This window comes from Gossypium raimondii, chromosome 12 (assembly GCF_025698545.1).
Source record: "Gossypium raimondii isolate GPD5lz chromosome 12, ASM2569854v1, whole genome shotgun sequence".
Classification (NCBI taxonomy): domain Eukaryota; kingdom Viridiplantae; phylum Streptophyta; class Magnoliopsida; order Malvales; family Malvaceae; genus Gossypium; species Gossypium raimondii.
In genome coordinates, this window is record NC_068576.1 from 41,623,362 (window position 1) to 41,695,450 (window position 72,089).

The 72,089-nt window shown below is 32.9% G+C and overlaps 4 protein-coding genes and 1 non-coding gene across 6 annotated transcripts; 2 read left to right on the forward strand and 3 right to left on the reverse strand.

Annotated features, from left to right (window-relative positions):
• The first annotated feature begins 9,572 nt into the window (after positions 1 to 9,572).
• LOC128035508 (uncharacterized) lies at positions 9,573 to 10,554 on the forward strand. Its single transcript, XM_052625274.1, has 4 exons — positions 9,573 to 9,628; positions 9,674 to 9,808; positions 9,960 to 10,137; positions 10,246 to 10,554. The coding sequence occupies exons 1-4, from the start codon at positions 9,573 to 9,575 to the stop codon at positions 10,552 to 10,554; spliced, it is 678 nt and encodes a 225-aa protein (XP_052481234.1).
• A 2,633-nt stretch (positions 10,555 to 13,187) lies between these two features.
• Positions 13,188 to 17,333, reverse strand: LOC105762478 (4-hydroxybenzoate polyprenyltransferase, mitochondrial). Its single transcript, XM_012580265.2, has 9 exons — positions 16,835 to 17,333; positions 16,601 to 16,736; positions 16,272 to 16,393; positions 15,936 to 16,005; positions 15,391 to 15,540; positions 15,177 to 15,312; positions 14,988 to 15,084; positions 14,230 to 14,867; positions 13,188 to 13,640 (listed from the first exon to the last, which is right to left on the reverse strand). Exons 1-8 carry the CDS (start codon positions 17,209 to 17,211, stop codon positions 14,798 to 14,800), a joined length of 1,158 nt encoding a protein of 385 aa, XP_012435719.1. The 5' UTR covers positions 17,212 to 17,333; the 3' UTR covers positions 13,188 to 13,640; positions 14,230 to 14,797.
• A 26,870-nt stretch (positions 17,334 to 44,203) lies between these two features.
• On the forward strand, positions 44,204 to 45,161 carry LOC105764201 (valine--tRNA ligase, chloroplastic/mitochondrial 2-like). The gene is made up of 2 exons (XM_052625807.1): positions 44,204 to 44,564; positions 44,904 to 45,161. The coding sequence occupies exons 1-2, from the start codon at positions 44,283 to 44,285 to the stop codon at positions 45,045 to 45,047; spliced, it is 426 nt and encodes a 141-aa protein (XP_052481767.1). The 5' UTR covers positions 44,204 to 44,282; the 3' UTR covers positions 45,048 to 45,161.
• Positions 45,162 to 47,016: 1,855 nt separating this feature from the next.
• Positions 47,017 to 52,463, reverse strand: LOC105762187 (pseudouridine kinase). Its single transcript, XR_008191829.1, has 8 exons — positions 52,341 to 52,463; positions 52,165 to 52,267; positions 51,811 to 51,858; positions 51,446 to 51,543; positions 51,201 to 51,315; positions 51,009 to 51,092; positions 47,184 to 47,713; positions 47,017 to 47,075 (listed from the first exon to the last, which is right to left on the reverse strand). It is a non-coding gene; the product is annotated as a pseudouridine kinase (transcript).
• A 4,591-nt stretch (positions 52,464 to 57,054) lies between these two features.
• On the reverse strand, positions 57,055 to 62,464 carry LOC105764203 (uncharacterized). 2 transcript variants are annotated; one of them, XM_012582709.2, is made up of 10 exons: positions 62,224 to 62,464; positions 61,035 to 61,137; positions 60,262 to 60,365; positions 59,767 to 59,835; positions 59,381 to 59,496; positions 59,143 to 59,197; positions 58,930 to 59,050; positions 58,457 to 58,504; positions 58,264 to 58,358; positions 57,055 to 57,772 (listed from the first exon to the last, which is right to left on the reverse strand). In XM_012582709.2, the coding sequence occupies exons 3-10, from the start codon at positions 60,355 to 60,357 to the stop codon at positions 57,671 to 57,673; spliced, it is 702 nt and encodes a 233-aa protein (XP_012438163.1). In that variant the 5' UTR covers positions 60,358 to 60,365; positions 61,035 to 61,137; positions 62,224 to 62,464; the 3' UTR covers positions 57,055 to 57,670. The 2 variants fall into 2 exon arrangements, with proteins under 2 accessions (XP_012438163.1, XP_012438162.1); XM_012582708.2 differs by lacking the exon at positions 62,224 to 62,464 and adding an exon at positions 61,672 to 62,053.
• Positions 62,465 to 72,089: the final 9,625 nt, after the last annotated feature.

The following is a 72,089-nucleotide window of genomic DNA, read 5'->3' on the forward strand; positions in this document are numbered from 1 at the left end:
ATTAAAAATAAAATAAAATAAAACAGCCTAGCAAATTCTACTAAGCAAACAAAAACACTTAAACAACAGACTTCCCCGTTGTACTCTGTTGCAGAAACAGCAGATCATCCCAGCATCATCCACTCTGCTTCAGCAGCAAATCACCAAGCAGCTTTAAAGAAGTTTTTCCTTTACATGCCTGCCTTTTCATCACGTATAAAATTACATATTAAAGCATAATTTATGTATAATTTTTATGAAACTCCATGTATTATGTTTTTAATATGTGTTAACATATAAGGTAAAATGCTAATCTGACTAAACACTAACGTGAAAATATATTAAGTGTTGAAACCTCTTCTGCATTTAGACTTGTATCTTTCCTCTGTACATTATAGCAGTAGTATTTATAGAACAAATGAGTAATTGGTGCTGCTAACAAACTCAACTACTCTGAATAACAGACTAACAACTAATAGTTTAGCTTAACAACAGATTAATAGATACTCTTAAAATTCACCCATCTTCCCGACAGGTAATACCTGAAGAAGATGTCGAAATCGATCAAAGAAGGAGACAGAGAGGGGCTTAGTAAGAATATCAGCAATCTGCTCACAGGCATGAACCTCACCAACAACAATGGAGCCATCAACTACCTTTTCGTGAACGAAAAATAGATCAAGCTTGACATTTTTAAATTTGGAATGTAAAACAGGATTAGCAACCACAACAACTGCACTTGAATTATCACACCAAATGGTAGGTGAATCTTCACTTTGAAGATGTAACTCTTTTAGTAACAAGACTAACCAAGTAACATCACTGGTTGCAGCAGCAAGACTTCGATATTCAGCCTTAGCCATAGAACGTGAAACTGTTGACTGTTTCTTGGAGCTCCAAGAGACAGGTGCGTCACCAAAATACACACAGTAGCCTATCGTAGAACGACAATCATCAAAATCCAGTCCCCAGTTAGCAACTGCAAAACCAACTAAAGATAGCCACAGTAGTAGGAGCATGCATGAATTGGCAGATATGATTTACCACATAGGCAATATCAGGACGATTCAGAACCACATATTGTAAAGCACCCGCAAGACTTCTGTATTCAGTAGGATCACCAAGACGATGTCCGTCATCCTTGGATAGAGTAGATGAGCTAACCATTGGAATATGGACACTCTTTGCACGAGACATAGAACTCCGGTCAAGTAGATCGCGAATATACTTTTTTTGACACAAATGAAAACTTCCTGTGGAAGACCGAGTAACCTCAATTCCTAGAAAGTAGTGAAGATCACCCATATCTTTAAGTGATAACTCATCATTCAATTGCTGAACAAAACTATTTATACAAGAAGGTAAATTGCCAGTAATGATAATGTCATCCACATACACAAGCACATAAAGAGTGGAGTCGATTGCAACTTTAAAAAATAGAGATGCATCAGATTTGGATAGAACAAAGCCAACAGAAAGAAGAAAATGCTTCAATTTATCAAACCAAGCACGCGGAGCCTGACGAAGCCCATATAAAGCTTTCTTCAGACAACAGACTAGAGGTTTTCCTTTCGAATCATACTGAACATATCCCGGAGGTTGATGCATGAACACCTCATTAGTAAGATCACCATTCAAGAACGCATTATTCACATCAACTTGACGTAGCTGCCAACCTCTTGACACAACAATAGACAGAATGACACGAATAGTAGCAGGGTTGACTAAAAGACTAAATGTTTCCTTAAAATCATACCCATGTACCTGAGAACACCGTTTTGCGACTAACCGAGCCTTTCGATGAGAAATAGTGCCATCAGGATTTCTCTTGACTTTGAAAAGCCATTTACAGCCTATTACCTTGCGATCATGTGGAAATGAAACAAGATCCCAGGTGGAACTATTAATAAGGGCATCATATTCAGCTTGAGTTGTAGCACGCCATTCTATGGTAGAAAATGCCTGTTTGATTGTGCGAGGTTCAACAGCCTCAATAGATAATGCCTTATGCTTAAAAATGCCAGCCTTAGACTGAGTAACCATCAAATGAGTATTTATTGGAGGCAGCACGGACGACGGTTGATGAGAGGATGAATTAGTAGTGATAGGCACTATAGTGCTAGGTGGACCATCACCATTGGAGAATAATATAGGACTATGTGACTCCTGATCAGAAACCATCTCAGCTGGTGGACCTGTACCCAAAGAAGAAGAATGACAGAACCAGGAGTAGAAGATGTTACAGGTGGTAGAATGGGCGAACACTCCATGGGTTGAGAAGAGACATTCTTAACAAGAGGAACAAAAGTTGACATAGAACCAGACGAAGCCATGACATCCGTTGTGACAGTCGAAGGAGACAAAAATTGTTGCTCGTCAAACACAACATGTCGAGAAACAATGACCTTACCATCTGGTAAAAGACATTGATAACCTTTGTGTTGAGAACTATATCCCAAGAATGTACAAGGTTGAGAACGAAAATCCAACTTATGATGCAGAAACGAACGTAGATATGGAAAACAACAACACTCAAATACTCGTAAATGCTCATACGTGGGATCTCGACCATAGAGAGCCTTATATGGAGATTGTCCATTTAAAACTGAGGTAGGAAGATGATTGATAAAGTGAACAGTACAACAAAATGTATAACCCCAATATTCCATAGAAAGATTTGCTTGGGCCAAAAGCGTGATACCCATGTCTACAATATGTCGATGTTTGCGTTCAGCCACTCTATTTTGTTCAGACGTATGTAGACAAGACAACCGATGAAGTATACCTTGAGTTGCTAAAACTGACGTGAAAGCACGAAATTCTCCGCCCCAATCACTCTGAAATTGTTTGATATCTTTCCCGAACTGAGTTTTTGACTAACTACTGAAACTGAACAAAGCACTCTACTGCCTGAGACTTTTGCGAAATAAGATAAATCCACGTAAATCGAGTACACATATCAATAAAAGACACATAATACCAATTATGACCACATGCAACTGACGCAGGCCCCTAAAGATCAGAAATAACCAAGGCAAATGGATCACTATATTCAGTAGTAGAAGGGAGAAAAGGCAATTGATGAGATTTCCCTTTCTGACAGGTAGTACAAATATTATCAAACGAACCTTTAACAAACACAATATTACATTTATCTAAAATGGATTTAACTACAGAAGCAGATGGATGACCATAACGTTTGTGCCATAAAGTGAACACACCATCATTGTCACATTTATTCTGGAGTCCAATAGTAGAAGATGCTTCAACCGACTAAGCAGATGCAACTGGCGGAGAAAAATGATAGAGCCCATCACGAATGTGATCCCTCAGTAAAATTTCTTGAGTCACGATGTCCTTAACAATACAATACGTTGGATAAAATTTAAAAAACACATTATTATCAGTAGCAAACTGAGACACAGGCAGAAGATTCTTTCGTATATTCGGGACACATAAAACATAGGATAAATGAAGTAATTTAGATTGATTAGGTAAAACCGAATGACCAATATATGAGATCTTGGCGGGAGTCCCGTTGTCCATTAAAAGAGAAGATGTACCTCAGTAAGGTGTGGAGTCATGCAAAGCAAAGGCATCTCGACAAACATGATGAGTAGCCCCTGAATCCGGATACCAAGATGCAGTTTCAACGAGCACAGAAATATACGAGTCAGTGCCATCACAGTTTGAATCGAATTGATCGACATTTATATGAGACGCGGTGGAGTCAGAAACATCAGATGCATGCATGTCAAGGAGACAAGGAAGCCCAATACAGGGATCAGATCCAGCGTACACACGAGCCCTTGGATTAGTTCGCCAAGGAACAGATGGCCCAGACACATTACCAATACCATCACCTAACGCCCCAAGTTCACGACCACGACTAAGATAATCACCAAATTCCACACAATTCGAAACAGGCCCATTCGGCCGAGAAGAATTGTCTGGTCCAATCGAAGGAAATACACGCCCAAACTCATCGCTTGGACCAGACATAAAATACTCATGACAAACACCAGACCCAATCGGTCTATCACAAGCCGACCCATAATGCTGACCAGGCCCATTCGGCCTATAAATCCCAATAGCAGCAGATGTATGCGTAGGATGTGATGCAGGCCCTACTTCAAATTGAAACTGTTACCCAACAGATGGTCCATAACACATACCAGTAGCTCCCTATAAAAATGGCAAGAAATGAGTGGCGTAGCATTTGGCCAAAATAGTCCTCCGAACCAGTGCCCTGCTGCTCCACCAAGATCGAGCTAGGAGTTGGACCAGAGAATGACGACAGGAGCAACTCACCAGCGCCATGACGATCAGCCAAACTTGTAGCTCAAACCGCCGATTACCTCTCATAACAATGATTATAACTGAAGAAGTACCGTTGGGCTAGATGGCTGAACCTTTCACAGATTTGACACTATACGTGGGATCGAAACCCTCGCCCGTGCCCTCCAGAAGAAACGCAACTGGCACGGACATATTCTACTGAAATCGACGACAGACCACCCACCAGATTCGACGACGAACCAGTTTCCAAAAGATTAGCTTGAAGAGGTACATCCTGGATCGCACGCTCCTGACGACTTTCATACTTGAGTAGCACATTCACAAGACGTTGAAACGACAAAAGTTCCGATGAGAACGAAGCTAAGGTAAGAACATCGTTGAATTTTAGAGGTAAGCCTACAAGTACGATTTTGACCTTTTCTATATCTGAAATTCGAGCACCGGATGCCTCTAATAAGGCACTAACATTTTGAATCTTTACAATGTACTCTTTGATCGAGAGACTACCTCTAATAGGCCTATCGTAAGGTTGGTAAGGGCTAACCGAACCATAATTTATGTGATCTGATATTCTAACAGTCTAATATAAGTAGGACACTGATGCGTATGTCTGACTGTTCTGTTTGAGTATATATATATTATGTGTATACAAGCATGTTAAGTATGTTAATTCTGTTAGTTTTGTGTTCTGTATCTGTGTTTGAGGTGGGATTTGTATATGTGGAGAAAGTGATCTGTACAGTAACCTTTCGCCTATATTATGGCAGCTTAATTGCATATTATTCTGTCATGTGTCGCATTGACACTATATGGTGTGTTGGGATGGGTAGGTGTTTTTAATCCCACATAACGTGATAGGATGGTCGGAGATAGTGTGTAGATGATGGGGATAGGATTCTATATATCTGTTCTACTTAACTAATTCTGATATCTGTATCTGTTATGGACTTCGGTCCGAATTTGTGTCTGACTGTATATGAAATTATGTGTATGTTGCATGATTATTTCTGTTGGGTTACACACTAGGTTTACGAAAACTTACATCTGTTTGTTTTTTCTACTCAGGTAATCCACAGACTTATGTCACGGACTTAGAGTTTTCCCACGCGATCCGTGCGGCCTTAGGCGATCCTTTCGTCTAAACTCGCCTAAGTCAGCCTTAACTCAAGTGAAGATTCTCTTAGAACTCCTCCAAGGCACCAAATTGAACAGCGGAAGCGATTTATGCCAAAAGAAGCTAACCAAAGAACAACAGAAAGCCACAGAAAAGATTGCACACAAGGTGTTTGAGTAAATGCTCTCAGAATTTTATTACTCTTAAGAATTTAGAATACAATGGAATGAGTACAAATGAGGGGAGGCTCCCTATTTATAGTTGAGCTCCCCCAAAACCGACGGTCAAGATACACTTACATCGACGGATGAGATTAGCCATATCCCTTTATTTTAGGGACTTACAAGATAAGCCTTATCAAATCTAATCTAATTTTTACAAGATAAGATTCCCTCTATCTTCTAAGATTAGTTACCATATCAGCCTGAATCTCTTCGTTATCGGGCCAACCTAGGCTTCAATCTGACAGGCTTCTCCAATTGCTCATTGAATCGGGTCAAATCTTGTGGGCCAAATAATCCCCATCTGAGCAATAGACCTCCATTGGATACATTTGGTGCGATGGTCACGGGCTTTGAACTGTGGCCCGTGACATTCTCCCCTACCAATTCTCGCAACGTTCTCGTTGCGACTTCCGAATAGCACTAACTTGATTTGCCTTGGTCTCGTCTTGATGCCTTAGCATTTCCCTTCCTTTGGGACTTTTGCCTCGACTTCCGTTGCTTCTTAACTCGAACCGTCCTACTCGTTTGTACATTTCGATGACAAGAAGCTATGTCGCTCTCTTGCCCACATTCTAACTTTGCTCGAACAGAATCCTCTTGATTTGCCACACTTGGCTTCGCTTCGCCCACAATTTCTCGGCCTCTTTGCTCAAGAACTTCGAAAGGGCCCATACGTTCTCGCCAAGTCAACAAGTTAAAATGCAAAACACTATCACAGTGTTCGAAATATACCTTACTCGTAGCATTTACTCGTCCCGACTGTCTTTGCATCGCTCCCTTTTTCTTGAAGCCCGATGCACAACCCACCTTTCCCAAAGGTGTCGGCTCCACAGTCGAATCTGCAGGCTTCATATCGAACTCTTGCGCCACTAACACTTCCGAAGGAGCTTTCGTAACCACCCGTTCTATCGAGTCGATGTTCCTCCCATACGAAACATCCTTGACTAGTTGGATTGACGACAACACCATTGCCCCCAGTTTTATATTTAGGTGCACCGGCACAACAATCTTTGTTAGCGGACCGGTGATAATATGGATTTGATCGGGCCATGGATACAGAACTGTTTAAATCCTGTCAAGGAAGTTTAAGCCAAGTACATAATCGTAATCATCTAATTCGATTACCTCAAAGTCTTCCTTGCCCTTCCATTCGCCGATTCGTAGCTCCACATTCTGAACTACACCCATAGTTGGGGCCTCCTTGGAATTTACTGTCTTGATCTTCTTCTTCGATTTCTTAATCGGTAGACCAAACTTCCTTGCAGCCTTTTCCGATATGAACAAGTCTGATGTCCCCATATCAATAAGAGCATTCCGCTTCTGACCCGCAATGTTGATGTCTACAAACATCAACCCTTCTTTACCATTCCTCTTCTCAGGAATGAGCACCATCGAATTGACCCTCGATGGCTTTTCCTCAATAAACCGCCTCTTAGGCTCATCACTTCTCTTGATAGCCGAAACTGAAGATACCTTTGGGCAGTCCCTCTTCATGTGAGGTCCTTTACAAAAGTAGCACCGCAACTTTCCCCTCCTTTCTTTCGGGCTATTAGGTCTCCACTTCCCATTTCGTGGTTTCCTATCATCACCATCAGTGCTACTACCATTACCATCATAGCTTTGTCCATCTTCACCCTCCTCATGGTACCCACCATTGCCTCTCCTATTGGGCTTGGAAGCTTCAAACTTGTCCCTTCTCGGAGCAAGTTCCACTATGGACTTCGCTACCATCATGGCTTTGGTAAGTTCCTGAACTCCTCGACGTTGCAATTCTTACTTCGCCCATGGTTTCAACACATCTGTAAAGGAGAAAAATTCTTCTTTCTCGTTCAAATCAGAGATCTGGAGCATGAGTTCACTGAACTCCCGCACATACTCCCTAACCGTGCCTCGTTGCGTTAGTCGTCGCAACTTTGCCCGAGCTTCATCCTCGGCATACTCAGGGTAAAACTGTGCTTTAAATTCACTTTGAAACTCCTTCCAAGTCCCAATTTCGGTCCCACCACGTCTCACATCAGTAGACCTACGTCTCCACCATAACAAAGCAACATCTGTGAAATACATAGCAACAGTGTTTACCTTTGTGACATCATCCTCGATGTTCATCGCACGAAAGTATTGCTCCATGGCCCAAAGAAAGTTGTCCACTTCACTTGCGGACCTTGCCCCTTTAAACGCTTTCGGTTTGGGCACATCTATCACTTGTGGCTTCGGATTTGAAGCCAACATTCCATTCCCTACGGCAGCCTTAAAAATCTTGAGCTCCCCCTTAAGCTCATTGATCTCCTCCTTCAAAGCTGTCACCATAACCTCGAGAGTATTATCCTTTCCAGCCAGCTTATTCTCCGAGGAATCGATAGTATCCCACACAAATTCCCTGAGCTGCTCCTGCAATGTTTGCAACCCATCATTGTGTCCATCATCGACTTCGTCGATCCTCTCCTTGACGTCCCCCATGGACTCCTCGAGAGTGACGACTCGATCCTCCAAAGCTGACAATAAGTCCCTTGATCGACTTGCTTTTCTGGCCCTTCATCGAGTCTCTATTGGCTCACTCTGACCAACAACTTCTTTCGACATCCCAACAGTGCCTTCGTACCAAAAGCTCTGATACCAACTGTCATGAACTTAGAGTTTTCCCACGAGATCCGTGCTGCCTTAGGCGATCCATTCGTCTAAACTCGCCTAAGTCAGCCTTAACTCAAGTGAGGATTATTTTAGAACTCCTCCAAGGCACCAAATTGAATAGCGGAAGCGATTTATGCCAAAAGAAGCTAAATAAAGAACAACAGAAAGCCACAGAAAAGATTACACACAAGGTGTTTGAGTAAATGCTCTCAGAATTCTATTACTCTTAAGAATTCAGAATACAATGGACTGAGTACAAATGAGGGGAGGCTCCCTATTTATAGTTGAGCTCCCCCAAAACCGACGGTCAAGATACACTTACATCGACGGACGAGATTAGCCATATCCCTTTATTTTAGGGATTTACAAGATAAGCCTTATCAAATCTAATCTAATTTTTACAAGATAAGATTCCCTCTATCTTCTAAGATTAGTTACCATATCAGCCTAATCTCTTCGTTATCGGGCCAACCCAGGCTTCAATCTGACAGGCTTCTCCAATTGCTCATTGAATCGGGCCAATTCTTGTGGGCCAAATGATCCCCATCTGAGCAATAGACCTCCATTGGATGCATTTGGTGCGATGGTCACGGGCTTTGAACTGCGGCCCGTGACACTTAGGCGGGCTAGTGCGACTGACGTTCAGCAGTGACCACTCTATCGATATTTGTTTTTATTTAGTAATAATGGTTTTATTTTAAAATCTTGCTTTCATGAGAGTTGTGTAATTTTTGGACTTTCTCACATCTGTTTGATTGCGCTATAATTTCTAAACTGCAAAGATTCGACAAAATATCGATTTTACGCGAACAAATGTTATTTTTAAAAACACAAACGTGGTTTTGTTTTAAACAATTTTCAAACTTATACTGGGAATAATTGGTTAACCATAAAGGGCAACATGTAACAGTTTCAATAATATATATAAATGAATATGTTTTATAATACTTGAATATTTTATTAAATAACTAAATATAATTTTATCGAAGTATATTCGGTTTCAAAACCCTTCTTTGTAGCACTCCTAGGTTCGGCCATAACGTTTAGGCCGTGCTTAGGCTTAGGGTGTTACATGTAGTGATATCAAAGCCAGGTTGTAAAACTTAGGCTGTAATTTTTAATATAGATAAAACTAAAAATACAATAAGCGTTTGTGGAATTCGCAGTCGTGGTATTCGTGGGTGCAGCGGGCACCGTAGGGGGCTCGAGCTGAGTCTTCCTCTCTAGGCAGTATGCCAAATTTAGACACGAGTGAGACACCAGTTTCACCTGCTAGTTAGACTGGGCCTCAAAGCCGCTCGGCAGAGGATGACGCACTGTCGCAAGCCATGTTGAGAGTGTTGGAGAGGGTCGCTAGACCCCATTCTGGATTTGGGGGCTGTGGGTTTGTAACTAAATGATTCCGGTCCAATGGAGCTGAATTATTTAGGGGCATCATTGGAGTTGCTCCTACTGTGGCTGAGTATTGGTTTGAGGCCACTAAGAGGATTATGAACGATATTGACTGCACTCTTGAAAAGAAACTGAAGGGTGCAGTCTCTTTGCTTCGCGACAAAGCTTATCAGTAGTGGTTGTCGGTTGAGGAGGGTACACAACTGGATCGTCTGAACTAGGACTACTTTAATACTGCCTTCTAAGGAAAGTACGTGGGCGTGAGCTATGTAGATGCTCGTAGGCATGAGTTTATGAATCCACACAATATGATAGTCTTCTAGGGAAAGTACGTGTGAGGCGTATTTAGCCTATGTCAGTGTTTCACCTTCTGGGGACTCTTTTGTTTGGGATATCAAAATAGTGAGGGAATTTCCAGATGTTTTTCCTAAGGAGTTATCAGGTTTACCTCCAAATCGAGAAGTTGAGTTCGATATTAAGCTTTTACCGGGTACAACTCCGGTGTCTATCACTCTATCCCGTATGACACCGAAAGAGTTTGTAGAGCTTAAGGCTTAATTTCAAGAGCTTATGAATCGTGGTTTCATTCGTCCTAGTGTGTTTTCATAGGGGGCACCGATTCCGTTTGTAAAGAAAAAGGATGGTACCATGAGGATGTGCATCGACTATCGACAGTTGAAAAAACTGACTGTGAAAAATAAGTACCCACTTTCGAGGATCGATGACCTCTTTGATCAGTTTCATAGGGTTGCGATATTCTCGAAGATAAGTCTTCGTTCTGGGTATCTTCAGCCTAGGGTTAAGGAAACTGATATTTATAAGATGGCATTCAGGACTCATTATGGGCACTATGAGTTCCTAGTTATGCCCTTTGGTTTGACGAATGCTACGGCTGCATTCATGGATTTGATAAACTGAGTCTTTTAGCCATATTTAGATCATTTTGTCGTAATCTTCATCGACGCTATTCTGGTGTACTCTAAGACTGAGGATGAGCATAATGAGTATCTTAGAGTAGTGCTTCAGATACTTCAAGAGAAACAGCTCCATGCTAAGTTGAGCAAGTGTGAGTTCTGGTTGTGAGAGGTAACATTTTTGGGGCATACGGTTTCTACTAAGGGGATCCAGGTTGATCCTAAAAAGATTGAGGCTGTGATTGATCCTAGAATCATAACTATCAGACAGTTCCCCTACTTCTATATCATCCATATTTAAGCCAATCTAGATAATCCTATCTCTTGCATTCATTCCAACATTATTTAATGTTTCAAAATCATCACTATCAAACACATCAAAATCAAACAGTTCTTCTTCACTCTCATTAAATTCATCATCAAGTAAACCTGCCAAACAAATTTAACATCAATAAAGCCAGTGGGGTCTTTGACATACACAACCTAGGCAGTGGTAGACAATAACCAAGCAAAGGACATCACACAATACAATACAACACGTATTTCTGTCATGCACATAGAAGAAAATAAGCAAAGGAATCCAAACCTGCCATACACATTAATAACCAAAGAAATCCAATTCACTGCATATTCATATTGATAATCTTTAATAATCATATTTGAATAACATTTAAAAATGTTCTTAATCTCTAGATTCCTATTCATTGCATATTTATATAATCCAAATCTTTCCAAATTAACTAGAAAATAAATTAACCCAAAAAACCTTTTTCTAAACATGTAAATAACCAAATTATAAAATGAAAATCCATTGATTTGCTAAATCTCAAACTCCCAATCCATAAACAAATTTTCACATAATGATACAATCACTAAATAGAATATGATGAAATAACTAAAGAAATCTATTTCTATCATGCACATGGCAGACAATAAACCCCATGCAAATGCAACATATTTCAACAAAGAAATCCAAAAAATCATAAACCCAAATCCCCCTAAATCTGAAATATCATAAACCAACAAAGAAACTTATCTATTACAATGGATACAACACCATCAGTTACTTCTCTTTTATCAACCATTCTAGACCCAAACCTTAAAACTTAATATCCTTTGTTGTCTTCTTTTCTCCTAGTGGTTTTTTTTCTAAACCCTCAATCCTTCAATTGTATAATCGTTCTCTTACCTTAAAAATTTCAATCCTTTCCACCGTTGGAGCATAAACCCTAAAAATTTCAATTAATGGCCAATCTTTCTTTTCTATTCTTTTCTTTTCTTTTTTCAATCTTGCCCGCTCGTCCAACCCTAAACCTTTCGGCTCCTCACGTCCAACGTGGCAAGTTAATTGGCAATGTCAGTTAGTTAATTAGCCACATCACCTATTCCAGTACGCCTGTAATCGAAAACATTAGTGAAAGATTGATTTGTCACTTTTCGATAACATTAGTGATTGGTTTATTATTTTTCTAAAATTTAGAGGCTGAGTTAAAAATTTAGTGATTGTTTTATTATTTTATCAAAATTAAATGACTGTTAGTATAGTGTACCTTAAAATTAAATTTGATATATTTAGTTACTCCTAATAACATCAATTAAACAAACTCATAAAAGGAGAAAAAATACTGCTTTTAAGCTCCATTTGTTTGCCAAGAAAATATTTTTCGGAAAATAATTTACTTTTTCGAAATGATTTACTTTTCGTGTTTGAATGAATCTATGTAAAATATTTTCTCTTGTTTGGCGAATTTCTTGAAAATATTTCAAAAAATTGTTTTCAATGAACATACTTTTGAGAATTTAATTTGAGTTTATTTTATATCTATCAACAAATTTATATTTTACATTATTTTTACGTATATTGCAACCACAATATCATTTCTCACCTCATTCTTATTTATTTATTTTCTAATTTAATTATAAGGACAAAATTCTATTTTTCACTCTTTTTTGTTTTACACTTTTGATTTTCAAAGGTTCCAGTTTTGAATATAAAAAATAAATATTCATTTAATAATTATATTTGATTCTCAAGTTGCACCATAGAAACTATCATATTCTCCTCCAATGTAAACAAACCAAAAACTACTTTTCTATTTATAAACCACTGCACAAGTAGTGTGTATTTCTTTTGTTATACATATAAACACAACTCCACATATATGAATTATCTACCAAATACTCACAAAAGGCTTTTAAGAAAATATTAGTTAGTAAAGCCATCCACGAGGGAATATGCTACTAATGTGAAACAAGCAAAATTCCGTAGTAAATATGTCTTCATGAGACTGCTGTATTTCTTTAAGAACTAGAAGAACTATTAGTGAAGGCACAATAGTTTATTGTCTCAACTCTATATCCCCATACATCAAGAAGGGATTTATCCCTCCCCATAAATATATTGCACTGGTCTTTGCCTTATACAAATTTCCCGAAACAGTAAATACATACATATATGCAAGTTTCTCAAGCAATGATAAGATAATTAATAGCTAAAAATCTTTATTGATTTTGTAAAGAGACAATTAGACAAGTCATTTCAGATTAATAATGGGACAAAAAGGTTTTCTGGACTTTTAAAGTTATGAATTCATCTATCAGGCTCAAGCATTTCCAACATCTAATTTATGACTTACATTTCAAAGCAAAGAATGCAAAGCATTAGGCTTAAAGATCATAATATGCACAATAAATGTAGTGGCCCTGCAAGGTCTACATCATGTCATGCATGCATAGATACATTACATTACTACAAGCAAATTTACAGCTTTATCAGTCTATAACATGGTAACATAATCAGAAACTATCAAACATGTCAGAGCGTGCATGTCAGAATGGAAGTACAAAGGCAAAAATATACAGGTTTCTTCTCACTGCAGTATAGTAGAAACAAACTTTTTTTGCCTGCAAGGGATGGAAGATACTAACTCAAGCCTTACAACAGTGCATACATCACAAGCTGCATGCGAGCCAATGGCGCCTCAAGAGACATGAAACTTTACACAGTTAGAATCTTCATATTTACCCCAAAAGTTCAGACTTCAAACAACGAAAAATGATAGATGAACTAGCTTTTTAGTGTCAAACATGCTGCATTCCAACAAAATATTTAGATTGATCTTCTCCGATAAAACAAAAGGTTAATATTTAGAGTTTAAAACAAATGAAAAATGAAAAAACAATTGGAAACAGACTATTAATCAAATGAAAAAAAATGAAAAATAATTTCCTATATATATGCTAAATAAAAACCCAAAATGGCAATCAGTCTTAAATCCCAATCTCTTAACAATTCAAGAAACAAATTCCAATTCCAAAAAATCCCAGTCTCTTAACAAAACAAAAACCAAATATACCAAATACCCTTTCCCTTACACACAAAAGCTAATTACCAAAAAAAAAAAGCGCAAATTCAAGAACCAAGCTTGAAAAACAACCAAAACCCCCCAATTAAAATTTGGGTCAGCTTACCCTGAAAAATCACATAGAAAGAGAAAAAGAGAAACTCACATGTGGCCATGGAGAAAGCAACGAATTTACAGGGTAACCAAAATACAATAACTTTGAAAAACAAAATAATCAGAGAAATAGCCAAAGAGAAAAGCAACAAGTTAACTCCCATAAAGGAAATTCCAACTGCTAATTTACAGAGTAATCAAAATAAAAAATAGTGATATACCTTGATAGGATTGGAAAGCTAGATTTTGGGGCTTCTTCAAAATGCAGACTTGGTAAGGACGAGGAGATGACGAGACTCGGATTCGGAGGTGAGGCCAATGAAACAGAGATAAGGAGGAGAGGCGGAGGCTGATGGACAAAGAGGAAGAAGAACAAATGTCTTACAGAAATAAAATCAGTAAGACGCTTTCCGTAAAAGGCCATTTCATTTACCCGTGCTTTAGAAAAGGTTTTCCTATGTAATTTATTTTCCACTAAACAAAGGGAGCCTTAATTTAATAAAAGTGAAACGTAAAGATATTTCTTGTTTTTCGTGTCATTTGTTACTTTGGTTTTTGCTGTACACGTGTTGTTACTCTGTTTTGCTGTACTTGAATCATAATGAAAGAAATGATGTTTTGTTTGGGCAAAAAAATGTAAGAATTTCTTAAAATAATAAGTAAATAATTTTATTGGCCAGCGGTGAAGATACTTGATTTTGATCTGGGCCAACAACAAAACATGAATATATATAGTGTTGAACAGCTAAAATAGGAGTGCCAGTGGAATAACCGCTGTTCACAAGTAATTCAAGAGAAGACCCTTCCTAATAACATCCCACTCAAAATTAGAACACCAAACCATTTGTTGGACACAAACCTGCAACCAAAAAAAGATGATTCAGTTTGGTGTACTAAGCTGCTTCCTGCATTTCATATTTTTACTCATTATATCGAAGGTAAATATTCTTATGCATTAAAGCGGAATACGTAAACATACTTTCGGTTGCAATCGGCTGCGGATGACAAGTTAACTGTCCTTATCTGCCAAGCTAACTGTCCAGATGCAGCTGCTAAAAACACATAAAATGGCCGCCCTGCTCCCACACCAAGATTACAGAATTAATTGTTAACTAAACACGGAAATGTTTGTGATTGAAAAGCAGCATAATCATTAGGAATTAAATACCTAATGCAGCATTGTATGCAGTGAGAGCAAGGGTGCCAATGCTTGCAATAGCAAAGCCAGTGATCCACTCTTTTGTTGACTCACCAAATTTTAAGGCCGTGGATTTAATGCCAACTTTCACGTCATCTTCTTTATCCTGTTCATTAGTGACACCAGCACTTTTGTTAAATAGAGAATATATTAAACATGGGAGATATATGTTCAATTAGTATACCTGATGAGCATAAATGGTATCGTACAGAATAGTCCAGAAACAACCAGAAAGGAAGAGTGGGAGTACAATCGACGGTTGCAAGCTTCCTTTAACTGCATACCACCCTAGTATTGCTCCCCAGTTGATTGTCAAACCTAAATAAGCTTGCACCTGCACCATATAGAGGTGTGTGTAAAACGTACAAGTTAATGGGATAGGGCAGAAACAATAATTGGAGAAAAATGTTTAATCAATGCCACTAGATATTGTCGGATTCATAAGGTAATATTTTTGGAAATGCATACATTTATTGAATTTTGTTGACTTCAAGAATAAGAATACATTAAAAGAAAGTAACTAAATAAATCATATATAGGAACCAATTAAGTAAACCTATAAATAAATAGCCAGCGATCGTAAAAGATATATCTATGTTAGAGTATAAGCAGAAGGTGAGGGTTATTTAGAGGTCAAGTTGCCTGCGATCTCTTAGTATAGAAAATATAGTAACAAACTTATCCTTTAAGGTTTCTTTTTTTCCCTTTTTATGTTACATTGACATATACCCAGTATGTCAGTCTCTTCATGAGAGGATAGGTACAACTTAGGAAGATGAACGCAGCCTCAATGATCCAACTGTAAACAAAAAATACGAAGCCAAAATCAGATGGAAGGAAATTAGAATAACTCAAAAAAGAACTAATTGTGGAATATATATATAAATTTGTTTATGGAAAAAATAAAATAGAAAGATTTTTATTTGATAAATATAAATAAAAATGATACAATAAAAATATTGAATCAATTTTAATTTTACGTATACCATAATTACTATTATACTCATAAATTTAGTGATGATAAAATGTTAATTACGTATTGCATTAGCAATGGAGATGTGAGACCTATAGTTGGTGAGTTGGAGGAAAATTCCATGACTCAGTAGCAATTGAAACGCAAAGAAACAAAGTCCTTGAAATGGTGTGACAGCCCCACTTGCCATCGGTCTCTCTTTTGTACGCTCCACCTGCATTTTACCCAATTTCTTTTACACATTAACTTCATTTAATAAAATGTGTCATAAGTACTTGCTGGTACAATAAATATTTCCCACAAAATAAGGCGATTATTTAATAGAAAAAACCCCCCAAAAAATTGTTAGGAACTCTAGCCAACGTTGTTAACTTTGGTCGAAAATAATATTTACACCGTCTTGCATGAAGAAGGAATTTACCATTTTATCAAAATCACGATCAAAGAAATCATTAATGGTACAAGCAGCACCCCTAAAAAATGGAGCCGCACAAGCAAATACAGCTAAATTCCTGAAATCCGGAATACTTCCACTCGCTGCTGCCAACGTAGCTGACCTATACGTACACACAAAATTTAATTAAGGAATTAAAGGGTACATTATTTAATTATCACCCGAAACATAAAAAATGGAAGGAATGGAGGTGTTAGTTACCATGCAAAGGGAAAAATCAGAAACCAAGTACCGATGGGCTTGTCCACGCGAGCCAGCTTAGCGAAAGGTTGAATTTCTTTAGGTAAGTAATCAATCCACGATGAAGCTTGAACCACTTTCTCATTCAGTTGCCCACTAATTAGCTTTTGATCATCTTTGCCTACTGGAGATGTGGTTGTGGACATGCAAGCTATTCCGGCTCTGTGATTTGAGGAACGCAATGACAAGTTTTTTGGAGAAAACAAAGATGGAGTGGTGAAGAATGGGGTGCAATTTAAAACAGGATGATGCTTCAGCATCCTTATTGTTGGGGGTGTAGGAAAGAGAGAGGGGGTTCGGTGGCTAGAATGAGCACCACCAACTGAAAAGGAAGCCATTTTTTGTTTCTTTTGTGTGTAGAGTAAAGAATGTTTGGGTGTATGAATGAGGTAAGTAATTGTTTCACCTTGATCACAAAGATGGACTAAACTTTGCTCAAGGGTGAACTTGGTACTATAAATATCTGATGAATGTGGTTATGCATGCATATCTTATATCGTATATATATATAAAGAGAGGAGATGAAACCACCCCAATTTGAAAACAAAAGTCTAGGTCAAAAATTATGTACTTAACAACGGTGTGGAAGGGCAACAAATTGTGGAAAAAAGAAGACCCAATACTCTTTACTTGCTACAGTGTCCCAACTTCCAAGTGGTTTAAATGGAGGACTTTGTATTGGCAAGTCTTTTAAGTAATTAAATTTATTTCATGGGATGGTATGGTATTAGTATAAGGCCTCTAATCAAGCTTGTCTTTTCAGGACAAAGAAAAATATCTAGGCTGTAATAAGCTGTGTAAAAAATTAATGAACACTCTCGATATGTAAAATATCTTAACCTTAGTAATTTGATAATAACAACAATAACAATAATAATTGTATTCTTCAAAAAGAAATTGTATAAAAAAAAGTTTAATGGATTGTCAAATTAGTGATACTTGACTATTATAAATACTTTGACGAGTCTTATAATATAAAGAGGGTGACTGATTTTCAGCATGGTAATTGGAATTTTATTGGTATATAGAGACTATATTGAATAATGTGTTATTTCTACCAATTGATATATCAACTCATTTCGCATCTGGTGTTCATAGGTCGGATCGAGTTTAAGTATGATATTAATATATTTTATATTTGTCTAAGTCTGGCCCGATCTAAAATATGAGCTTAAATTTTTGTCCAAACTCGCTTATATTTATAAAAGACTAACCCAAGTCCATTTTAGACTCGTTCATATTATATTTTAATTTTTTTTTAAAATAATTATTTTATTATATTTTAATATTAATAATTTTATTATTTATTTATTAAAATATTTTATATAATCATCTTAACATTATTTTAATGTTTATATTTAGTATAGTTTTATTTTTTATTGTGTTATAAATTACATAATATATAAAAAACATAATATAAAATATTATAAACTTAAAAATGGGTCTGGCCAGAGCGAGTCCGAGCCCAACTTATATTTTAAACGAGCTTAATTTTTTATCCAAAACTTAATATTTTTGTTCAAACTATCAAAATTCAGATAAATTTTCGGACAGGTCTAATCTAATACCGGTTCAAAACAAACGTAATAGCGGTGTGGAAGTCAACAAATTTCGTGGAAAGAAAGAAAAGAAACCAATAAACTATGGATTGCATGATTAGAAATGGACATGTCGTTCCAACACTAGGGGTCGCTTACAGGAATATTGTTTTCCAACACTATGGATTGCATCATTAGAAATGGACTGGCTGCCGTAATAATTCCACAAAGCTAAAGCACCAAATCAAGTGGCAAATGGTTATTTTAAAGTATATAAAAAAAAGTAAAAAAAAAATGAAGTAAGAACTACTTAAAAATTATAAAAATCCAAAAATTATGGGAAAAACAAACTCTTTAAAATGAAAAATAAAAATATTTCAAAAGGTAAAATTGAAAAAATATACAAATATTATGAATGTCAATGCCCATCAAAATCAAGATAAGTTTGATGTAAATAGAGTTTTATTTCATTTATACTTCTTATATCTATAAATATAAATTTTAGAAAACTATTGTAAATATCTATATTGATCAATAATGTCGAAGCCATTTTTTTTTATAAACGGGGTCGACTTTGATTTTGAAAACGAAAACGAACATGGGAGTCGCCACCAATCCTTTTTGATGAGGTGTGATCGGGTCACCTCGAAGAGTGGTTGTTTTTAAATAAATGGTTTGATTTATTAAGACAACAATTTCGGTCTATGGAATTTAGAAAAAAAAAAGGTTTGGGAGTCGGTTACATACGAGGAAGTATTAACACCCTCGTAACACCCAAAATTGGTACCTAGTTGATTAATTAGTGTATTAATGTCGAAAATTGAAAACTTTGAAGAGATTTAAAATACGATCCTTTGTTAAAATCGTTTAATTAATTTTTTTTAGAAAATAAGGTATTTCATGTTAATAGAGAAAAAGATTTATGTCCCGTAAGTTATGACACAATGTCTTAAATCCCTGAAACGAGAAAAAACACCAAAAGTTTTACTTATTTTAAAAGATATTTGATTATCTCGATTTAGAAAGAAACCATATTCCGTAAGTTAGAACACGATCTTTTCTTAATCCCCGAGATTATTTAAAAACTTATGTTTAAAAAGGTTTCGTGTATTCGAACTTATCGAGAAAATCAAAACCCCGTAAGTTAGAGAGCAACTTTTCGAATATCAAAATAAGACATCGCTTATTTTAAAAAAAATTATGTATTGAGTAATAATTAATGTAACACAAATTGGTAGAAATAAAGTACGGTGTTAATACGCATAACAAAATAATAAAAGTGTTAATGAACGACAATATGAAGAACGAAAATAAAATAAACAAGCCAAAAATAAAAAGACAAATAATAAGGGTAACAAACTAAAAACTTGAAGCTAAAGACCTAATATTAAATAAATAAACAAATATTGTATAAATCAATTTAAGAATAATAATATTAATAATAATGATGATATTAAAAATAATATAATAAAAATCAATTAAAAGGATATAAGTAAATAAATAAAGCGATATAATAAAATAAACGATTTAAAAATTTAGATAAATAAATAAATAAGAAATATAATAATGCAAAACTAATTAATTTAATAATATAGTAATAATAATAAGTAAATAAATAAAAGGAGAATAATAATACTGGTAATAGTATTTAATTAATTAATTAATTTAATAATAAAATAGCAAAAAAAACAAAAAGAACTAACTTAAACTTTGAAACCTAAATTTGGGGCAAATCAAAAATAAATAGAACAGATAAGGACCAAACAGAATACGCGGATAACAAGGAGGGACCAAATGGGCATTAATCCCCACCCCCCAAAACGCACAGCTTCAAGGTGGACCAAATTGAAAGCCGGAATAAATTTTAGGGCAAAAATTGAAAACAAAAGAAATTTAATTGTAAACAAATAAAAAAGTGGAAGGGCCAAAAGTGCAAATTGCCCATTAAGCAAAAAACACGCGAATCCTCTTAAGCGGGTCGAATCAACACGCTGGTCTGGGGCTAAATGACGCCGTTTTGGCGCCTGGAGCATTGGCCCAAAACGACGTCGTTCCATGGGGCCTATTTAAGTTAAAATCTTAAGAAAAAAAATCATTTCTGCTTCATTTTTTTCAAAAAAAAAAAGGGTTTCCTCTCTCTTTTTTTCTCTGGACCTTGCCCAGAATCCAGTGAGGGGAGCCGCCGTGGAAAGTGGTCGGATCCCCCTACAGGTAAGTTTCGTCTTTTATATATATATATATATATCATATGTTATATATATTTATCTATATGCAGTTCTTAAAACAAAAGGAAATAAATAACAACAAAAAAATTGAATATAAAAGGTTTAAAAGGAAAACCGAAAATAAAAAAATAAAAAAAAAACCTTTCGCACATTTCTAGTTTTTTCCTTTCAATCTGCTTTGCTTTTTTTCTATTTGTTGTTTGTGAATCTATTTTTTTGTATTTAAAAAATCCGACCCGATTACAAAGATTTACCATGGCTCATATAGCCATTTTTACAAAAAAAAATTAATCTATTTTCGTATATTGTCACTTCTGCTTTTTGATTTTTGCAGGTGCAAGTGGACGATGCAAGTGGGAGACATGACAGTGGCGGTGACAGAGGAGTTGGTACGGCGCTGACGGAGGTGGCAGAGTAGTTGGTGGTGGCAGGCTAGGGTGCGGCGCAGCTAGGGTTAGGGTTTCTATTTTAGGTTTTAGGTTTTGGGCCTGTTAGGCCTTTAGGTTTTTTTTTATTTTGGGCTACACGGGCCACATATAATTTTGGGCTTGATAGACTATTTGTAATGGACATTTGGACTGTTTGCTGGGCTCTGGCAAATTGGGCCTACTACAGCTGCCCCTCTTTGCTCGTTGTCGTGTAACGAGACTGGAGCAAAGACTTTTAAGAAGAACCAATTTTGCCCGGTCTCACCGAATCTTGACTTTGGTGCTCATCTTTTTCATATAGGCCTGTTAGGCCTTTAGGTTTTTTTTTATTTTGGGCTACACGGGCCACATATAATTTTGGGCTTGATAGACTATTTGTAATGGACATTTGGACTGTTTGCTGGGCTCTGGCAAATTGGGCCTACTACAGCTGCCCCTCTTTGCTCGTTGTCGTGTAACGAGACTGGAGCAAAGACTTTTAAGAAGAACCAATTTTGCCCGGTCTCACCGAATCTTGACTTTGGTGCTCATCTTTTTCATATAGCCTCGTTCTTACCTACTGTCACTTTAGGGAGATAAAACCGGTGGCTTCAATCTGCTCCACTGCAACCTCAGGAAGATAAGATCCACCATAATTTGTAGCTTTAATCTCTTCCATTGCAACGCAAGGAAATAAGATTCGCTGTCTTCAGTCTGCTCCGCCGCAACTTTAGGGAGATAAGGCTGGTGGCTTCAATCTGCTCCACTGCAACTTCAAGAAGATAAGATCCGCCATAATTTGTAGCTTTAATCTGTTCCATTACAACGCCATGGAAATAAGATTCGTTGTCTTCAGTCTGCTCCGCTGCAACTTCAAAGAGATAAGGTTGGTTGCTTCAATTTGCTCCACTGCAACTTCAGGAAGATAAGATCCGCCATAATTTGTAGCTTTAATCTGTTCCACTGCAACGCCAGAGAAATAAGATTCGCTGTCTTCAGTCTGCTTTGGTACCACTTCAGGGAGATAAGGCTGGTGGCTTTAATTTGCTTCACTGCAACTTCAGGAAGATAAGATCCGCTACAATTTGTAGCTTTAATTTGTTCCACTGCAATGCTAGGGAATTAAGATTTGCTGTCTTTAGTCTGCTCCGCTGTAACTTCAAAGTGATAAGGCTGGTGGCTTCAATCTGCTCCACTGCAAGTTCAGGAAGATAAGATCCGCCATAATTTGTAACTTTAATTTGTTCCACTGCAACGCCAAGGAAATAAGATTCGTTGTCTTCAGTCTGCTCCGCTACAACTTCAGGGAGATAAGGCCGGTGGCTTTAATCTGCTCCACTGCAACTTCAGGAAGATAAGATCTACCATAATTTGTAGCTTTAATCTGTTCCACTGCAATGCCAGGGAAATAAGCTTCGATGTCTTTAGTCTACTCCGCTGCAACTTTAGAGAGATAAGGCTGGTGGCTTCAATCTGCTCCATTGCAACTTCAGGAAGAAAAGATCTGCCATAATTTGTAGCTTTAATCTGTTCCACTGCAAGGCGAAGGAAATAAGATTCGTTGTCTTCAGTCTGCTCCGCTACAACTTCAGGGAAATAAGATTGTCATTTTTCGAGAATGATCATCTTTTATTGCTTAGGTTAATATTGCTCGTTGTTCATCGAGGTTCTATCACTGACGCATTACCCTGCCTTATTGTTCAGCCGGTATTTTTGACAGAAAGCCCGAAGAAATAGCCATAATTTTGACTATTCTTTCTCAAATGTTTCCAACCCTTAGGTCTGGTTAGTTCTAAATAATAGTCATGTTTCAGGTCCTCATACTATTTAGAAGCTTCCAGAGTAATATGCAAAGCTCGTTTTATGAAAGTATTATTAGTCCATTAATCGTTATTTCAATGAAAAATGCTTGAAAAAGATTATCACAATGGACAAGATGGAATTTTGTTGGGAGCAAAGCTCGAAATGAATAAATTAATCAAGATAGAAAATTTTTCTAAGATACGAAATGAATAAGATGGAAATAGGTGTCCCAGATATCGTAGTATGAACTTCTCTGTGCAAAACTTTTTGAGGGCCCTTTGAACTTGATATGTGTTTAGAAGTCCTTAAGTACTTTGTTGATGGCCCAAGATGTAGTATCATTCCTTTTTGCTAATTCAAGCATAGTAAGACTATCGCATGCCCCACCTTTGATCAAAAATTTAAATTGTTCATTCCTGGGTTTTCAATTCAAAACCCATTTGGTCTTAATGCGCCCTTTGCGAGTTTTCACCTTGGCCTCTCCTTTTTTTTTGTTTTTAGGTGAAGTACTTCTTGATTGAATCTGAATTCACAGGATTAGGCAAGTTTTTGCCATCTATCAAAACCATTTTTTGAAAAAAAAATAGAGTTGACTTAAAAAAATGATAATTGGAGTCGTCACCGATTTTTTTATTTAAGTGTGATCGGATCACCTCATAGTTAAATCATTTTAATAAAAATTTAAATTTACTAAAATGATAATTTTTTGTCTTATAAAATCCAGAAAATGGGTTCGAAAGTCGGTTACGCACGAGGAAGGGTTAGCACCCTCGACACGCCCAAAATTGGTACCTTGTTGATTAATTAGTGTCTTAATATAAAAAATGTGCAAAGATTTTAAAATACGATCCTTGTATTAAAAAAACTTGTATAAATCAAATTACATGTTAAGACCCTCTCATTTCGGAGAGAGAAAATGTCACACCCAATGGGTTAAGGCATGATATTTCACATCTTCAAAAATGAGCTTGTCCTTTAGAAAATTCATGCAATGAAATTTAAAAGGATATTCAATTATTTAAGTCAGATGAAGAAATCGAAGCCCAATACGTTAGGGCACAATTTCTCAAAATTTCAAACATTGAATATTGCCTTTTTTTTTTTAAATCCTCATCTCGAGAAAAAAAACGCCATATCCAATGCGTTAGGACACAACGTATCGAATCCTCGGGAATGAGCTCTTTATCTATGTGTTTTGATTAAAGAATATTCTTGATTATTTAGATCCAACAAAGAAAATTGGAACCTAATACGTTAGGGCTCAATCCTCTCGAAGATCCCAAATACCGAGTGTCATTTATTAGTAATTTATAATCTTCTTTTTTTGAAATGGGATGAAAATTCGTGTAATATTTGAAAATATGTCAATAAAACATTAAACTATCGGACATAATTAACAACACAAGATAACGATGAATGAGACAACAATAAATAGCATAAAAACAATAATATATGGTAAATATAACGATTAATAACAATAATAATAACAACAATAAATAAAAAAGATAATAACAATAAATAATACAACCATAATAAGACAATGTTAAATTTAAAAGGTACAAGCAAATAAATAAATAAATGCACGAATGAGTATTAAGAAAAATAATTTATAAAAATTAATTAAAGGGGAAATAAATAAAATGGGTGAAAACAAAGTTGTAATAATAATAACAATAATAACAATAGTAATGATAATAAACTAAACAATTTTAGCAATAATAACAAAACAAAGGACTAAATTGGCATTAAAGCAGTAATTCAGGGGAGAAATCTAAAATAAATAAAAGGAAAGAACCAAATTACAAAGCGCGAATAACATGGGGGACTGAAATAGGGAATATCTTGTCCCCCAAAACGCTGCGTTGAATAGTGGACCAAGATGAAATCAACAACAAATTATGCTGCCCAAAATTAAAGAAATTTAAAGGATCAAATTGAAACACAACGCAAAATAAGGACTTGGCGCGCAATTATCCCTTCCCATACCAAAACACGCAAATCTACCCGCAGTTGGATCGGGTTATCGGGTATGGTTCGATACGGAATCGTTTTGGAGCCATTGGAACTGGCCCTATATAGTGCTGTTGCGGGATTACTATAAAGCGAACGTTAAGCCAACTTTTAGGCCACCCCTCAAACGGATGAAACCCTAGCTCTCCACCACCTTAATCTTCGGCCGATTCGCGACCTTTTGAATCTCACCAAAACTCCGATTGAGACGGAGCAGGCAGAGTTTCAACGACGCTAGGTAATCTCTTCTCCTTTTAACTTTCTTTCTAATTATTATTCCATTAACAAACCGCAAACAAAATATTCCAAGAACTAAATGAATAAAGAAGAAAATAATTGCTAAAAAAAATCTGAAATCACCTTTCCAAAACTTTTTTTTTTACTTTTTTGATTTCTTTTAGTATTTTTTCACTGATTTCGTATCAATATCCGTAACCCCTTACAATTTCTGATATCTGGCCTTATATTATCGAAATAGAGTGGAAAGAAAAGAAAATTTTGAAACTTTTTTACATTTCCTCCCTATTTTCCCTATTTTTTCTATTATTTATTGTCGAAAAAATTGTTGCCCCTTCCTTCTAGTTCGTTTTGTCCTTTTTACTGCTTTGTTTGTTGTTTGTTACAGGTTCGGCCAGCTAGAGGCATGTGGCGATGGCGCAGCACGCGTGAGGGAGGGCTTGGCTGCTGCGGCACTGGATGCTGTTGTTGCTGTCCTAGGGTTTCTGCTTCTAGAAATTTTGTTTTGGGCCACATTGTAATTGGGCTAGGGTTTAGTACTTGGGCTAATTTGGGTTTAGGCATAGAGCTGGGTCTATATTTTAATTATTATTTGGTTTTGTAATCTGGACTTTATATATTTATATATATTTGGTTATTGTTTTTTTTTTTTCAAGCCTGGGCTAAAATTGGGCCTTATACCATCCATCTCGGTCAATATCAAAGCTCCTCCAGAAAAGGCCTTCTTTACCACATAAGGTCCTTCCCAGTTTGGCATCCACTTTCCTCTAAAGTTCTTTTGTATGATAAGGATCTTCTTCGATACCAGGTCCCCTCATAGAATTCTCTAGGGCGAACCTTTTTTTTTTGTAAGCTAGCATCATTTTTTTGGTACATTTCACCATGACGGATAAATTTCAACCTTTCTCTTCAATCGGGATTGGATCTAAAAAAAACTCGGAGAAAAAGAATCTTGACTTTAATAGGCAAAATCGCGATAAGCCAAAGAGAAAGGCGTTATCCCGGTAGAGCTTTTTTTTGCCTCCACTGCCGTTTATTTTGGGGTGATGTGGTGTTAATCTTGAACAAACTACAAACTTTTGATATCATGCTGTTGTTCAAATTCAATGCATTGTCCGATATGATCCTTTCTGGCATTCCATACCGACATATAATTTTTTTTAAGAATTTGCTGACTGTCGACTTTGTGATATTGGCATATGAGGCAGCTTCCACCCACTTAGTGAGGTAATCAACGACCACAAAGATGAATCGATGACCGCCAGAAGCTTTTGGTGAGATTGGCCCAATGACATCCATACCCCACATAGAGAAAAGCCATGGATTGCATTGATTTTTTGTAAGGTAGGATCTATTTCTCATCTTATTCTACCATCCTTAACAAATCAGGAGATAAGCTATAATCTTGGTCATCTTTAAAGTCCTAAAGTTCCTCTGGACACATATCTTGCTCAAAAGAAGTTTCTGAGTCAATAGTAGTGTCGCTCATATCATTGATATCTAGAGACCTGTTATAGGGATGAAGGAAGATCTAAAGAACAAAAGAATCAAAGAATATTTATCTGTATAGTATGATTATGAATTAATGGAAATAATAAAAGAATATTTGCTCAAAATGAGACACAAAAATGTATTTTTTATTGAAATAAAGATGTTAGACATGAGCCTATTTCAGAAAAGGATTCTTATTGCTTCTAGGCTTAAAGCAACAAATGTGTTTTAAACATTGCTCTGAATCAGCTCTAAAAACTACAGGAATCTATTCTGCAGTCCAATTGTCCAGAACACTTTCAGGCTCATAAGGGCAATTGCTTGATAGATTTTCTCTTTCAATTCCTTCTTCGGATATAGCATTGATGCTCCAATTTTTAAACATTTCTTCCGGGCCTTCAGTATATTCGAAGAATTCTAGTTCCTTATTATCCATCCGGCCTTGCACTAAGGCTCTGAATTCATTGCACTTTTAAATCTCGTGACACTCTTCATCATGAAACTCACAATAGTTCCTTGCTTCTCCGGGTTTCTCCCCTAAATCCTGTGTGATTAATCCTCGTTCTACTATTGTCTTCCAAACCTCTCTCAACGGGTTTTCACTTCTGCTACATCTGTCTTGATTCTCCTCCCTGTACTCTTGATTATTGTGTTTACCCTTTTGTCAGAATAGTTGGGTAACAGATTTTCTACACTAGAAGGATCATCAAATTTCACAATACCCATTTTGATGAGTCTTTCGATTATCTTTTTGAAAGCGGTGCAGTTCTCGATCGAGTGTCCTGTGATTCTTGCATAGTTCTCGTATTGGGCGTTCGCGTCGTACCATTTGAGGTATGGGGGCTGCATAGGTAGAAAGGAGATACTACATGTGCCTCAAACAAACTTTGGTACAACTCCCCATACGTGATTGGGATGGGCGTGAACCAGAGTTTTTCTGAGTTCGGTCTTGGATTGGGTTCTTGCCATGGGGGGATCTAATGGCTAGTAGTTGCCGTCATTGGCTGGCCTACGGTAATCGGCTTTAAATAGCCCTTGTTATACATACTCACATTATTCCCCTTATTTTCCCTCCTCTTTGGGGCCTTTAGAGTATTGATTTGGGAGCTCCACTCTCACTTTTTCTGTTTGTAACGATCTTCAAATTGTTTTTGGAGCTCTACTTTTGCCTATTTTTTTCCGCTAGATCATCCAAATCAAGAACAATAGGATTTGTTAGATTATCCCCCAGGTTAAAACCTAAACCAGTGTCAAGGTAGCGGTCTGGTATCAGGGTCTGATGTTAACAGACACCCTTTGTGGATATGCGTTTGGTTGTGCTTGGGTGTTTGTTGGGGTAAAGCTTGGAGGATAAGTAGGGTCCTCGTTATCGTCCTCGGAATTGGCCATAGGGTTCTTTCCTTTTTCTAACCCTTCAGCCAACAACTGGGTTAACTGGCTCATCACATTTCTTTGGAATTCTAGCATCTGATCCCTCATATCTTGTTGAATTTTGGCCAATTGCTCTTGCATCTGTATTTGTATTTGCTCTAATCTCTCCAATCTTTGGTCTATTTTTTTAGTTTTTCCTCGTGTATCGATATTCCAAGATAACTGCCAAGATTTTAGGGTCCTTTTGTGAGATTTAATGCATATGATACAATGCAATGCTACTGCATGAATGCAATGAATGCAAAAGAAAGAGGCGTTGATTCTGATTCAATTCTATTAGAACAACTTTTCTAGAAAACAAATCTTTTTACATAAAACAGATATTTATACGGCCTTGCCCTCATATTCTAAGCGAAGACATCGATCCCTTTCTTCATATCCGGATGTTAAGATCAAATCTCGCGAACTTTCCAATGGATGTCTCTACTAGCTTCTTTTTGCTCGATCCAGGCTGTGACCCATTGCTCACTCATCCTCGTAATACTCGTTAGCTTCTTTAAGAAAGCTGGGACATTGACGGCTCTCGAATAATCTTTGTTAGCTTGAATCCACGGGCAACGAAGCAAAGTCGTGTATTCACTCATCAGACTATTACCCTTCCCTCGTTACGTTTTCTCGGACTGTATTCGGACGACCGTATTGTCTTCTATTTGATCAAGAAATCCATTTTCCATGACAAGCTCTCTATTTAGCAACTGAACGTGAATCAACACATCTTTTCTATGATGAAAATGCAATGCAATCATAATCGAAACAAAAGAAAACACGTCAGTACAAAAACATAAATAACGAAAAGAGTACCTATTTGGATTATCACTAGGGGTTCGGTGCAGTTCTACCTAGGATGGGCTCTTAAGGCTCACTATATGGGGTTCGATTCTAAAAGTAAAGGTACTCGAACCTACAAATTGCAGATTCCTCGATCCTCACCCATTATAGGCTTATATGGACCGAATTCAGTTCAGGGGAATATATTTTCCTATGGCCATGCGGAGATGAAAATCTCACGAAGACATAGGTACAGATATATCCCGAAAGCGATCCACTATCCTACACGAAGGTGAAGACCTCACGGAAGAATAGTTTCTCACTCCCACTTAAAAATGTATAATCGAGCAGTCATGTAATGCAATGTGCAGAAACATATAAAAAAATTCAAACTAGTAAAGCGATTATAAACCAAAATGATGAAGATTGTAACAAAAACGGATGAAATGCAACAAAATGATCGTGAATTTGAACCAAGTTTTCAATTTTTGACAAAAAGACAAAAAGTAATCAACACGTGGCTTGACTCTCTAATTTTTAAATCTCCATTGGAGTCGCCAAGCTGTTGAAGTCATTTTTTATAAACGGGGTTGACATTGATTTTGAAAACAAAAACGAACATGGGAGTCGCCACCAATCCTTTTTGATGAGGTGTGATTAGGTCACCTCGAAGAGTGGTTGTTTTTAAATAAACGGTTTGATTTATTAAAACAACAATTTCGGTCTACAAAATTAAAAAAAAAAGGGTTTGGGAGTCGGTTACGTATGAGAAAGGATTAGCACCCTCGTAACGCCCAAAATTGGTACCTAGTTGATTAATTGGTGTCTTAATGTCGAAAATTGAAAATTTTGAAGAGATTTAAAATACGATCTTTTGTTAAAAGCGCTTAATTAAATTTTTTTTAGAAAATAAGGTATTTCATGTTAATCGATAAAAAGAATTATGTCCCGTAAGTGAAATAGAAAATTTTTAAGTTAGGGGCAATTTGGTAATCTAGTAATTAAAATGAATTAAAAGGGAAAAAGATGACAAATTATGCTCATCTTCTTCATATGAACGAAATCAGCAAGGGGGGAAGCCATAGTTAGGGTTTTCAAGCTTCCAAGCTCCATAGTAAGTGATCCCAAGCCCCGTTTTTAATGTTCTTTACGTTTTTGAGATCCCGGTAGCTTAATTTAGCTTATTCTAGCAATAATTTAACCTAGGGTTTATATTTGGAAAAATACCCATAGGTGAAAAGTGTTTATTTTGATGTTTTATGATAGAATATGAAGCTAGAAATTATGTTAAACAACTTTTGCTAAGCGATTTTAAGTGAAAACGAGTAAAACGACATAATCGGTAAAAATACCTAATGTTCATAAGTACATGTTAGAGTGGGAATTTGATGTTGCCATAGAAAGTGAATGTTTGGGACCTAATAGTAAAAGAGTTTGAAGATAGAGTTATATGTGGAAATTCTGGTTTTCAATAGTTGAGTAACAACTTATAATGTCTAGGTAAAGTATTAATTGAGAAAATTAGATTAATTGAGGGGTTAATTGAGAAAGGACCAAATTGTATAAACTGTGAAATTTGGGGCAAAATGGAAATCAACATTTTGCACTAAAGCAGTTTTGGACAGCAGCAGTAGTGTAACTTTGAAAAATCACCAAAAATTGTAGAAATTGAATTAGAGGATGAATAAAATATGAAACTAAAGCTTATTGAGTCTAGTTTCTTATAAAATAAATGGTGTGAGCAATAGAATTGTAAATCATGAGATATAATAGATTTTGTGAGACAATGCAGAATGAATTCGGGTTCCCCTGTTCTGACTTTGAAAAATCATTAAAAATTGTAAAAAAATGATTATGAGTTATAATTTATATGGTTAGAATCCTTAATGAGTCTATTTTTATAAGAAACAAACGAAAACATTATCCGAATTCTGTAAAATGAGATAATTAATTTTTAGTGAAGAGTGGTCGGAACTGTCAGACAGCGAAACAGGGGAAACTTTAAAGAATAAACTGTACTATTTAGATGAACCAAAAATTCTAAAAATTTTATGGTATGAAGATATGTGAGTCTAGTTTCAGGGAAAATTAACGGATCTTAATTTGGAGCTCTGTAGCTCCGGATAAAAATAATTTAGTGACTCTGACTCGGATAAACAGCTTTGAATATATATGTTAGTGAATATTGAAATTATGGTTAATGTTGTTTAAGTGTGTTATACACATTAAGGATGTGGAATGGAGAGGAGGAGGAGGAAAATTGGGAAATATATGAATGATTTGTGTATAATTGGTCATATGCTTGATTTTAATTGATAAACGATGAAATATGAATTATACTTATATTTGTGCATTATTGGTCATGGCATGTGTGAAAAGAAAGTTTCATAGTATGTGTGTATGGTATATTCAATATATGATGTGGCAGGAAATAATGTCATGAATGGTTTATGAATTAACACATGTTGGTAAGCCTGATATATGAATAAATGATCAAATTGAGCGGAACGCCGGATTTGAGTACTTCTGATCAAGTGATAAAGTGATAAGTGGTAGCATTAGCTACACTTATCTGATCAAGTGAAAAAGTGATAAGTGCTACACTTATCTGATCAAGAGATAAAGTGATAAGTGGTAGCTTTAGCTACACTTATCTGATCAAGTGAAAAAGTGATAAGTGCTATACTTATCTGATCAAGTGACAAAGTGATAAGTGGTAGCCTTAGCTACACTTATCTGATCAAGTGACAAAGTGATAAGTGGTAGCCTAGCTACACTTATCTGATCAGGGACAAGTGATATGTGATCATATGTAAGACCATAGTTATACAATGGCAAAGTGAAAGTGAAGTACTCAATTTTCCGTGACCGTTCCCTAATTTGATTAAGGATGGTAAGTGACAAATGGGCCCAAAAGAATTAAAGTAAATGGATAAGTGGTAGTGTATTTATATCAGGACGATGTTGTTATTCAAACTAAAGTGATATTTTCATTGCAAAATTGAGAATTTCATAAATGTGTTATTGAATGGTATAATCAATAAACATTGAGTTAAATGGTAAATACGTATTAGTTTTGAACTTGATGTCATTGAATTGTACGTGAATTAAATGGAAATTGCTAGTGATATGATTTAAATTATGAGCATGAGAAATTGCGAATTAAATGAAATGGAAATGAAGCATTAAATTGCATGAGTATGTATCGGGTCTCGCAGGCCCTAATTATTATGATTATAATATTTTGAGGATATATTGTGAAAAGTTATAGAAACATGTTAATTATTTTGAAAGTTTCAATTTTGATGAAATTTTATAACTCGGTTAAATACGTTTACAAGTGTATGTGTTTTGGTAATGCCTCGTACCCTATTCCGGTGTTGGATACGGGTAAGGGGTGTTACATGATTAATGTAACACGAATTGATAGAAATAAAGTACGGTGTTAATACACATAACAAAATAATAAATGCGTTAATGAACGACAATATGAAGAACGAAAATAAAATAAACAAGCCAAAAAAAAAGACAAATAATACGGATAACAAACTAAAAACTTGAAGCTAAAGACCTAATATTAAATAAATAAACAAATATTGTATAAATCAATTTAAGAATAATAATATTAATAATAATTATGATATTAAAAATAATATAATAAAAAATCAATTAAAAGGATATAAGTAAATAAATAAAGCGATATAATAAAATAAATGTATTTAAAAAATTTAGATAAATAAATATAATAATGCAAAAATAATTAATTTAATAATACAATAATAATAAGTAAATAAATAAAAGGAAAATAATAATGGTAATAATATTTATTTATTTAATTAATTTAATAATAAAATAGCAAACATAACAAAAAGGACTAAATTGAACTTTAAAACCTAAATTTGGGGCAAATAAAAAATAAATAAAATAGATAAGGACCAAATAGAACGGTCAGATAACAAGGATGGACCAAATGGGCAATAATCCCCACCCCTCAAAACGCACAGCTTCAAGGTTGACCAAATTGAAAGCCGGAATAAATTTTAGGGAAAAAATTGAAAACAAAAGAAATTTAATTGTAAACAAATAAAAAAGCGGAATGGCTAAAAGCACAAATAGCCCATTAAGCAAAAACACGCGGATCCTCCTAAGCGGGTTGAGTCAACACGCGGGTTTGGGGCTAAATGACGCCGTTTTGGCTCCTGGAACACTGGCCCAAAACGATGTCGTTTCATAGGGCCTATTTAAGTTAAAATCTTCAGAAAAAAATCATTTTTGCTTCATATTTTTCAAAAAAAAAAGGGTTTCCTCTCTGTTTTTTTTTCTCTGGGCCCCCTGCCCAAAATTCGGTGAAGGGAGTCGCTGTGGATGGTGGTTGGACCCCCCTTCAGGTAAGTTTCGTCTTTTTTTTAAATATATATTATATATGATATATATATTTATCTATATGCAGTTTTTAAAACAAAGGGAAATAAATAACAAAAAAACTTGAATATAAATAGTTTAAAAAGAAAACCGAAAATAAAGAAAATAAAAAAAAACTTTAGCACGTTTTTAGTTTTTTCCTTTCGATCTGCTCTGCTTTTTGCTATTTGTTGTTTGTGAATCTATTTTTTTGTATTAAAAAAATCCAACCCGATTACAAAGATTTACCATGGCTTATATAGTAATTTTTACAAAAAATTTTAATCTATTTTCGTATATTGTCACTTCTGCTTTTTGATTTTTACAGGTGCAAGTGGACGGTGCAAGTGGGCAACGTGACAGTGGCAGTGGCAGAGGAGTTGGTGCGACGCTGACGGAGGTGGCAGAGCAGTTAGTGGTGGCAGGCTAGGGTGCAGCGCGGCTAGGGTTAGGGTTTCTGTTTTAGGTTTTGGGCTACTTGGGCCAGATGTAATTTTGGGCTTGATGGACTATTTGTAATGGACATTTGGACTGTTCTTTGTTTACTTTATTATTTATTTCATAACATGTTATTAGTACTATGCTCTAACCAAAATTCCCTTAAAAAAAACTCACAAAACAAAATTCTTTTATAACAAAATTCTCTTTATTATTTTATTACAAGTTAACTGTCAGATGGATTTGCTAACCTAATGAGAATAACCAAGTGTTATATATCAACTAATGTTTTGATTTGAATTGAAGTTCTAGTAGGATAACTTGTTAGAATAAATTGCATGCCTGAAGCATTGTAGATTAATTGGTTCCAAATGTGAAAAATCTTGACAAGAAAACAATAAATATATATTTGTTCATATAGTGGAGACGGGTGCTCTTGAAGAGACCCGAGACATAACTAATTATTAAAACTCCAAAAGAAAATTCATGTACCTGAAATTGAAGATTGAAATAGTGAAAATAAAGCGATCTCGATAAGTTATGTCAATACGAGAAAATATGAAACTGAGAATGAAATGTTGTCGACAATGATTTTGCATGTAATAATATTACTAAAATAATGAAAGAAAATTAGAATCTTCATAATTTTTTTGAGAAATGTAGACATGGAATAGATCGACCAAAATGGAAAGACACAATTCAAGTAGTATTAAATTCATGCAGTTTTTGGACCAATAGTCCAAACGTTTAAAGGTATAAAGCTAGCAAGATACAAATGAATGATTTTGTGAAATGCAATAAATGAAATTTTTCGCTAAGTCCTGATATTGATTATAATATTCTTTTGTGGTGGATCTAATAATCTTGATATATCTTGTTGGTTTAGCACTTCATGAAAGATTTGACATACGTGTAATAGTTGTTGTTGCAACATTTATATGAATCACTATATAGTAAAGTTTATATTAAAATCCTTAAAGTATTTAAAATGCTAGAAGCATATAGAAATTCCCAAGAAAATATGTTTGCGTAAATATCTATATAAATTGAAATGATTTGAACATATGTGATAAATTCGACTCGATGAATAGTAGTTGAAAGAATATTATAAAATGATTAAAATTCCTATTTATATTTTTATAAAATGATCATTATCAAAGTTTGTTATGATTATTGTTGGAACTCCTGAAGAGATCAAAATATATTTCCCCCAATTTTTTCCTTACTCATGACTTTCAAAAAAATGATGATATAAGTGCTTAGTAACTACGTTCAAGTGATCATTTGAAAAGCTAGCATTCAAGATTGAATACGTAGAATTTGAGATATCATGTGATGTTGTCATGAGGGGGAGTAAATGCACGTTATATTATTTTTTCCTTAATCAAGGTTTTGTCCCATTGGATTTTCTTGGTAAGATTTTTAATGAGGCAATATGTTATATGTATTATAAATATATGTACTATTTTTCCTTCATTAAGATTTTTCTCATATGGTTTTTATCTTAGTAAGGTTTTAACGATGTACATTATCTACCAATAGACATCCAAAAAGAAGTGTTATGAATATTTTATAATTGAGTGGATGTCCATCGAGATAAAGATATGCTTGATGTACTTTAGGACTCTAATGGCACGTTTGGTTCACTAAAATAAAATAAGACCATAATGGAATATCCATTCTGTGGGAGTGAAATAGGGCTGTAATGGAATTGAATAGGCAAAACAATAGTTTGGTTGGATGGAACGGGATGAGTATTGTAATAGTTTTTATGTGTTTAGTTGAGAGAAATAGATATGTAATAGCAAAAAAAAAAACTCAAATGACAAATATGCCTTTTGACATTTTAATGTATTTTCCACATCAATTTAATATTACGAATAATATTTTCTATCAAATTAATAATATTTAAATATAAATTATTTTATACTAAATTAATTTAATATTTTATAATAAATTATTTTATTTTATATTTTTGAAATTTGAAAATAATATTTTATACTAAATTATATTTGTAATGGCCCAATTTCGTCCGGGCCTTAAACAGAAACCAAAAACAAAAATAAAAATAAATCCAAAGTCCAATTTACAACACCAAGCCAATTTACAAATGAATAGAAAAATAAATTACAAGCCTAAATGAAAAAGAAGTCCAATGGCCCAAAACTAACAAAAACCTGAAGGCCCAACAACCTAAACTAAGTTTTTAGAAAATTGAAAACCCTAGCCTCCACGCTGCACCCCCTTTTCGCACGCACGCCGCCCGAGGCCTGACGCACCCTTTCTACCGCCGTTTCACCAAAGTGGCAAAAGGTTTGCCTTTTTCTCCTCCGTTGACCGAGTGTCAAACCTGCAAAAAGGGATGAAAAAAAAAGGACAAACAGTAGCAAAGAAACAGTACCAATGCAGAAACAAAAAAGAAAAGAAAATGTTGTAATTTCAAACGGCTATAAAAGTTGATTTCTTGTAAAACTCAAGGGGACTTCTTCTTTTTTTTTAAAGAAAAAAAATCAGATTCATACAAAAAAACAATCAAAAGAAGAAAACATTAACAAAGGTGACTCTTTTTTTCATCTTATTTCAAAAGAATAATAATAAAATAAAAGTAAAAAGCATGATTACTTTATCATGTCTTGTTTATTTATCTTTATTATCATGCATTTTCTATTTTACTTTATTTTAAGATTACTTTATCTATTTTATTAATATTATGATTTGATCATTAATATTATTGTTATTATTATTACAATTACATTAGTATTATTATAGCATTCATCTATTTATTATAACATTCTACCCATATGGCTATTATATGTTATTCCATTTATCACTATACTATACACTATGATTAGATATATTTATCTATCGATGTATTTTATCCAAATTAGATAAATACACATCGTTTTAAATATTACATTTGTTATTACTCAAAAAAATAAATTTTTAAAATTAAGGCAATGTTCCATATTTGGAGATTCGAGAAGTCGTGCCCTAACTTACGGGGTTCGACTTTCTCTTTGAACCTAGATAACCGAACATCCCTTTTAAAGTTAAACTACATAAGATTTAATTAAATAATCAAATCATGAGCAAGCTTATTATTGAGGATTCGAGATGTCGTGTCCTAACTTATGGGATGTGACCTTTTACCTCAAGATAAGAAGGTCTTTTACATCCGTTTTAATTTACTTAAGTGATTTTTATTAAAAATATCATTATGCAAGGTGGGATCGTATTTTAAACTCCCTTCAAATTTTCAATTCTCGATACTAAGACATCAAGTAATCAACTAGGTATCAATTTTGGGCATCACAAGGGTGCTAATCCTTCCTCGTGCGTAACCAACTCCCAAACTCATTTCCTGATTTTTGTAGACCAAAAATCATTGTTTTAGTAAATCAAATATTTTATTAAAAAGATCAAATTACGAGGTGATCCGATCACACCTCATAAAAAGTCGATTTCAAAAAAGGTTTCGACAATATTAAAAGATTTTTTATTTTTTATATTAAATTATATTTAACATATTGTATATAAATTAATTTAATATTTTATATTAAATTATAATAAAATATTTAAAATATTTTATTTTTATATTTTCTGAAATTTAGAAATAATATTTTATATTAAGTTATATTAAAATATTTTTACCATGCTATAATTCTTGATCATGAGGAGTTGGAAATATGGAAGATTGGTACGATGTGTTGAAGAATATCTTTAAAGACAAACTTCAAACTGGAAAATGAAAGTTGACAACTCACAAGCAAAGCAAAAATTCTGAAACAAAACTGGAAACACATGGATCCATGATCATTGAGGTAAAAAATGCTCACATGTCATCTAGTCAAGGATTGGACCATGGTTTCGGAAAACAAAGCTCACCCTTCCTTATCCAGATGCATTTCAAAAAAGTAAAACCATGAGAAACAAATTTCATATCTCCAAACCAAACAATACGTTGTTAACAAAGGCAATCCAATTCCTTGCAACAACAAACATCAATTTTTTACTTTGGGGCTTTAGCGGCGTTTTTTAAAAAGTACCGCAAAACCATTTTATCTGTCTATTTACTATTTAATTTGTTTATTTATATTAATTAAAATTCAATTTATTTTTAATTGAATATTTTTTAAAAATGAATAAATTTGAAATAATGACACGTAGAAATAATTTGAAATAAAAAGCATAGAAAAATATTTGTTAAAAATAGAAAAATTAAAATACTATTATTTAAAATAATTTTAAATTTTAATTTATATATTAAATAATTTCATATATAATTGTAAAAGATACAATAGTATTAATTTTAAAATATTTAATTAATTATCATTATAGTTTAGGGTTTAATATATATAGTTTAGGGTATATGGTTAATTTAGAATTTAAGGCCGGTTTAGGAGTTACAATTTTAAGGTTTAGGGATTATGGAATTAGGGATTATGGATTAGGGATTCTGATTTAAGGGTTGTGCTTTAGGGGTTAGGGGTTAGAGATTAAGAGTTAGGGATTTAAGGTTTATAGATTCAATGTTAGGTTAGGGTTTAGGGTTTAGATTAATTAGTGTGTTTTAATTTATATTAAATAAGGTTTAGGGGTTAAGGGTTAGGGGTTAGGAATTTGGGTTAGGGTTTAGGGTTTAGATTAATTAGTGTTGTACAAGCCCAAATATGCCCGGGGCCCAAAGCTAACCAAAGTCCCAATCAATAGCCCAAAAAAATTAACCCTAATTACAAGCCCAAAATTATAACAGCCCAACAATCCCGAAGCTTAACAAATTTTCAGCCAAAACAGAAAAACCCTAGTAGCCGCCGTAACTCACCCTTGCACGCCGCCGCAAATTTCGCAGCACGATCCGCGCCTTCCCAGCACGTTGAACCTACAGCAACAAACACAAACAGAATAGCAAAGATCTTGCTAACAAAAAAACAGAGAGGATTTCTTTTGATTTGGGTTTTCTTTTCTCGGCTATTTAAAGGCCGATTTTAATCCGTGTAAAGGGGGGAATTTTTTCGGTACTGAGAAGAGAAAAAATCAGTGTAAACGAAAAATCGGTGTAAGGAAACTAATTTTGTGAAGAAAAATTGAAAGAAAATACAAAGGAAATCGGAAAAGGAATTTTTGGGAAGGGTAATTAGTTGGTTCCGTGTTGCTTTCTTTTTACTATTTTGTTTTTTTTTTCTTTCTTGTTTTTTAAAAGAAATAAGCAGAAAAAAGAGTAGAAGAGAACTTACCGTCGAGGCGCCGTCGCCGTCGATGTGGCCGGTCGGAAGTAGGTTTGAAATGGTGGAAGGGAGATGGCAACGGCGCGATTTCAAAAAGCAGAAGGGGAAATGATTTAGGGTTTTTTTAAGTGGGATTTAAAGGGTTTAAAACGGCGCCGTTTAAGCCTATAACCCGTGTGACCCGACCCAGAACCCGACCGGATCCGCGTGCTTTACTTTTAATGGTCTATTTGCGTGTTTCGTCCCTCGGTTTTTAAAAGCATTTCTAAATCATTTTTTTTTGTTTTTTTAAATTTGACCGCACGCTTTATTTTTTGTTTCATTTCGACCCTCATTAAAATGCAGCATTTTAGGGAAAAGGGTTAATATCCCATTTGATCCCCCTCTGTTATGTGCGTGTTCAATAGGGTTCACATATTTGTGTTTCTTCCAAATTTGCTCTTAAATTTTGCTTGAATTTCAAATTAGCCCTTCTGTTATTTTTTGTATTATTATTATTATTATTATTATTATTATTATTATTATTATTATTATTATTATTATTATACTCTTATTACGCATATGTATAATGTTTAAATACTTTACACGTTTTAAATACATATATATATTATATTTTTTACTTTATTCTATTTTCATATCTTTTATATATACATATATATATATATATATATATACCCATAATTTATTAATGTATTATGCTTATTTTTATTTATATTTTATATTTTATTTTCATGACTTTTGTACACACATCTATACATATATTTACATTTTATAATTCAAAATACACATTTTATACTATATATATATTTTTTTGATATTGCCGAGTTATTATAAACATTTTTATTATTCTATGTATACTCTATTATCTATATACATATTATACATACATATAAGTGTTTCAATATTCATATACGTATTTTTACAATTTACCATGTACATATACCTATACATTTTATTTATTTTATTTTGTAAATATATATTCATATATGCTTTAAGTTAAAATTTTTGTCTCATATTATACACTAACTTTTAACTTACCTTTTGGGAAATACATTCTGGTTTTGACAATACATCAAAATTATTTTCTTGATTTAAAAGTTTTTTTTGAATAAAAGCAATATTCAAGGTTGGGAATTTTCGAGGAAATTGAGCCCTAACGTATTGGGTTCCGGTTTTCTTTGCTAATTCTAGATAACCAAGGATATTCTTTAATCAAAATGCATGAGTATAAAAATCATTTTTGGGAACTTAACTTGTCGTGTCCTAACGTATTGGGTGTGGCATGTTACTTTCTCAAAATGAAGATTTTCGCATAAAATAAAGTGATATTCAAAGTTCGGGAATTATGAGGAATTGTACCCTAACGTATTGGGACTCGATTTCTTTACATGACTTGAACAACTGATTATCTTTTTTTCAAATTTCATCATTTGAGTTGATTTTAAAATCTTTTTAACATTCGACACTAATACATCAAATAATCAATTTGGTACCGATTTTGGGCGTTACGAGGGTGCTAACCCTTCCTCGTGCGTAACTGACTCCCGAACTCGTTTTCTCAAAATTCGTAGGCCAAAATATTTTTTTTAGGTGGGCCGATCACAGCTTAATAAAGGATCGGTGGCGACTCCAGTTTTATTTTTAAAAGTCGACAACTAAAATTTTTGTTTTCAAAAACGGTTTCGACAAATGTTTTTTAATTTATATATTAAATAAGGTTTAGGGGTTAGTAGTTAGGGGTTAGGGGTTAGATGTTAGATGTTAGAGGTTAAGAGTTAGTGATTTAGGGTTTAGAGATTTGGGGTCGAGTTAGGGTTTAAGGTTTAGATTAATTAGTATTTTTTAATTTATATATTAATTAAGTTCTTATATAATTGTAAAAGAGGGGTTAGGGGTTAGAGGCTTAGGGTTTATGTTTTATAATTTAGGGTTTAAGAGATAGGGGTTAAGGGTTTAGGGTTTAAGATTTAGATTAATTGGTGTTTTGTAATTTATATATTAAATAATTTATTATATAATTATAAAGAGATAATATTAATTTTAATATATTAAAATTATGATTATAGTTTAAATTATTTAATAGATAATAGATCAATTTTATATATATTAAATGGTTTAGGATTTAAGGTTTACTTTAGATTTGTTAAATAATGAAATTTTATACAATTAATTAATGTTTTTATATTTAAAAATATTTAATCTAAATTTAGATTAAATCGTTTAAACCATTTGATATATTTAAATATTAGATTTAAAAATTGATAAATAAATAAATTAATGTAACAAATTGATATGGATAGGTAACTATCTATTTTGGATAGGACCAAATTATAACAAATAAAAATGAAATACAAAATCTAAAATCATTCCACATCGAACATTTAGCAAAATAATTATATTTTAGTTTGGAAGAAATATCTCTAATAAAATGGAGATTAGATCGAAAATGAATAATATAAAATCGTTATTAACGTCTCAATCTTTAATAGAAATTTGATACGTGAAAGATTAATTGCTTACATTGAATAATTCAAACTTAATAATTAATTACAGCCATTTAATATTTTTTTCTTATTAAAATATATGATATTTATCTTGAGAGTACTTAGTTTTTTATAAAAATTTAAATTATAAAAATAATAATAAATATTTTATAAAATCACTTAACTAATAATTTTTAACAAACAAAATAAAAAATATTTAGTAGAGCAAAACAACGTGTTGTTAAAAATGAAATGATTTTTTGCTGCATTTTTATAAAAAACGCCGCAAAAAATATTTTACTTTTAAAAATCGCATTTTACCCGAAATTTTCCCCCGTGAAATCCCTAATCTTCCCATGGCCGACAATGTTTTGAACTTTCTTTTGATACCCGTTCCTTTCTATTCACCAAGTCCTTTCTCTTGTTACCCTTTCCCCTCTCCCTTTCTCTCTTTCCTCTTCACCTGACCCTATCAAAGGAACCCAGCTTTCCATCTCGCTACCAGACATCCTTCATCGTTTTCTCTACTTCCCCTTCTTCTTCTGCTCTCCAATGGTTATCCCCGCCGCAAACGTTTAACAAAAAAACACCCTTTTGTTTATACCCAATGCCAGTGTATCCACGCGCATTCCATTTTCCCATGTCAAGACACTCCCGCGGCGAGAATCCGTTACTCTGCTCTGCTTTGCTCAATGTCCATTTTGGGTCCTAAGGCTTCTTGTATCTCTTTCAAGGATTCTACTTGTAGGTGCTTTGGGTACATGGTTTCCAAGAAGAAATACGTCTATACCATTGATGATGACTGCTTTGTAAGCTCAACCCTCGTCTCTTCTCTCTTCTATTTCTTGTTTTTGAATTTTGGGTTTTGGTGGGTTTCTCCGAAAACAGTCTTCATTTTAAAGATCTGGGTTTGATCCAACTTTTTTAATACTGTTTTACTTTTGGTTTTAAGTCTCGGATCTTGATGTATGGATGTTTATATCTTGACTTTGATTGTGGAATTTTGCATTTCGTTTGCTGTTTTGGTCACTTTAAAAAGTTGTTTTCTTTAATGTAGTTTCCTATCTTTTATTTGCTATTTGGATCTGCAATTACATAACATCTTTTGATATGTGTTCCATGTTATGTTTTCAACTCAATTCCTGCTTTGGTTTGTCCAAAATTTAGTGTTACATTGTATTTCTAAACATTTGTCTAGGGGTGAGGAAAACTCGATTCGACTCGAAAAAATCGACAAAAATTCGAATTTCAAGTTAAACGAATCGAGTTATTCGAGTTAATCGAGTTATTCGAATCAACTCAAAATTTTTTTTCAAATTTTGAGTTCGAATCGAGTTGATTTTTCGAATTCGAATAACTTGAATAATTCGAATAATTCGAATATCAAACTGCAATATTTTACATTTTTACCCCAAACTCCCAAATCTTTTTACTTTTCCCTCAAAACTTTTACTCCTTCCCACTTTCCCCCCAAAACTTTTACTCCCCTCCCCTCCCAACCCCCAATCTACCCAAAATTCATTTCCCACCAAAATTTTACTCTCCCATTTACTTTTTCTCAAAATTTTACTCCCCAAAACCCTCAAAACCTTTTATTTTCTCCCAAAATTTTTACTTTCTCCCACTTTTTCCCTAAAACTTTTATTCCCTTCCCATTCCACCTCTCATCTACCCCAAACCTTCTCCCCTCCAATTTTTTTTTAAATATTTTCCCTCCAAATTTTTACTCCTCCCTATTTACTTTCCCTCAAACTTTTATTCTCCAAAACTTTTTATTTTCCACCTAAAATTTTACTTCTCACCCTTTACTCTTAAATAAAAATCAAAATTATCCAAAAAATCACTAAACATAAATAGTAATAATTTTATTTATATCTACTATTTATATTATTAAATTAAATTTCACATTTTATATTATTTATATTATTGAATTGTTTAGTCATATTGAATATTTATATTAAAATTGAATTATTAATTATGCCATAAAATATTCGTGTTAAAATTTTATATTGGTATCAATTTCACATTTTATTTTTAAAATAATTTTATTAAAAAATCATATTTTTACATTTAATATATTTTTTAATTCCAAAATACATAGTGACAAGAATATGAAGATAATTGAAACAACTAAGCAAGCAAAAAAATTAACCAGTATATAAAAAATTAATAAATAAATTATGAGGTGATGAAAGTTAATAAAAAATTTGATTAAGGTGGACAAATTTTATTACGATGGATGACAGTGGTTACAAGGACCCAAAATTATTTTTTAAAATTTAACTTGAACAAATATATTCGATTCGATTCGAATTCCATCTCACTCGACTCGATTTGAGAAAACTTCAAATAAAGTTAGGATGATAAAATGAGATTCGAAAACTCGATTAACTCGAAAATTTTCGATTCGATTCAATCGAATGCTCACCCCTACATTTGTCTTGTTGATTTGTTATTTTCTACTGGTTGCTATTGTGACATATGTTTAGCTTCTTTCGATGGCATTGCAAAGGAACTTATACTGTTTCGATGGCACATATATATTATTAATTATTGGATAGGTGGAGTATTCACTGTGTTTATTGATTGTACTATCAACAATATTAATCTGAGTTATGCTTGCATTTGTAACTAATGTTATTACTCTCAGAAGAAAAAGAAATCTATTATTATTGCATAGGGTGTAACTTAATTTTTCTGTAAATGAAAGTTACTGGTATAATTGTTTTATGCCATTAAGGTCTGGATTTTATGGCATTTACAGATCTTGAAAACTGAAAAGTAATGAAGTTTATGCTGTTGTTATATAGCACATAATGCCCTTTTTTTCTAAGGTTAAAGTTATAAAATTCATTTGGTGGATAGTGTGTGTTATTTTATTGTTCTCATTACTAGAATTCTATTGCAAGTTGGATCAGTATGTGCTGTTGACACATACATGAAATACCTGTCATGGTTGTATGTTTTTTTGCAAAAAATACTGGTATAATTTTTACTCTGATTAGCTGTAGTTATTTTTGTGTTATATGTACAGTCTTTAGATCTGCAACCCATGCTTGGGATTTATGTTTTTGTTGTTTGCTTGGGCATATTGAAGCCAGTAAAGCTCGCATTTACCACTCTGGAGATGATTCAGTTGCTTTAGTAGCTCAGACAGTTCTACTCTACGTTTTCAAGAATATACTGAAATTATTACATCCATTCATGCCATTCGTAACTGAGGAACTGTGGCAGGTGTGGGCTTTGTAGTGTTTACCACCTTTTTTGTTAATATAATTTTTATAATTTAAACTCATTTAGTTTACCATATTCTTGAATCTGATCATTCATGTTAATATTAAGTTTGGATAAAATCTGCTGGAACACAATTTCCGTTTATGAGCACCTTATCAAGTCTAGATTTAATGTTATGCACATGTACTTAAGTGAATTTTGGGTTCACATTACAGCATACATGAATAGTGCTTGATACAAGAAATGATATTTTTTTCTTTTCTTTTATTGTTTCAGGCATCCCCTAAGGTTTTCTGCAGATGTAACTGTGGATTTTTCTTTTATTTTATTTATCTTCAGGCACTTCCCAATCGGAGAGAAGCTCTTATAATATCTTCCTGGCCACAAACTTCTCTTCCCAGGAGTACTGATTTGGTAAAAAGATTTGAAAATTTACAAGCTCTGGTAATTTATGTGCTAGACTGGAGCAATCCGGAATGCTAGAGCTGAATATTCTGTTGAGCCAGCAAAGCGCATAACTGCTTCTATTGTTGGTAGTGAAGAAGTCATTCAGTATATATCTGTAAGTGTAGTTTGTTTCTTTAGGGTTTGTCTTATTAATTATAAAGAAAAATGAATGGCACTGTTTTGTTTCTTTTCTTGATTGTGCCATCTTTCGATGCATAATATATACTTGTAACTATACTATGTTTACTATATGCTCATCATGTGGGTGAAAAAAATAAAAGAATCTAAAAATTACTCAACTAATGTTCTTTTCTTCTTTGAAAAACTAATTATTATTAATGAAAGAGAAATTAAGTGAAAACTAGGAGTGACTTTTAGTTAAAATTAAAGATTAAATTTCTTATTTGATCTTATTGTTGTACTAATTTTCTCTTGTAAATTTGTTTTATTTGTCTTTCCCCCAACTGAGTTGGTGTCCACTTCACTTGTAACACCAAACTCAGTCAGTCTCTTTGCTGTAATCTATGATGTTAGGGCCTTCACTAATTTTCTATTTGTCTATTACAGTTTGGTAGTTTTGGGAGTGGTTAGGATATTAATTTTTTTCTCAACTATTTTGTTCTGAAGGAATTAAGTTTTCTTGGGGTTTGAATTACTGGGAAGCTATTTCTGTTGTGATATACCTACTTTTTTTCTTTTAAAGAATCTTATATTTTGTCTAGTTAATCAGTATAATTTCCTTATTAATATTCATGCAAATTGTACTGAAGCATGTTCTTTCAAGTGTATGATCAACTGATCGGTTGAGAGTGCATCATTTGCCTGAAATTGATAATGTCTCATTTATGGGCTTTTGGGCTCATCCACAAATGCAATTAGTAATTAAATGTGTTTCTACTCTTTATTTATTTATTTTAATAAAATCCCATTAGATGATCTGTTAAAATATACTATATTATTGGATTTGGGATATCTATTTTAAGGCTGATGTTTCTTTTTGATCTTGGTGTGTTCATGTATATGTCTTCAAACATACTGGCTTTTGAAACTAGATTGTGTCTGAGTCACAAAAAAGACTACCTACAGAAGATAAAAGTGGTGCTGGTATCGGAATTCATGATAACAATGAAGGAGAGGAATCCGCGACCGTGCGATTTGAAGGGGAAGTGTCACCGGGAGATTTAATATGGCTCAAACTCCTTGGGAAAACATGCCTATTGCTGTGGTTGTTTGATCTTGCAACTAGTTCTTTTTTCCGGCCTTTTAAAGATTAATTAGCATTTGGAGCATAATTATGTAGTTCTGTGGATTTTATTTGTCGATATTGTTTCAGGTTGTGTTATTAATTTATTATTTTAAATTCTAAAACTAAATTCATTAATTTTTATATTTTTTTAAAGTTAAAATTTTCATAGAAAATTTAATTTAAATAATATTTTTTTATTTATCCTTAAAAAGTATATTTAAAGTTTAAATTTAAAAAATAAAATATAATATTTACCATAAAAATAAATATTATTTGATTAAAATAATTTTTTTTAAAGGTTATGTTTTTAGTGGCATTTTTGCGAGAAGCACTGCTAAAGGTTTGTTCTTTAGTGGCGTTTGTGATAAAAGCGCCGCTAAAAGTCATGATCTTTAGCGACGTTTTTGACTAAAGCGCTGCTAAATTTAGCGGCACTTTTTGCGACGCTTGTGAAAGCACTACTAATACTTTTAGTGGAGCTTAAAAGCGTCGCTAAAGGCCTAAAAAACGCCGCTAAAAGTCTATTTTGCTGTAGTGAGGTAAATCTAAAAAAATGTTAGTTTAGTAATAGACTAAGAAAATAGGATATAATCATGCCAACAAAATATAAGGCTACACTGCTATTTATTCTGCAAATATGGTGTATAAAAGCTCAATTCGTAATTTTTAGGGTTTTTTTTTTGTGTAACAGTAAAAAGGCAAACACATATAGCTTTAACTTCGGGTGTTTACCAAAACTCCATGCCCCTTGTTTGGACATTACAAGTTAGATTGATGTTGCAAAAGTTTGTTAACTGAATACACAATCCTAGCATCACCTACATAACGGAATGGAATTTACTTCCACATTATTCATATAAATATTTAAGTTGTAGATTACTGCTTAAACAATACCCAAAGTAATGATGATCTAAAATCAAAGGTACCTGTAATTGTTGGCAAACTAAATTAAGAAGTTACATTATTGTCCACCTCAACCGAAGCTTTGGCTGCAGCTATACCAATTGCTACACTTTATATCACATCTAAACTTGTAGAAAGGGATGCGAACATTCCATCGACTAGACAATCACCAGCTTCTGTAACCCTTACAGCAGATGCAGGGGGTACAAGAAAATGCATAGCTAAGAAATTTGGGCTTCTCTTAAGAACCTTAGAATCAGAATACAAATTTGAAGGGCAGGTTGATGTTGTATTTTCAAATAACTGTCAACTAAATCCATGTTACTTCATCTTTTCCAAACAAATTCTTCAAAGATTGATTCCCCTTTAGTGCATAAAAGTACACCATCTAAACCAATAGTCAAAACAAGAATTTTGACAACTTTCTCCAACAAAAGCCAGATTGCTGGTTTTAGCATCAGGAACAAAGTATCCGTAGAACAATTATTCCTTTCAATTGCCATAGCAATTAGTTCATCTTTATTAGGTGAAGCAAAAGTAATATGCAGAAAACCTCTTCATTAGTAATCAAAAGATAGCAAGAGAGAGATAACTGCAAGGAAAGCACTCAACTGTAACTTACAAATAGTATCACAGATTAGTATAAAATTGCACAAAACAAGCGCACTCATATACTTGTAACAACCCATTTTCAACGAAATCGGAATAGTAGTTTCGGGACCAAAATTTGAGTTCGGAAGAAAAGTTATTTTTAAATTATTTCATGGTCTGTATTATAAAAATTATTTTTAAATTATTTCATGGTCTGTATTATGATTGAAATATCGTATGAAAAATTTCATAAAGAAATTTTATCAGTTACGTGTTTAATTAGATGGAAAGGACCAAATTGCATAAAATGCAACAGTTGAGTTCTAGTAGTTAAAGGGATCAAATAGCTATAGAATTCAAAATTGGAGGTCCTTATATGGAAAATAGACCATTAAGAGGAGTTAGTAGATAAGTATGATAATTCATCCTTGGAAAATTTATTAAAGAAAATGACTAAATTGGAAAGTAAAAATAATAAAAGATGATAAATGACTAAATAATGAAAATATCATCATATTATCATCTTTCCCAAATTATTTTTACATGGAAACTCTAGTTAGGAGAGTTTGAAGGTAGCAAGCTTATTTAGCTTAATTGGGTAAGTATTTTTGTCCAGTTTTTAGTAATTATCATGTTTCCGATATCGTAATAACTTAATTTAGCTATCTCGGGATTAATTTGCAAAGTTATCAAAGTACTAGGGTTTTTCCATGGATGAATATAGTTGAATTATGAATTTTTATGGTAGAAAATGAAAGGTTGTTGATAGATAAATAATTTTTGTAAAGTGAATTTTGATGAAATTGTGATTTAGGGACTAAATTGTAAAGATGGAAAATTCATGGAAAATTCTAAATTTTATGAAATACATGGGTTGTTATTGTTACATGTAAAAATCGGCTAGGCTTAGAATAAGGATTAAATTTTATGAATTTTATTTTCCGAGCCTAGGGACGAAATCATAAATAAATGAAAGTATAGGGGCAAAATGATAATTTTTCTAAAGATGTGAATTGAATTGAATTGAATATGATTTGATGTTAAATTCATTCATATAGATTCGGATAGACCAAATATGGAGTTAGAACGAGGAAAAGAGAAGGTATCGGATTAGTAGATTACAAATACACGAACACTTGTTGAGATAAGTTCATGTAACTAAATTGTACATTTATATGTTTTAAATTGAATATTATTGTGTGTGATTTGTACAATTTCCATGTATATGATGTTAATCACACATTCAACAATGTCCGACAAATAGGAAGTCCCGTTTGAATGAATAAAATTCGATGGATACAGGGTTCCCAAATTGGTTGTGGTCTTACATGTGTTGCGGACACACCACAGCTCGAAAGAGTGTCCCGTTATTAGCTCTCATGTGCATCCCGATATTTGGCTCTCACGAGCTTCCCGTTATATGGTTCTTGTGAGCTTCCTGTTAATAGCTCTTCAGAGCATCCTGATTGGTTATGATCTTGCATATGTTGTGGACACACCGTAACTCTTATGAGCATCCCGGTATAATGGCTCTTCGAAGCTTCCCGATTAAAGGCTCTTTTATGAGCTTCCTGATTAATGGCTCTTCGAAGCTTCTCGATAATGGCTAGCTTGAACTTCCTGATTACGTCTCTTATGAGCTTCTCGTTATACAGCTTGAATGAGCTTCCCGTTATATGGCTCGAGAGAGAGCTTCCCATTTATGTGCTCCTATGAGCACTCATGAATATGAATTGACATATTTAAGTTTTGTACACTTTGTGTGTACTACCTGTGTATCCATCGATATTTTGAATGATTCAATGGCCAAAGTTCGGACATAAGATAAATTGAGTTCGAAATGAACTAATACCTATATATACATGAAATACATGGAAATGATATTACTTGATATACCTGAAGCATGACTTGGTTATTACTTGAATGTTGTGGAACTTGCTTGATGACCCTATTCATCCATGATCAATGGTTATTATATGTGCTTATATGACTAACATGATGGTTGAGGATATGTGTTTAGGCTTTTGGCCAAGTTGTTTGGAATATGTTTTGTATGCTTACCTTATATGTAAAATAATGGCAAGTTAAATTCCATGTTATACGAACTTACTAAGAATTAAATGCTTACTCTATTTTATTTCCTCTATTTTATAGTAATTTGGAAGCTCGTTAGGTTGGAAGCTTGGCGGAGATATTTCACACTATCCATCAGTCCATTTCGGTACATATAGAAAGTTAATTTTTGGATATAATGGCATGTATAGGGTAATTTGGCCAATGTTGGCTGATAAGTATTTTGTTGTAAATAGCCATTGAAATGGCTTGTGTATGGTGCATTTTGATATGTATATATGTGCCATTATCATGCTTAATATGTGTTTGAAATGGTTAAATGATGGTTAAACAATAGGTATATTGAGGCATGGTTTGAGTTAGTGAAATTGGTAAAATGTAAATATATGTGCATATGGTTAATTTGGTAAGTTTGGATATTTGAATATAAGTTCTGAAATGTTAAGTATAAAACTAGATTTTTGCTTGAATTGAAGATCTTGTATTGGCTTGTAAATGTGTTAAATTGTTAATATAGGTGGAAGACAAATTGGGTGAGAAATGTAGCTTGGAAAGTAGCTTATTTTCATCCACATGGGCAGAGACACGGGCGTGTGTCTCAGCCGTGTGTGACACACGGCCTAGCATATGGGCGTGTTGTTTGGTTGTGCATCCCCTGCATCTTCAAAATTTCAAAACAAAATGCTCAGGTATTTTCACACGGCCTAGCACACGGGCATGTGACTTGGCCGTGTGACCCATGCACCTATTTAATGCAAGTCAGTATGCTTACATGGCCTAGCACACAGGCGTGTGGCTTGGCCGTGTGACCCAAGTCAATGAGCACCCTAACTTGGACAAGGGTTAGGACACGACCGTGTGTCTCTATTTCGAACGCCTACACAGCCTGAGACACGGGTGTGTCTCTTGATCGTGTCAGACACACGGCCTAGCCAACATGTGTCCCCTGCACCTTGGAAAAAATTTTGAAATTTTACGAAAAATTCTCTGAGTACCCGGTTTATTCCTGACTTGTTTCTAATGTATATTTTGGGCCTCAATGGCTCATATAAGGGACAATATGATCGAATATGATTGATTTCTGATATAAATGTTAAATGGTATGAAATATTTGTATTTAATCTAGAAATTCTGGTAATGCTTTGTAACCCTATTTCGGCGACGGATATGGGTTAGGGGTGTACAATACTTTACAATCGGAGCAATTCTTTTAGATTTTGCAATCAATACAGGCTCAAACCACACTAGGATGTTTGACTTTGCTGCTACTATAGAAAAAAAAACAAACAAATGATGAATAGAAGTCGTAATAGTTAGCAGAAAGCAGAAGACCAACCTAGGGGAGAGACAAATCTAAAGTGATGTTTTAAAAGTACGTCGGCAAGCAACTTCTAAAGTAGGACGACTCAAATTTGCATCAACCATCAATAGAAGAGCAGAATGTATTGTGTGCTTGAATTGTTGAATCCACTCGGGTGAAAGAAACATTTCCTACATTAAGTCAAAACACACACACACATGAGTGCAAAGAAGTTCAAAATTTAATTATAGTTCTTAAAACTTATACAAGTTACTGCTTTTAGTGATATATAAATGAACAACTTGTTCAAACACTACTTACAACTGCTTCCATACTGGCAACACCAACCGCCACCTCTCTAGTAACATCAAGTATATGACAGACTATGGGAGTCTCAACATCTTGGTGCTTCCTAATGCCTGCTTGAAAACCAAAAACAAGTGGAGTATATGTAGCTAGTTGTTTGGTACATCTTAGACAAAAAAACTTAAAGCTGTAAGATGTTATAGAAACCCAACTAAAGTGGTTTATCACATCAACACTATTTTTTTAGAAATACAAGAAGTTTGATCAAGCTGACTGTAGTATATATCACATTAACAAGACTAAGATGATCATGTTGCTACTGCAAATCAACAATAGCCATCATAAATAAAGAACAAATGAATTTCAATAGGAAGGTTGACCTTCTGTCTGTAGCCTTGTAGATTTCCAATACTCCAACAACAAATTTCTTGATAAGAAAGAAAGAGAAAATATTAGTATTAAGGAAATGGTGAAGGGAAGAGCCCAAATCTGGTGGTTAAGACACGTATTTTGATGTAAATAAAATTGGGCATAGGTAAGCGTATATATATATCTCAGTGACCAAACTAGATTATTCAGAATTTTTTCTTGCACCAAGGTTCCATGGATATAAGATAATTACATGATATTCATTATTATTGGAGATATTACAATCTGATTCCTAGTAAACCATATTATGAAAAAGGTATATATTATCATAAGGCTGCATTAGAGAAATGTTTAAAGGAAATGACCTGGCATGTCAAATCCCAAAGCACTAATCATAAAGGGTTGAGCTCCAAGGTTTGTCATGCATTCGACTATGTTCCTGGCCACGCCGCCTTGTACATAGTGTACCTAAACAAATTATTCCTTACTTCAATAAATCAAAGGACAAAAAGGAAGGGAGAGAGAGAGATGAGAAAGAGACCTGGCCAGGACAAGTGGTTCTTAAATGTGGAGGAATTGAAGAAGTGGCTTGAATGTCCAAAACCATGCCCCCTATCACTACTAGGACTGTCTCTGCCTCTCCATCTTTCCTTCGCTACTCCATTTTCACCTTGGTTTTTAGTATTCTCAATAGTGTGTATCAAAATTCTAATTGACCTTTAAAATATTTGTCAGGGCTAAAAACAATCACAAATGTAACATCCTTAACCTGTTTCCGTCACCAGATTAGGGTTACAAAGTATTACGACACATATCAAAACAATTAACATTATTAAACCATTCATTTAATAATTTAACTAACAAAATACAAATCCAAATTTCATTCAGAGCATAATTACATTTACGAACCTTAAATCGAGTTTATGGGGCCTTAAAAATAGTTTGGGAACAATCAAGGACTAATTTGAAACAAAATAGAAAATATGGAAACACTTGAAAATTTTAGAAACAGGGGTCAAACGGTCGTGTGGTCAAACTGTGTACAATTCAAAGTTTGAGTCACACAGCCGTGTCGCAACCCATGTGCCAGCCCGCGTACAGATCAAAATAAGGTTACACGGTCTTGTCTCCAGGCCATGTAACAGTTTGATGTTGTGTGGAAAATCTTACACTTAAAATGTCAGGTGTTCAATCTTTTAATACTTTCATGTTGGTCTCCCAATTTGGTAACAATTCTTCTTTTTCATTTCATGCTTTATTGATTAATCTCTAAAAAATCAGGATTGTGGCTTTTCTTATGATAGATTAGGATTTTTATGCAATTTTTAGTTTTTTTTAACACCCCCATACCCGACTCGGTAGTCAAGTCAATGCATCAGGATGTCACATTTGTTGCCGAACCAACTACTGAAAATTCCAGATCAATTTATCATATTATGTACTTAATGTAGATCATTAACTCATTTTAGTAATAATTGAATTTACGATAGAACTAATAATGAGTTAAAGGAGCTCATTAAAACATCTACAGTTGATCAAAGGTCAAACTGTAATATTCATAAAAGTTTCTGAAATGTCGTCACGACGTTGGGGTTTCCACGTTGTGACATGGCGAACTTGTCATCGTGACGTCGTCTCTATTTTCTTACAAGTTCCACGCTTTATTTTTATTTTTATTTTCATATATCATTACCGGAATATATATTCAGATGTCATAACCGCAACTTCATTTTACATATCATCCACTTACATCCATTTCTAATATCAAGTCCTCATAATAACATGATATTCAATCAAAGATAACAAAATATATAAAATTAACACAAATATTAAAGTTTTACAGATAAGACCATTGGAGGACTTGCACTTTCAAAAGTAGTTTACCCACTTTACGTATATTTCATATTTATTTCTAAATTGTGCCAATCAATTTAATTCTTCATAAAATTTTAACAAATAATTCAATATCACATCAATTAAAAATTATTCACTTATTATTTTATCAATTCGTTTAAACATACTCACTTGTATTAATCATTCCATCACTTGCAACAATTTCAAACATTTCAAATTCATCTACTATATATATATATATATATATATATATATATATATATATATTCATATTTTTTCCTCCTCCTCTCCATTCCACATCCTTTATGTATATATTTGTTAGCTTTTAGTATATAACATGCTTATATGTAACATTATCTATAATTCCACTAATTACTTATGTGTTCATATCAAAGTTGTCCACTTGAGTCATAGTCATAGTCACTAAATTATTTATATCTTGAGATATAGAATTTGAAATTAATATCCCTTGATGTTTTTGAAACTAGACTCAAATATGTTTTCACCATAAAAATTTCAAAATTTATGACTTAGCCAATAAGTACAGTAAATTCTTCAAATTTGCCCATGTTCTACTGTTTGGCAGCTTCAACCTTTCTTTACTAAAAATTAATTATCTCTTAGTACGGGGTTTGGATGATGTTTCTATTTGTTTCTCATAAAAATAGACTCATTAATAATTTAAACATAAAAATTTAAAACCATAATAATTTTTTTAAAATTTTTTATGATTTTCCAAAGTCAGAACAGGGGAATCCGAATCCACTCCGACCTTCTTTCACGAAAATTAATATATCTCAAATTATAAAATTCCGTTTCTTTCACAGTTTCTTCCATATGAAACTAGACTCAATAATATTTAACTAAATATTTAATTCAATCACTAAATAAATTTTTATAATTTTGGTGAATTTTCAAAGTTAAGTCATTGCTTCATCTAAACTGTTTTAATGGAAAAAATATTTTCTTTTCCATGGTTCTTTGCACTATCTTTCATTCATTCACACATAATTGTCATACTTTTGATTACTATACAATTTAGACACTTATGCTTATGCGTAGATTACATATTAATTTCTTAATCTTAGTACTTTTCACCATACAAATCACATTCTCTCTTACCAATTTAGTGTTTTAAGTTTCTATTCTTCATCAAATACTTTCTATTTCTAGTATTTAGATTAAATACATGTTTCATACATCCCACTAAAAAAAATCTTTAACTCAATATATTGAAATACAAGTAGGTTTAGTATGAAACTTACCTCCTTTGTCAAGAATTTCTTTATTTCTCCTTCATTTCTATGCATTTCTCGTCTTCACTGCTTTCCTTCCTTTTTCATCTCATTTTCTCCACTTTCATCTACTATTTTCTTTCTTCTAAATTGATGAACATATTCTCTGGAATCTCTACTTCAGCTTCTCTTTTTAGTATCTAAGGAAATTGTCAAAAATTTTGGGTAAAAAAGTAAATTTTCATGGCAAAGGACTAAATTATAAAGAAAAGAAAACTTCTTTTCTTAACCTTTCACTCACGTTGGAAGGATGATCCATTTCCTTCATCCTTCCTCTCTTTTTATACTACTATTTTTCTAAATAAAATAATGATAAATATCTAAGCAAAATATTAATAAAATAATACTTAACTATTTAATTAATTAAAAAAATCACCAAAATATCATCAACATATCATTACATTCTAGACTCTCCCTCTTGCTAATTGACTATTTTTCCCTTTATGGTCTTTCAAAATTTCATCCTTGAATCATCATTTAATTTGATAAAATTACGATTTAGTCCCTCACAATTCTTCACCTATTCAATTTGGTCCCTGCACGCCAATTTCATATCTTTGTAAATTGGATTATTTTCACTTTTGGTCCTTCAACTTCCTCATTTTTACACTTTGATCCCTTAAATTTGAATATTTACACTTGAGCCAAAAAATTTCCACATGTTTACAATTTAGCCTTTACTTTAAATCAATATACTAAAATCTACTTCTTAATCATTATTATTATTATTATTATTATTATTATTATCTTTTATCCGCTTTATATCATTTTCTCATTTTACCGAAAAATCAATTATATATTATTCAATTTATTACTACTTTTATTATATATCAATTGTAGGGATGTTACATTTATGCTTGTGCCGTAGAACTTTATGCATATTTGCAATTTAGTCCTTCCTTAATACATCATGTCATGCTTCTTGATTTAACTCTCTTTTGATACATTGTAACTTTCATTTTCTTTTATCTTATACCTTATTTCACTAAAATTTTATCTCATATTATTTACGACCAAGGGGTTTTGAGGATGTTACAATTTTCTTTATTGAATGATTTTGGGATTATTGATTTTGTATTAGATTCCTAACATCGTGAGTGGATAATAATTTTAGAGGATGATTAATACAATCATTGAAGAAATTAGGATTGATTAAGACAAATACTTGAAGAAATTAAGATTGATTACAAATTTAGCATTTTATTTAAAAATTGTTGTTGCTAGTGTGATTATTGTGAATCTTGTATTTGAAAAAATTGATATATTGCTTTTTATGACACCAAAAAGCATGATGTTTATTTTTTGAAAGAAAATTACTAATGGTATGTTGAATTTATGAAAACTTTTATGTATTTAAATCTTAGATATATTCGGTCTAAATGTTTAATAGAAATATAAAATTATTTTAAAAGAAAGTTTACTAATGAAGTAGAGAAAGAACAATAAAAAATTCTACATTAATTTATATACCTATTAGAAGGTATTTAGATTTCAGAATGACCTCATAAATTTGTTTTATCAACAAAAATAGGCATTAATGTACCGAATTGATGACCAAATCAATAATTCTCAATTCGATCAATTTGAATGGATAAAAAATAAATGATTAAAAAATAAAAATAAAATATTAATTCAAAAACTCTCAAAGTGAATTCAATTCAATCTGTTTATATCAATTCATAGATAAACCGATTTGATACCTTTCCTTGAACCGGTATCTTAACTAGACCTATTCAGACAATACTGCTTTCAAGTAGTCTTGTTCATTAGCATTGAAAAGTATCTGAAGGTTAATGATTATGTTTCCAAGCTGGAAAGTTCAATCAATTGTATGTGTTTATGTCACCAACTTGGAAAGGTGCAAACTCATATCTTCAACTTATAAAATGCCTTTACTGATAAACTGCAATGTTCAAATGGTCAAAGCGAACAAGAAAAATAAACCTTTGACGACGTGGAGAAAGACATCATATGATCCCAAAGGAACCATAAATCTCACATCAATTATGTACTTTAATAAATTCCACAGCCTTAACCTCCAATCCCCCAAAAAAAAAAAACTGTATTTTACAGGTTAGTATGGACAGTAACGTAGCACTTAAAAGCTGCATACTAAAGAGACGGAATTATAATCTATGCTTTCAACAAATCCCACTGTTCAATATTTTGGACAGACAGATCAGATGATTCAGAGGTTTCAGAATGATCAGATTAAGACGAGCAATCTGAAAATTACAAAGCCACCAACTGGAGCAGGAACTTGGAAACAGAAAGAATTACTGTGATTCCAATAGGAAACCTGAGACAGCTAAGGAATCGAAATTCTTGAAGCTTTTTGCATATGCATGAAAAGAACCAACAGCAAAGGCAACAGTATGGTAAACTATTTCCATAACTTGAGATTGTTAGTATTCTCATGCATGCGGGTGGCTTGAAAGTATAGAAACCTGTGAAACCTATAATGTATTCGCTATTGCTTAGAGTACTACCACTTCCATCTATCCCTGTCTGATAATATACCTAGACTTGATCACCTGCCTTCATATCCTCAACGGTTTAAGCTTCAGTTCTGTCTATTTTAGCTCACAAACCTCGGCTAAAATGACTAAAACCCTCCGTAGATTACATTAGCCATTAAATTAGGAAAATTCCCCCCATTTGGCAAAATTGTCCAATAATGACCATCTTTTTTGGTGGCTTCAAAGAACTGTTGATAGCAGAGCTACTTGTATAACAGATTGTAAGCTGGTAAATCCTGTATTCTATGTACATCGTCCAAAGACAGTTCTCTCTGCAGTTGTGTGCGTGTTACTTGTAAAACCTCCTGCAAGAACGAAAATACTAGAGAATTAGGGGTTGAAAATTGAAATGACTCATTCAACAAGAAGAGGTGATCCAAATGATTGATACCAAGCAATACATTAAGATGCTAAAAAGGAATCTTCAAGGAGCCAGCTTGACAGGACAAAAGAAAGTGCAGGGTTTGGGGAGGGGGGGGGGAGATTGATCCAATTGGATGCAATGATTGCTTATAAATCCTTTCATAAGCTTTTCTATTGCTTATAAATCCTTTCATAAGCTTTTCTGTTTAAAAATGACTTCCACATAAACTAATAAAGCATCTTTTCTTGTTCAGTCACCATACAGAAAAAGGGAAAGGAAGAAATAAATGGACAAATTGGATGGTTCATGATTTCACATAGAGCAGCACTGAAATGAAATTAAAATATAAAAACCATTTAGTTTGGAGTTCCATAGGAAGAAGGAAGTTTGGCAAGATGTGAATGCGACAAGAGAGCGAGAGAGAGAAAGTACGTTGAACTCCATGTAGGAAGCATGCATAGCAAGCCACTGAGCATCCATCAATTCAAAAGCTACACAATATAGTACATCGAAGGCTTCTTCATCTTCTGCAAAATTTCAAACATTCAGATCTTGAGACCAAAAATCAGTTTCGTAATTCCAACAGTGCTTGAGCATAAAGTACTGAGATCCTCGGTTCAGTTACCTCCTAATAGTTTCAGGAAATTTAATCCTGGTAGATTTTTTGGTTTTTCTGCAAAAAAAAAAGAGAGAGAGGATAGGTCACATAACAGCTAACCTATTTCTACTATGGATCTTAAACTATAAAATATGTTTGCATTCTAACCAAAAAGATCCTCTACACCTGGCAGACCATTCAGAAACTTGAACTATTGACCTCCATGCAAATAATTGAAAAATATATAGGATAAGATCAATGAAAATATCATTATGAAAGATTGTCCTACCACATGAATAGTCCATTGAATCTACAACGGTTGTTTTCACAAGTATATCAGAGGACACTCAACAATTGCCGGAGAATGAAAATTGCTGATAGAAAGGACTTAGAAAAACTTTATTTGAAACTATAATTGTGTAACATATTGTTATATTGAGCTTAATTTTTGAGAAAACATGTGGTACATGAATGAGAAAGTTTAATATTTTTGAGAAAACCTGAATATAAATCCAACATCTGAATCAACATAAAAGATACATTGATGCCAGCAACGGCGAATGGGTATTCCCAAGTTGCTCTGTCTCCATCTTCCTTCAATAATAACCTATGAAAAGATGCCTTCATTTTGCATTTTTGTATAATTAGTAAATAAGCCAATTTTCTTCCAAAATCTAGACGTACAAAAGGCCAAAACAAAAGAGAAGGCTCACCGGAAAATTTTGGCCAAAAAACAACAAATTTTCAAGTGAGATAAAACCACAACCCCTACAATGAAAAGTTCACTTTTAGACAAATAAAATTCGATTTTGAATGTAGAAATTAGGGAAAAGGACTGTTACATTGAAGTGCATTTGCCAATTACTGTATGCCATTAGTTGTATATCCTTTCCAAGCCTCCTCAGGTAGCAAGTTAAAAAGTCAAAAAAGAAAAAGAATCAAGAAATTTACCGAAAGTCAGTTGATGGATTAGGACCTTGCCACCCCATATCTTTCCATTGTTCAGAGATCAAGCCTGTTAGAACAACATTCGGAAAGGCAATGTGCCATAATTTTATGAGAGCTTTCTGTGACACCAAAGGATCATGAGATCAGTAATCATCTAATTTATACAGCATTTAAATTGATTAAAATGAAACATGCTGAAGGCAGAAGACCCCAAACCATAGCTATTTACAAATTGTAGAAAATTATGACAGATAAAAGAATAAATTACTTAGATATGATTTTTCAAGATCTTCTGGTAGGAAAAATAGTTGTTATTTCCGATGTACAACCATGTCTGATCAAAGTTAGAAATGCTAGAAAACAATATGGATGTTAAAAGAATGAAGTGCCTGATGGTCAGGACGAGTCTCATCAAAAGGTATATGTAGTCGTTCTTGAAGCCTGTGAAGTCTTTGTTCCTGATCAGAATTTGAAAAAAAGTATATCAATTTTATTATCACTGAGGCTGAGAATGGAATTAATATGTGTATGTATATGTATACTATATATACATCAAAATAGATTAGCCTAACAAAATCAATACTCTAGTTCTGCATCAATTTTTCATTAGTGCAGGACAAATGCCACAAATTCTCTATGCACATCATTAAAATGAATACTCAAGAAATGATGGCAAAAACCAGTTTGGTTCTACTCAAGAACAGTCTGGTTTTCTATGGTCAACCGTAGGGAGTTGGTTACATGAAGACATTGCATTCACTGTCTTGTAACAGTGTACGTAAACCTTACCGGATAACAAATAATTGTATAATGAAAAAAATAATTACACATAAGATTTTGAAGACATTAGAAAATCAGTCCTAATACTTAACATTCTCAATTACCTGAATAGGAGTCAAAGTGTAGCCAAGAAACTTCTCATTGCGCCTGTTTCCAAAGCGATTGAACAGCCCTCCTAGCCATGATTTAGGTCCAACCATAGCATTAGCTGCAACCATACAAGACTGATCAGTGATATTAAAGAATGAGTTGTAGAATACTTTGCAAGGCAACGTGCATTTCAATGTTGAAATAGGTTGACATGGTCTTAAGCATGGCATCTTACACACTTTTGAGTAATTTTACTCTTAGTTTCTCTACACTGCAGCTGTTGAGACTTGGCATAGAGGAAAGGAGAAAAGAAGCATAATATACCTATAAAGAACCAATGCTAATAATAAAGAAAGCTAGAAAAACAGGGCAAATTTCTAGGTTAGCAAATTTGAATTAGCAATAGGTTATGTTGTGTTCTACCTCGTAAGACTTTTGTTTTTAGCTCTCCTAGTATTTTGAAATGCCAATGACATGTCAGTCTAAAGCTAACTCTACTCATTATCATGGAACCTCATGTGATATATGAAGAGCTCAAGACAACTCATGAAGTGTCAGAAGATTAGATAATTCTAACTAGTTAAGCTGTACAAATGTTTCCCTCCATTTGGCTACATATTAAGCTACATAATGATGATGGTTTCAGAAAGCATTGTATGTCAATGTAAAGTAGGAATTGAACAAATATACACTTGCATACCAAACATGCTAGGCAATTAAGACTGTCCTAATTTGGAGTGCCGAAACATTGGAATGCTGAAAGAATTTATTAGGAAAATCTACTCACTAAAACATTGAGCTAACTGTGATAGTAGGTGAGTGGAATTGTGTGGCCATTCCAACTCTTCACCGCCCTTCTTTCGTCTCCAGTAAACTTCATCCTCATCAACCTACATTTCAATTTTCGACGAACTAGTCAATACCGATTAGTTGCATAGAAATAAAAGTGGCATTGTCCTGACTGAGAATGATAGGCTGCAAATTCATTAACTCGTTTCATAAGGTTGACGGTTCAATAGGAATCTAAACGTTGAATTGTAGATTCCCATGCATATAATTAAGCTCTTAACTATTCATCATATAATGCAATGCATTCATTCTGACATAAAACAGAAGAAGAGACATAACTACTAAATGCAGAAATGGAAGAAATTTTTTTAAATATAAATAGCAGGAACTCAATGAATATAGATACTCCTAAAGTCATAGCCTTGTTGATTGCAAGCAACGAAGCTTTATATATATATTTGAAAAAAAGGTTACTGCAAATTCATGAGATTTGCCAAGAGGCAAGCCCAAATTAAGCTTGATAACAAGAACAGCTTAAGCTAATAGTTATATTTAATTAATAGACTTGTAATAGCACCAGTGATCAAAATCAGAGACAGAAAAAAAGGGGTATGGAGGGCTAGGGGGAGGATTACTCTGTGAAGAGAAGAGCAAGAAGGAAAGCATTGTCGACGCTTCCTTAATCTCATGAGAGAACCAAAAATAAAATATTAGATCCTTACATTCCTTTTAACCTAACGCAAATGGGGAAAAAATCCAAAAAGGATTGGGAAAATGGGTAACAAATGATTGCAGTAAACTCATGCGCCTCCATCCCTTTCAACCCTTCTCATCATTCCATCTCTCTGAAAGAGAGAGCGGGTCAAGGAATATAATGATGACACAAACACAAAGATACCCAGAAAATGAAAAAGAAGAGTACATTTTGGGGTTGAGATAAAAAGAAACATTAAGAAATAAGAGCGCAATCAATGGTCACTTTTTGCATGTAAGAAAGTTTAATGGCATCCCAAAAGAACAAAGTGAAGATAAAAGTTTTAAATTGTAATGCAAAAGAAAGAAAGGAAAGGAAGAAAAGTCATAAAAGGGAATAGCATATTGTCTCTTGTGAGGAAAACATTGACATGCAATGCATGACAAATTAAAACACAGGTACAAGGAATAAAGAAAGAGTAAAAACATTTTACCTGGAAAGGGTTTGTCTACCAGCTAATGCTAATGCATGTGCTGTGAAGAAAATTGGGCCCGATTGCCAGGTGGGCAAAAGTGTGGGGCAAGAAGTGATAGAGAAAGGAGGAAGAAGAGAAAGAGAAAGAGAAGATGAAGATGAAGATGAAGATGAAGAAAGGCAACATGTTTGGGAGAAGGAATTTGGATACATCATAGATGCAGTGTTATTGTTGTTTATTGTCTCTCTCTCTCTCTGCCACGAAGTTCCCGGATCACTTGCCTTCATCGTAGCACTCGGGAGGGATGGGGTGTTACATATTTTTATACTTTGGCTACCTACCTAACTTTATAACATAACTCTATTTCCACTTTAAAATTTTTTATCTTCACTTTCTATTTGGGAAAAAAACACTTCAAAAATAATAGTGACAATACAAAAATATCAACCTCATTTTTTTAACCACTTAATTATGAAAAATTATATTTTAGTCCTTGGTATTATCGACTTATAACTTTTTGGTTACTCATTCGTTCGTTAGTGGCCGTTTAAATTTTATCGGGTAAATGATGTGTCATATTAATTTAACGGTTAATATCTAATTTGATCATTCAATTTGGTACTTGTATAACATTTTAACAATAATTCGAGAAAGGTTTTATTTTAATTCTAAAAATATAAAAATATCTTAAAATTTTCTGAAAGTTCATTATTTATTTATTGAAATTATAAAATATTTTTAAAATTTTAATTATATAAAAAATTTAAAATTTTCATGCAAATTCTAAAATATATAATTTTTAGAACCTTTGAAAGCTTTCTTAACTTTGATTTCATCCAACAATGCTGTTTTCACGGCATCAACACAAAGGTCTCCTCCACTTTGTCATGTTCCAAGTCCAATGGCAAGGATTTTAGCTCCAATGTTCAATGCATAGGAATTCTTTAACATCCCAGATTTTCCTTGATTTTCTCATCTACCAAACCAAAAAAAAAAAAACCCAAACTTTTTAACTATATATTCACTTCTATCTTGATATTTGAACTACCAAAAACTCTAAACCTACAGAAAATGCAAATTAAAGCAAAACCCAATAATGAAATTTAAAAAACAAAACAACTCAAATCAGAAAGAAAAAGAAAACTGTCTTTTATAAAATAAAATAAAACCTTAGTTTAAATGAGAAAGAACCCAGCTTGTGTTTATCCATTACTATGAAAGAACACAACAATGGATCATTCATCAAAAACAACACCCTACACAAACCTTAAAAATTCAGACCACAACAACCAAAAACTAAGGACTTGTTTTTTCAATATCGTGTTTTGTTTATTATATAATTTTTAGAATTTTTAGAATTTTTATGAATTTTTAATTAAATTTTACATAATTACAATTAAAAACATTTTTTTACAATTTCAAAATTAAATTGAATTTTTAGACATTTTAAGATTCTTTTTATGTTTTTAGATTTTTTTAATAATTTTTCCGAATCTATATTATTATATATTTTAAGCCTTTAATTAAGTTGGTATTACGAGTCAATCGACACCAACATGATTAGAGAAATGACAAAATTTATAGTGAGATTTGAACTCACGCCAATATGTAAAACTATAAATTTACGACTCAACCAAAATTTATTTTAAATTATTTATACATTTTAATATGATTATGTACACTTTAATACATTTATCAATTGTATATTTATACTCTTGACTGAATTTGTGTCACGAGTCAATTAGACACCAACTTAGTTAGGAAAATTACAAAAATATGCTTTTATATTTAAAATAGATTATATTATTTGATAGTATTTTAGTCTTTTATTTTAAAAATTTACTTATAAGGATTTGAACCCATACCGATGCATAAAACTTTAAATTATCACTTACCAAAGCTTTATTTTAAATAATTTATACATTTTAATTTTACAATGTAGTTTTATTATATTCATCAATTGTATATCTATACTAGTATTTAAGATGGTATCACAAATTAACTTGACACCAACTTAGGATTGATAACAATACCATGTTAAATATTTGTATTCATTTAGTATTCTTAATATGTTATATTCATTATGTTTAAATTTTGTTTTACTTACGACTTATTTTTTTATTTTAATATCGTAAATATATCATGTGTATTATTAATTAATTCCAAACTATACATTTAATTATTTATTATATGTTATTTTGAAACACAAATTTGTATTCTAATGTGGCTTCCACACACATAATGTGTGGTAGAGTTTCTAGTTGTTCTGTAAAATGTTGCAAGAGTATCAAATTGAATGTTTTAGCTATGGTTTAAGGATCAAATAGGATATTAACTCTTGAATTAATGTGTCATCTCACTTTTTCATTAAGGTCTGATCGACCATTAATGAGACAAGTGATCAAAACATTATAAGTAGATAAAGTTAGTGACCAAAATGTAACTTTTCATAATTCTTTATATTAAGATAGTTGCAATTAAAATAGTAGCAAAATTAACAATAAAATATAGGTTCTACAGTATCCAAATAATATTAAAAACGATAGCGAAACAATATAAAAAATACACAAAAATAACAACAAAAAAATAACAATAACAACACCAAAACGCTAGGAACAACAAAAAAATAGCAAGATAATTTTTCTTAAAAAAATATTTTATTTATTTGGGCTGGGCCAAAAATATTTTACCCGAGGCCCAACCCGTTAGAAAACGGGCCTTATTTTTTGTCCAAGCGCATTTTTTATCTAAAAACTCTCATTTTTTAAGAGAATTTTTAGGCCAAACTGGACAGTTTTACTAAACCTAAACGAGAAAAACTCTAAAGAATAATAAAAAATACTTAAAATAGAAAAAATATACTTGTAAAATCATGCAAATATTGTAAAATCTGCACACTCAAATCTGAACTTTCTTTGATAAACCATCCTTCTCCAAAGATGAACAAATTGGGGAAACTAAAATTTTGGCTTGAGAGTTTTGGTAAAGGGAAAAGTTTAGGAATAAGTTTGAGTTACCATTTTTAACTTCAAATTTGATTTGGATTTAGCTTTGGTTGGCACACTTTTGAATATTTTGGTGTCAAAAATAATATTTCATATTTTAACATATTTGGGTCCCTTCATGTGGGGATTTATTTTTTTTAATAATTGCCATCTCCATCTTGATATATATATATATATATGGTTTAGGTTTAGTTATTTTTTAATTTTATCTAGTTTTTCATTTAATATTATATTATTCGTATAAAATTAATGATTTGTAAAAAATTACATATCAAATTTTTATTTGTTAATTTAACATTCATTAACGGTGTTAACTCTAAGTACCATAATAATACAAAAATACAAATAGCACATTAATTATACATGTTCCATTCAAAGGCTCAAGAGAATAAGGGTGCGTTTGGTTCGCTGTATTGGATTAGAGGTGTAATAGCTAATCCACTGTTTGGTTGAATGTAATGGAATAGAGGCGTAATAGTAATCTTGTGTTTGGTTGAATGGAATAGAGGTGTAATAGCATAATGGAAAAAACTAAAATGACTAGAATACCCTTAGCATAAAATTGTTTTGGTAAATGATTATTGTTATTGTTATTTAAATTTTAATAAGATTATTATTATCAGTAATAAATATTATAATCATATTTAAACATAATTATAATTAAATATATTTTAATTAAAATATATAATTTAATAAAATTCTTATAATTAGCAGAAAATTGTTTTGGTAAATGATTATTGTTAATGTTATTTAAATTTTAATAAGATTATTATTATCAAGTAATAAATATTTTAATCATATTTAAACATAATTATTATTAAATATATTTTAATTAAAATATATAATTTAATAAAATTCTTATAATTAGCGAAAATTGTGTTGGTAAATGATTATTGTTAATGTTATTTAAATTTTAATAAGATTATTGTTATCGATAATAAATATTTTAATCATATTTAAACATAATTTTTATTAAATATATTTTAATTAAAATATATAATTTAATAAAATTCTTATAATTAGCAGAAATTTGTTATTGTTATTTAAATTTTAATAAGATTATTAATATCAATAATAAATAATTTAATCATATTTAAACATAATTATTATTAAATACATTATAATTTTGGTATATAATTTAATAAAATTCTTAATAATTCATATTCTTATATGAATTTACTCAAATCATAATATATGATACTATTAAATGAAAATTTGAAATAATTAATATTAAATATATTTTAATTAAAATATATGATTTAATACAATTTAAAATAATTATTATTAAATATAATTTCATAAAATGTCCTTATGAATTTACTAAAATCATAATATAACTTGAGAATTATTTTTCGCATAAACATAATTAACTTATACTAAGAAAAGTTAGATGAAAATGAAATTGTACATCATAATCCATATGTTATATAGTTTTACAACATCAAAAGTTTGAACATTGATATTTAATGGTGAGAAAGAAATCTTGACCCATTCCAATTGGGCAATGAAGGTAAACTAAAGAAAACGATCATTTGAGTTGGATGATCGAATTTTACTCAAAGCATCATACCGCCGATCGGTTAAACCTTCAATTGACCATAAGGTGAATATAAATTTGAAGCTTTTCTTCCATCTTTTCCTCGACTTCATTGAACTACCACCTCGGAGGCCATAGTCCCATCGATTTGATCGCCAACGGCCGGATTTTTCCCCAACAAAGTGGCACCTCCTCAAATGAAGAATACACATTATCACGAGCATCCGATTTCTTCTTTCTCTTGTTTGAAGATGAGGAACCCCTTGGTCTCTATCTCCACGCGGATCTGCATGCGAAACACCCATGTCGCCTAAAGAGACGTCGACCGCATTCATAGAATGTGTTTCTCTTCATTCATATCAGAGTACGCTCATCCTCAAGATGTATTTCTTCAAGAACATCAAGAATGCTTGAGCGTCTTTCCGGTCGCCCGATCTCTTTATGATATCGCAAGAAGTGGTTGTAGTAAGGAAAGAACGATGTCCGAACCGAGAGGCTTTTTGTGACTCTAAAAAAATGAGGAAATCATATTAGTTATAAGTTTTGTAAAAACAAATAAATACTTGAAATACATTTTACCTTTACATAGGATTCTAAATCGCATCTTCAAGAACAACGAAGTCGCTTATGCTCGTCCCAACCAAAACCATCTGTTGTTTTGGCTAATAAGCATGTCGTAGACGACTGACCATTCCCTTTTTAGGCACCTAATCCGAGATTCAATATTTAGTTTCGCTTTCAACATTGCTCTTGGTAAAGCCTTTTCTAGCATTTTCTCTAGCTCGTTCAAATAACCGGCTTTGAACCCTATCGACGATTAAATGTTCCTACATTGTGTAAATCCACCATGCAAGAAACCAAGGCTGCATCCTCCTCTGGAACCTATTTTCTTTTGCTTCCTCGAGAAGCTTGAGAAGAAGCACCCGTTGGTGGAACACCTGACATATTGTTCTTAAAAAAAAAACAAATTAACATTATTTACTATTTTGAATATCATTTAATTGTTGGGTGAACAGTTTATAATATTATATCGGTAGTTCAATACTAAATTTAAATCGGTAACACATGCTTAATGAAAAGATAATTACATTATAATTCAACAAAGTTTCATAAAGTTTCATAAAGACCACCAAAGTTTCACAAAGTAAATACATAAAAAAACATCAACAAATCAATTCAAACTGAATTTGTCCCTAAACCTAACTAATTTCTAGATGCTTGCCATTCATCGAACATTTGGTTGGCTAGTTCCATCCTCCAAGTTGCCCAAGCATCCGATGGATGAATATTTGTGATATTTGGTTCATCGTCATCCACCACATTAGTAGGTAATCCTTCTCCCACCTCCGCTTTAATGGGATCAATACTCATATGGGTTCGAATAAAATTATGGAGCAAACAACATGCAATAATAATTCTATTGTGCACCCTTACAGGATAAAACAATGGACTCCTAAGTATTCCCCATCTAAGTTTTAATAAGCCAAAGCATCTTTCAATGACATTACGTCTTGAGGCATGTTTCATATTAAAAACTCTTGCGGAGAACTTGGTCGATAACCCCGACGCCACTCGCTCGGATGATATCGATGTCCTCTAAATGGTGCAAGAAATCCTCACAATTTGTGTATCCAAGATCAACTAGATAATAACAACCTATAAAAAATTGGCTAAAAATGATTAATTCAGCAAACAAAGTTTGATCTTAATGAATAATTCAAATTCCTCTAAGTATACACTGTACCATGAGGAACTTTTAGTCCATGTCTTCTATCGATGGCATCTCGAGCACCCGTCCATCGGCAATCGAACCTTCCCAACCAGAAGAACATAAACAAATTGCATCTCGGTGTACAAACACCTAGCATATTTGTTGCTATGTCACCTTTTCGGGTTCGATATCTAGGTTTATCATTGTTGGCACCCTAATCTTTATGTGGGTTCCATCAAGAGCACCTAAGCAATTCTATATCACATGATATAAAACCTTGTGTTAGAATACTAATTTAAATCTAAGTCAACTAAATGTTGTACAAGCTATATATAAAACTCAGTCTACTACCTTAAACCATTTCCACTTTGTGTCAGAAGAGTCGGCTGTAATTGGCTCCGGCTTTTTAAATAAGACATCTTGTAAGCGTATGACATCATCTAAAACACTATGAAATGCTTTGCTTACAGTTTCCCCGGACCTTCTAAAGTGATGCTTGATAACTCGATTTTTCAGGTGATGGGAGATGATATGTAAAAACATTGCTACTTGCTCATCAACAAGCATGAACCTTGACGACTTCAATCCCCCTATCGATTCTAACATCTCACATAGTTTACAAAAGGCAGTTCTATTCATCCTAACTTGTTCAATACAAGTCTCGTCACTAGCATATACAAGCCTCTTCACATAATCCCGTTTTGCATAAAAATCTAAGGCGAGGACCTAATCCTTGGTTGATAAGTCAGTAGGCTAAGGTGGCACCCATTCTAAACAAGAACCAAATCGCAATTCTCTGATTTCCAACCATAATGTCAAAGCAAGACCAATTCTTTACGCCTCACACTTTGTGCAATTAAAGGCGACGAGCCATTATCGCAACATATTAAAATTATAACACACTATCAATGAATTGAAGTTGCAATTATACATTATAAAATAAAATAAACAATACAAATTTAGAACACACGAAGCAAAATAGTTGATACTAAATGATATCGTTGCAACTTTAATTTCATTTCTTTATGAATCACCCAAACAATAAAGAAATTATAAAGCATTTATAATTGACCTAGCATTAATTGTTGGTGTATGTACAATTGACCTAAAATTACTTGTTGGTTTAATGTTATTTACCCTAAAAACATTGTTGGTGTATGTATACTTGTTGGTTTAATGTTATTGTCCCTAAAAACATTGTTGGTGTATGTATAATTGTTGGTTTAATGTTATTGTCCCTAAAAACATTGTTGGTGTATGTATAATTGTTGGTTTAATGTTATTTACCCTAAAAACATTGTTGGTGTATGTATAATCTTTTAATTTTACGTATATTTTAAAAATATATGATAATTTTATTAATTAATATAAAATATAATTCTCTCCACATAAAATTATATCAACATTAATACTTAACAAATAGGTTTCATGTTTATTATTAATTTCAAATTATTAATATTAAAGATAATAATTATAATAATTACAATTATATTTATGTTATTAATAATGTTCTCATTATTAGTATCATAATATTTATAATTTAATTAAACATCAATTTATAATAAATTACATGTACTATTTTAAATAATAACAACCTTTGCCGCATGAAGAAACAAAGTTTGATAGATTAGGTCACAAGCCCCATTTTGGTTTAATTATTCTTTCGTCTCTATATTTTTACACATTTAAAATTTAATTTATTTATTTATAATTTTAAAATTTAATCCTTTTACTTTGTTAAATTGGATTAAGTGACAATTATAACTTAAAATTGCTCTCATGACAAACATTATAAAGTCATAAACTAGATAAGCAAATAAGATTGTTAAATATGAATAAAAATAATAATCGGATGGAGTATTTATTTTGTAAACTCGTTAAATTATTTGACTAAAATAGTAATCGATAAATAATTTAAATACTTGAAATTATTTTGAATGCTAATTGAACTTGAAAGTAATTACTTGCTTATTTTAATGGTGACTTTTTCCTTTGTATTATCATGGCCTATGTTCAAAACACATGCTCTTCAAATCCTATACTCGTCCCAATCAAGAAGAAATCAAAATTTTCCAGCAGACAAGGTCCAAAAGAACTAAAATAACAAATTCTATTGACTACAAAATCAAGAACAAGGTCCAGCAGACTAAAATAACATTTCATCTTCCACAACAGTTTCATCTTCTACTCACTAACAAACTAAAAAACACTTTCCAGTAGAATATCAAACCAATGTCCGAACAAACCAACAAAATCTTTATCGCCTATAACCTCTTCAAACATGAATTTGTAATGTACAAGTACTTTAACTTACCCGCAAGATTGAAATCATAATAAATTTGATATCTATGTAATCGACCATGTGTATCAAAGCTAACCCACCTCGAGGTTAAAACTGTTCTATCTCGATATTATCTATCTTGTGATATTACTAGCGAAAATACATAATTATGTTTAATAAATGATCCAAACACAATGTACTTTGATAAGTTCAAAACCAACAATAGAACTTAATGATCGTAACAAGTTGATAAAAGGTAGTTGTAGGAATTTTGCAATAATATTATTGCTTTTTAAAAAGTTCGATGAAACATAAGTTTGACTATAGAATGCGAACTTTGGACCTACAATTAAACATAAACATATAGATAGCTTGGTTAGAAGGAAAAAATCATATTACATCGATTGGAAAATCCAACTCATCATTGCTTTTTCATTTATCAAAGTCCGAAAATATCAAATTTTATTCTTAATTTACAAAAATTAGTTATATACATATAACTCAAATTCATATCTTGCCCAAATTCATAGATTAGAACACAAAAGAAAATAGAAATTCTTACTCATATCAAACATCCTATTCAATCAATAACAAGAACCTCAAGTTCCAAAATGTTTAATATCTTTAAAAATCATATTTCATTAATCCTAATTAACTATTTAGATAAAATGGAATACATGAAAGACGGTGAAGTACCAAGATCAATATTCACACATATATCCAAAGCCGGACTACACAAATTGCATCTAATGACTTTTAGTTTCTATGATCTCGACTCAAAGATGAAATTCAATATTCTTAACATTATAATTTGTTTTGAACATTCGTTATCATCTAACATTTTCATCTTACTGCTTTTTGCTACTTTCAGAGGACCAAACTACAAATGAACAAACAAACAAAAGAACTCGAATCGTAGAAATCTTACCTATTTTGCTACTTTCAGAGGACCAAAAGAACTCAATGATCTTACCTATTTTTGCTACTCGTTCAGCACTTAAACAAACAAACAATGGAAGAAATCTCATTCGGTTTTGGAGATCAAAAAAGGACTCGAAAATTACAACAGAACAAACAGAAATCGAAGATTAGCAGAGAAGAGAGAACAACTTCGAGCGGCATGCATTTCTTAAGCCTAACCAACAACAGAAAACAACCTTCAATCGCACATGCAATACAAACAGAATAAAATTGGCTAAAACTAACCTATTAGCAAATCGGGGCACAATGAAGAAGAACCTGAAAAAAGCAAAAGGGGAAACCGATTAGATAAAAACAATAGATCATATTTACCTCGAAAGTATTGGTTTTCATCTACAATAGAAAATGATATTAATCTATCGGGAAACA

What these genes read in the sequence shown, in the direction of transcription:
- LOC128035508 (XM_052625274.1), top strand. Translation starts at nt 9,573, where the DNA reads ATGTTGAGAGTGTTGGAGAGGGTCGCTAGACCCCATTCTGGATTTGGG. An exon ending in CTTCGCGACAAAGCTTATCA is followed by an intron (nt 9,809 to 9,959) that starts GTAGTGGTTGTC and finishes ATAGTCTTCTAG; the next exon opens with GGAAAGTACGTGTGAGGCGT. An exon ending in TTTTACCGGGTACAACTCCG is followed by an intron (nt 10,138 to 10,245) that starts GTGTCTATCACT and finishes GTGTTTTCATAG; the next exon opens with GGGGCACCGATTCCGTTTGT.
- LOC105762478 (XM_012580265.2), bottom strand. Translation starts at nt 17,211, where the DNA reads ATGGCTTCCTTTTCAGTTGGTGGTGCTCATTCTAGCCACCGAACCCCC. An exon ending in TGAAGAGACTGACATACTGG is followed by an intron (nt 15,541 to 15,935) that starts GTATATGTCAAT and finishes TATATGGTGCAG; the next exon opens with GTGCAAGCTTATTTAGGTTT. An exon ending in ATACCATTTATGCTCATCAG is followed by an intron (nt 15,313 to 15,390) that starts GTATACTAATTG and finishes ACTAATGAACAG; the next exon opens with GATAAAGAAGATGACGTGAA.
- LOC105764201 (XM_052625807.1), top strand. Translation starts at nt 44,283, where the DNA reads ATGGTTGTATGTTTTTTTGCAAAAAATACTGGTATAATTTTTACTCTG. An exon ending in TAACTGAGGAACTGTGGCAG is followed by an intron (nt 44,565 to 44,903) that starts GTGTGGGCTTTG and finishes ATTTATCTTCAG; the next exon opens with GCACTTCCCAATCGGAGAGA.
- LOC105764203 (XM_012582708.2), bottom strand. Translation starts at nt 61,725, where the DNA reads ATGAGATTAAGGAAGCGTCGACAATGCTTTCCTTCTTGCTCTTCTCTT. An exon ending in CTTGCTCTTCTCTTCACAGA is followed by an intron (nt 61,138 to 61,671) that starts GTAATCCTCCCC and finishes ATTGAAATGTAG; the next exon opens with GTTGATGAGGATGAAGTTTA. An exon ending in TTTTTGGCCAAAATTTTCCG is followed by an intron (nt 59,051 to 59,142) that starts GTGAGCCTTCTC and finishes TGCAAAATGAAG; the next exon opens with GCATCTTTTCATAGGTTATT.